Source organism: Lichenostomus cassidix, unplaced genomic scaffold (assembly GCF_008360975.1).
Source record: "Lichenostomus cassidix isolate B80296 unplaced genomic scaffold, HeHo_3.0 HiC_scaffold_38, whole genome shotgun sequence".
NCBI classification, from domain to species: Eukaryota; Metazoa; Chordata; class Aves; order Passeriformes; family Meliphagidae; genus Lichenostomus; species Lichenostomus cassidix.
Window position 1 is genome coordinate 2,478,077 of NW_028147440.1, and position 71,797 is coordinate 2,549,873.

General features: G+C 47.1%; 1 protein-coding gene, 1 long non-coding RNA gene and 1 pseudogene across 2 annotated transcripts; 1 reads left to right on the top strand and 2 right to left on the bottom strand.

Annotated features, from left to right (window-relative positions):
• Positions 1-3,331: 3,331 nt before the first annotated feature.
• LOC146423009 (semaphorin-4D-like) lies at positions 3,332-28,465 on the bottom strand. Its single transcript, XM_085045671.1, is given in 16 exon segments — positions 3,332-4,799; positions 4,802-5,272; positions 6,655-6,698; positions 6,923-7,095; positions 11,233-11,348; positions 11,772-11,994; positions 12,772-12,931; positions 13,060-13,235; positions 14,961-15,112; positions 16,514-16,627; positions 17,565-17,658; positions 20,127-20,225; positions 22,499-22,561; positions 23,693-23,838; positions 26,125-26,504; positions 28,301-28,465. Coding segments are annotated over 15 exon segments (2,172 nt in total). The 5' UTR covers positions 26,219-26,504; positions 28,301-28,465; the 3' UTR covers positions 3,332-4,752.
• Positions 28,466-32,274: 3,809 nt separating this feature from the next.
• Positions 32,275-33,973, top strand: LOC146423010 (protein MIS12 homolog; annotated as a pseudogene).
• Positions 33,974-42,500: 8,527 nt separating this feature from the next.
• Positions 42,501-52,816, bottom strand: LOC146423011 (uncharacterized). Its single transcript, XR_014847768.1, has 3 exons — positions 49,671-52,816; positions 49,238-49,341; positions 42,501-46,864 (listed from the first exon to the last, which is right to left on the bottom strand). It is a non-coding gene; the product is annotated as an uncharacterized LOC146423011 (long non-coding RNA).
• Between the last annotated feature and the right edge of the window lie 18,981 nt (positions 52,817-71,797).

Consider the following 71,797-nt stretch of genomic DNA (forward strand, 5'->3'; position numbering starts at 1 on the left):
AAAGCATAGCCACAGGGAACAGGCATTCTATGTGGGTGTTATCTGATACCCATCTCAATATCTCCATGAAATAATCACTCCTTTTAAGTATATTGCCAAGTTCAAAGAACTTTTATGTTCACATTCCTGGGGTTATTTTACCATGTATGAAAATAATCCAATATGTAAAACCTTCAGCTGCAGAGAAACTAAGGGAGGAAGGGAGTCATCTTGACAACCATGGACATACAGAGTCTGGATCTGCACATAAAGCACAGTGTTTTGCAGCGTTTCTGATTATAAAAGCATTTTAACTGTTGCTTAGCACACTCAATATACTTTAGTTATGTCATTGTGAGGTCACAGACATGGAGATACTACTCTAAAGCTGGCAAAGGAGGCGCCAGTAAAACAATTTTGAGCAGAACCAAAACCCTAGGAAAAGCCTGTTCCTACTATGCCTAATTTCAACAGAGCACACCAGAGAAATTATACAGCATGTGCATACATCACTAACTCACTGTCTCTCCCCTAAACCAGATGGTGTAGTACTTTGTTCAATTCACATGAAGCTTGCCTCAACTGCCTCTAAAAGTTTTAAAAATTCTGTAGTGTAGTGGGACAGAATAGCTCCATTAGAGAAAGTATACAAGGAACGTGTTTGCTTGTGCACATACAGCAGACAGGTCTCTGAAAAATGTAAGACTTCAGGGGAGTAGAGACAAACTGGGAGAAAACTTGTGAGGGTAGATTCATTCCTTTCTTTTCCAGAAGGGCAGGAGTATTCCATGTTTGAAAAAACTTATTTTTCACAAAAAAGTAGCAGTCTGCCACAAGTACTGTTCATGCTGTACCCACTTCAACTTTACCTTATGGAAACAAGACAGGTACAAGGTTGTAAAGTGCTATCCTTAGGTGAGCTTTCAGGTTAAAATACGTGAGATGAGTAAGACATGAGCGAAAGAACTCACCAACTCCTGCTGAGTTTCCAGACAGCTTGCAACAGATATTTCCAACTAAAAAAAGGAAGAAATTCAGCAGTTCTGATAAAATAACTATTAAGTTAGAAACTTAATTAAAAATAAGCTTGAGGATTTTGACTGGATGATGTGGCAATCTGTGTATTTGCATCACACATTTACTGATGCCATATCCATTTTGCAGACAACCAGGCACAACATTTAACTTTCTGCCAGTCTTGTTTAACCCTTTTGCTCCTTGCAAACACATTTTACCCTCTATTCATAGCTGAGGGAAATAAAGTTCCATTACAGCTCTTTTAACAGAAAGAAATACTGACAGACACTGAATAAATGTGAACAAATTCATGCAGAGAGAGACCTTCCTTGCAAAAGCAATTGCTTAGCCACCCCCCACCTGCGATGAATTCATACATCCTCACTCGCAGGACCCAGAAAGAGGCAAAATATCTGCACCAGTTCAGTGTGCTGGTTTGCATCTGCTGGTTTGTTTGTTTTTTAGTAATTCTGGGTAACAGACAAGTGTGATGTGTCAGCCAATTGCCTTGTTTCCCAAAGGGAGCAAAACCCCACCTATAATACAATCCTTCCCTGCTTTTTGAGAGGCATTTGAAGTGCTTGCACAGCTGGGCCAGCTTGGCCTCACCTCTGCCATTACTGCATCCCTCCGATGTCAGGTGGTTGTTGCCGTTTCCTCCGCTGTTCATCCCTACATCTCCTGAGGAGTAGTGAAGTCCACAGGCTGATTCTAGGACACTGCACCTTCCTGCTTAACTTATCTATCAAGGCAAATACAATTACTGACAATTTTTGAGAGCAGCATGAGCATCATGTTAAGACGGGCACTGCTGGATGAAAATAAGTACTTTTGAAATAAAGTCCAGGTCTGTAGCACGATTATCAAACTGTTTAAAGCTTTTGTGCTATTGTAACTTTTTTTCATGGTGGACAATGAAGTTTCTGAATTGCCTATAGCAAAAGTGAGCCAATTACTGCTGAAAAGTGTTTTCCAATTTAAATTATTCTATTCTGTGAAATAACCTTCATCCCACTGTAGTTCCTTTTAGCCATGGAAATGCAAATAGTGCCTTTGTTAAGATCTATGCTAGTAAAGATTTATGCATTTTGATCAGATTCCATGGAACACTAACAGAAACATCAATATGGAACAATACTAGTTTTTAAAAGTATTCAATCTATAGAATGTCTTCTTTTAAAGAATAAGGTTACATATTAAGACCTGTGTAGATCCATTAAGTCCCACTTAGTTTAAACCAGCAATTCCAAATTGTCATTTGTAACAATCCAAACAAAAGCTAGTGAAAAAAAGGTTGAATTGCTATGGAAAAAATAGCTTTGTCCTCTTGTACACCTCAGATAATATCTGTCATAAAATGGAAGTTGTCATTACTGTAAGTACTTCACCATTTGAAATAAGATGAAAAAAGAATGACTGACCTGGCCCAGAAAATATGCTAAGTTCAAATCCAAAACAGTGTATTTTTTAAATTGCATCTACAGTGGCAATGAAAATATCTACCTGCCAAACACCCATGTGCAATCCTGATTCACTGAATTCCTTCAGCATGCAAGTCAGCTTAATAAAATCAACTGACTATAAATACACTCAAGTGGATTGCTGGATCAGAGCCTCCATTATACAGTACAGTACTCAAAGTGACTTATTCTTGGTAAGAGCATGTTGGCATCCTGATATTGTCTCCCTCTGCTCTTGTTTTTCCCCCTCAAACATCAGAAAAGTGAAACTGATATGGTACATGGTGACATAGCTAAACCTTTAATGCAGGAAGTGCTGCCTTATTCAGGCAGCTTACTTGTGGCTTGGCAGAAGAGCTGGAGGAGTCCCTGGATACTAACATGCTGTGCCTGGTCACTTTAGGAAAGGTGGAAAATTACCTTTACGGGGTCTTTGCTAGACCAAACATCAAGGAGATGTGAGGTGAAGGAGGAGAGTCACTTCCCACACAAGACAAAAAGGAGGTAACAGCAGGAGGGAAAGGTATAGGAGATGAGAAGAGGACAGAAAAGAATATAAAAGGGAACTAAGGAAAAAGGTTGCAAAAAATACATCACACAATGAAGAAATAATGCAAAAAGACAAATGAGATTTAGAAAGGTAATAAGACAAAGTGTCCCTAGTCTCCTAAAGAGGAGCACTTTCCTCCTTCACCAACATTTATTTTCTCCCATCCTTCCCATCTCCCTACCCTGGGTTATAAGCTGTTCAATTGAAGCTGAGAGGCTGCCTCAAATTAATTACCAAGTCTTTACATTTTCTCCCCCCCCGCCCCCAATGAAACCATAAGGAACATTAGTGCTTCCCAAATGGAAAGCAGTGCCATTGTCTCACATTTCAGAAAAGCCAAGATATAATACAATTTATTGTACTATTTATTCTATGTACATAATTAAAAATATAAAAATAAAACCAAATAGAATATTACAAAATAGAAACTTTTTACACTAAGATGGTCTAAATTATGTTTGCATGAAAGTTCAACACAGAAAAGCAGCCCAGGCATACTGCTGTTTACTGTTAAAATGATGAATTCTACTTCTAACAATATTTACAAAAAGAAGCAGTGAGAGGAACAATTCTTCAGGACTGTAGTGCACACAAAATGTTTTTACAGACAAACAGTGCTGCTGTGAACCAGGCTGAGAACAAATGCACACCTTCATGTTAGCAGGCATGACTCACATCAACGGTTCAAAGGACTGATTTTTTATGCAGCTTTGGTTTCAGTCTCCAGTTGTATAGGAGAGTGAAGGTATCATCCAGGAAGGGTGACGCTGCAAGTATTTGTCACAAAAAGAAGCTGAGTTGTTTCTGAATCCAAGAAGAAGAAAAAAATCAGCAACGTTTTCTGATCAGGCTGTGTCCTAACAGTCCATTCCAGCCAGTCACTAGCTGAATTGTTGGAATTAATTCTTCAAAAGTCCAGATTTGTATAGAAAATAAAAATGTCACCTATGTCCATCTGGCTGGCTGGTGGGGGGGAGGAAAAAAAGAAAGAAAAGCATTTGTTTCCTCCTTCCCCATTGCCCACTTACTCCATGTTTTGTACAGATATTGTTGTACCTACATTTCTAGAAAGCAGCAAAGAAAAAAGCCTTTAAACAAGAATATCCCTGAGTCTTACAAAAATCAAGGCAATGCTATCCCCATTATACCTTAACATCTAAGATACTTAAAGAGCAGTTAAAAAAATTAACCAACTAAAGAGATCTAGTGTGACAGAACACAAAACATAAAACTAAAAACAATCACTAGAAGCAAAGAAAAAAGTCCCAATCTGGACAAAAGTCTGTAATTTACCAATCTGATAAATTACCTCAATTTCCAATTTGGAATTAAAATGAAACTACATCTTTTTGTAGCAGCAACTAAAAATATGTCTCAACCAAAGTACTTTTTAAAGCCAACTAAATTATAAAGTTACTTTTGTTCTATCAAAGAATATGGCCAAAGAACAAGCAAGTAGCTTCACCAGAGCAAAGCACTCAGTGGGGGTGAAAATTTGGAATAAACAAATGGTGATCTGAAACTGGCCATTTGAAAAAAAGAGAAAAAAGACAGTACAAGACAAGATGGTCTGGTCTCCAGACAAGTTCTCTCAGCTGTTGAGATCTGAACAAAAATTGACTTGCTGTACAGCTTAAGATTGTAACGCTGCTATGGCTTAACTGTCACAGCCAGGCTCTCCGTGCTCAAATAGCCAGCCACAGGACCACAGCTCAATCCTGCCACTGACAGGGACGATGGGGTCCTTCACTCCCCCTCCACATCTGAGTCAGCATCCTTGAGTTCACACTTGAGTCCAAGGGTTTGTCCTTGGCCTCCTGGGACGCCTGCGAGTTCCCAGCCTGCAGCTGGCTGTTCCTACAGTCGGGCTCCATCTTGTAGCCGTTGTCGTGTGTGGGCTTGAGCTGCTCCTTGCTCTGGTGGCTGACACTGCCCTGCTCCACTAGCGCCTCTTTCACACTTTGCTCGCAATCAGAAAAATCTGACTTTGTTTTCTTCTTACCAAGCACCATCATAGAGCGGAATTTCAAGCACTGCCCTGGCAAGTAACCTTTGTAACAGTTGTAGGAGAGCAGGCACAAAAAGTGAATGAAAAAGAAGAGGAAGAGGAACATCAACAGGAAGTTATTGTCTGACTTGAATTGACAAAATATTGTCTTTTCTGGGACCCCCTCGGTTGATACAGCTGGTACTTTTGTTGCATCACCACTACCTTCTGTGCTCTCATGTTTGAGTGTACGCTGTAGATGATTCTCTCTTACTTTATCTGGAACATCAAAATAAATGTGCAGAGTATCAGCAATGATTCCAGTTTGCTACAATATGTAGCTTCACCAGACTGTGTTACAGTCTTACTGGAAGCATGAAGATTATGGCATTCACCTCACAAGACCAGTGGACAGCATGCAAGAATCTCAGTGAAATACCAAGCTGCATGTAAAACATCACAACAAACTAAGAGATAGGACACCTCAACTCTAAGCCTCCACTTCTAGATAAAGGCGAGACCTCACTGATCCCCAATTGAGTGTGCACCTGAGACAAGTCATTGTTTGGGAAAAGATATTGTACTCGGTCTAACTTTATATCCAATTAGTGCATTTTAAATAAATCAGCAACTACAAAATATCCAAGAGGAAACTGAACTAGGAACTCTCTTCTGAAGAAAAAGGATATTTGCACTTATGGCACACCCACAATGCCACCCCATATGTTAACAAAAAAAACCAACAAACAAAGCTCTCATGGCAGTCCATGCTTTGCTCGGATTAGAAATATACAGCGATTACATCAAACTCTTAAGAGCTTTTTTCACTGCAGCTCAAATCGCCTGTAACTCCACTCCTCTTTATGATCTTGATCTGGTGGTAGCAGCACACACTATAAAGAAAGGACCTGTGGTTACTTGTCTTAAAGCACTATGGAAGGTACTCCAGCTGCTCTGTATCATGTTCTGAGTTCTCCCTCCCCTCTCACCATAAAACCAGTTTTTTTTCAGAATCATTTAATCTGATCTAGCAGCAATACCCAAGCACTTGTCAAAGGTGACAGCAGAATGTCAAATGCTGCATCAAAGAGACAGGGGCTTCTGCAATAGAAGTATTGCTTTCATTCACAAGTCACTGTTGAGATGCCCCCATTCATTTCAGGGGCTTATGCACTGCACACTGAATTGCATACAAACACAGGCAGTTTTTTGTGGAGTTGCAGAGGAAAAAGCCCCCAAAATCCCATGAGAATCAGAAGGACTGAATGCAGAAGGGTATTGATCAGCACAGGATTTGAAGCAGAGGCTTCCTGCTCACCCCTGAGAAGAATAACAAGCTGTCAAACCTGACAGATGTATTAAGGAATTGTGAAAGAAAACAACTAACAGACAACTTCCCATGCTGAAAAGTATATATACTGTTGCCTTTGTAATAAAGGCAGAATTCATGTTGCATACAGCGAGTGGTTCTCCTTCCATACCCTACAGTTTTTAAGACAACATGCAGGTTTGTATAGATGATCAAATATTCAAAGCAGAATCTCATACCTATTAAAATGTAAATGAATGTTGACATAATCACAAAAGCAAAGCTGGACTAAACAGAACTCTTCTACCACTCCACCTAGACATATGGAAGAGCTCTTCAAAGACTAACTCACCAGAGCAAGAAGATGCATCTCCACCTATGTTTTGAATCCAGTTCCTGAAAAAGAAAGTCCAACCATTACAACTTCAAATCTTGTTTCCTAAAGTCTGCCCATCCCATTGGACTAAGTAAGAGTCATCTAAACACCACTAGCAGACATATATAGATAGGAAAAAGTCTGTACTTGAAAACATTCATTTTTAAAATTCTACTTATTATTAAATGGATTAAATGGCTTAAATATTGATTGTAACTGTAAGCTAATCAAAGGTTACTATTACCTTTCCATTCTACCTTCTTTAAAAACATCAATGCAGGAAGCTTCAAGGGGTTTCCAAGCACAGTAAGGATCCCTTGCTAAAACACAGTCAACACAAGTGGTGTACTTGTCACAGAATGCCACAGGAGACTGCACCACACCAGAATTTGAACCAGCAAAGAGGAATCTTCTGCCCTAAAGGAAACAAAGCACAACAATTAAAAAAAACCCAAAAACAAAACAACAAAGCCAATCACTTTCTCAAACCCAAACGACCCAATTCACAGAACAATTTAAATATTATTAAAGAGTGGCATACATTCAGCCGTTTTTGTAAAAACTGGTGCATGAAGAGAATAAGCATTTGATTAGCTTTTATTTCTAGAAAGTTATCTTGAAAATATTACAGCAATGCTGAAAAGTGCAAAAAGACAAAGAAAAACTGAAACAGGTACAGTTTATGACAGTGGAAAGTCTAACTATGTCTAAGAATGGCTTTATCACACAGTTTTTCCAGAAATATGAATGCAGTAATCCTTCTATGAGGCAAGGCAAGCCTGTGCTGGTGACAAGGCTGCAGCTGGCACATGCAAGACTGAGCAGGCAAGGCTTGCTCTGTGCAGGACCTAGTCCTGTTAACCCAGAACAGTCCTAGTGCCTTCAGCTCTTCAGCCTGCCAGTCTCTGCAGCCACATCAGCACCATCCTTATAAGAGTCAAATGTTTCTCAAGGAAGAACACTGGTAATATTCCAATGAAACAGCACTGGCAAGGCACCTAGGAGAAGGCGAATATAATCAGAATGGCTGTTCAACCATTGCTGGGGATTCCAAACGAGTCTGACTCTGAGCACAGCAGCAAAAGACCACACTCATCCGCATTATAAAGGGCAGGCAGCTGCCAGATTTCACTCATCTGCTTTAGAACTCAGGGAAAATGATGGCTAAAGGTACACTTAGTGTCACTTTACATCTTACCAGGCAAGGCCTCAAGAAAGGGGCCTGTGCTGCAACCAAAACCACCGCAACTGACCTGCTACTCCTTTTGAGAGGCTCTGCATGGAAAGCTGAATGGCACACCCCACCGCAGCAGTGGGCTGGCTTCATCCTGAGCAGAATACTGAGCAGATTTATCAGCACCCTACTGCAGTTGTCAGGCAAATAAGCTGCATCCAAGCATGGAATGGTTTTTCCTATACGGCAGCCATACAGCTCTCAGCACACAGAAATGTACTTGTGGTCTTGTCTGCAGTGAGACTGCTGAACTCCAGCAAGATGAGTACAATCACAAAGTGATGAGCAGACACCCAAGAAGAGATTTAAAGTACAGAAACATTCTTCAAAAATCTTATGTTCAGGTGCAGATGTTTGGTCTTGATATCATAAACACTTTCAAGAAAACAAATGACAGAGCATCTTAGGGCTGAGTTTAGATTTTGGGGCTCACTGACGTTCTGCTCGTTCAACTAAGGACATAAGGAGCTTCCTCCGTGAGAACTCAGAACACATCAGTCTCTTTAACGCAATGATCATGAGGAAGTCTCTAGAGGAAGCTGCAAGGCCAAGCACAAATTAGTTTGAATTCATCTCGCATATAAAGGGTGCAAACAACTTTCAAAGAAACTCTCAACATTGGAAAACACAAGATAAAACAGGATCAAAAAAGAACCTGATGACACTGCTGAAAGATACAGTTTGAAAGACAGTCAAACATCTATTCAAATGCAGTCTTCCATTCTGAAATTTAACATAGATTAGTGTTGGACTATGCCACAGTGCTCACAGAAGGAAGTCTACAATGTTGGAGACATACAACTTCCTAAGAATCTTCCCATTCTGCTCGAAGATTTCCACAGTGCCTGAAGGTCAGTGCACTGCTCATCTCTCTAGTGCCCTGCTGGATGACGCTGAAACGGTGCGACACTGCACATGGATTGTAGTGTCTTGACATGTTTCCCAGCCCATGGGACATGGAATTACATGGAAATGCATCCAAGAGGTCAGGGAGCATGCAGTGAGCTGGGCAAACCATTTTAAAAAATCCCAGACATGCCTTCCAGTCAAGCCGGAGTTAAGATGATCTACTGTAGGCTCCTCTGACTGTGCCCACCACCCTCCAGGCACTATGGGAAGAACTTAGAAACTACTGAAAAATGCACTCAGAAAGGACTCTGACTCCAAAGAGGTCTAAAGCCCACCATCAGGATAATTATTAGCCTTCCATGGTTCATCCACTACTATGGGATGCCATGACATATATCACAAAACCAGCTCTGTGAAGGACTTCAGTAGCCAGTGGCTGTGGAGGCAGAAACTTGCGTTTTCAGGCTGGGGAGCAGTAGGAATCCCTGCTTGAGTGGTACTGTGACTATACAATGACTATACAATGACTATACTATATCATGACCCCAGCACCTGACCCAAACTCCCACTCTTCATCACTGAAAACAACCTCTGCTTTCATGGGCAGCACTACTTCAGTTTTAGGGTTTTGTTTTATGTGTCAACAATTATACTTGCAACATGGAAATTTTCACTTGCAGAAGACACAAACTGTTACTCTCCACAGTGCCAATGCAGGAAGGAGTGTTTAATTTCAATTCTAAGCTCTGAGAGAAGTTTCTCCGTGAAAAGACAGTGCATTCCTTATGCAGTCTCTATGCCATGCCTCATACTGCCCCCTTTCTGGACATCCTTGAGGAACTGAGCATGTGGCACCTGGACCTAGAGTGAATAAATCCAATGCCATTATTTCTACACTATCCCTGACTACCAAGTGTGTGCTGAAACTGTTACATGATGTGTCTTTAGTATCAGGCTATAATGCCCATCTCTTCCTTTGCACTCCCCCTTCCTTTGCACTCCCCTGAAATGGGTGAATCATAATTAAGCCAGTGTACGAATGATCCCACAATTAGAAGAATGGGTATATTTATCAGAAGAGCTATCTATCATTATCTTCTGTGACAGGGCATATTCTGAAACTTCCTGTCAAAGCAAGTAATTTCAAGTTTTCTTTGCAGATTAAGAAAATACTTTACGTGTGTCTCTGTATATATATATATATTCACATAAAATATATATGTCTACAAACATATATAAGTGAGTTGTCAGTGTGATGTATCATACAAAAATAATACAAACATGTTTACAAAACACTAAGCACAGAAGTTTTTAATCCTGATTTTCATTTGTCTACCAATAACATATTCCATCCTTTCTTTCTATTGTAAGCATGAAAGGATAAATAAGCCCACAAAATGATCTTGTAAAAATTATGACATAAAGCTCTGTTTCTCTGAGCTGATCATGTTGACATGCAAAATTTTATTAAATATCACACAAATATAAAAGCTATTTCAAAGTATTCCTGAATCCCTAAGATGCAGAGCACTTATGGATCACTAGGTGGCCACTGAATGCTGGTATTACCACCAGGTACTTCAAAAGAGGCATTCATTCCTTATGAAATCCAGAAAATCTCACTGATGCTACAAGTGACTTTAGGCATAGACAGATACATTCATCTGAAGGTCTGAGGAACTAGGGCCAGAAACCTAACTCGTGTACCAGCTACACACAGTGATGATCCTCCTACTGTCACGAAACAATTCCAGGATTAAACCAAGTGACTGATGAGTGGTGCAGGACAGCTGCTAGGTTTGGAGCCTGCAGCAGGTCTTGTGCCATGCAGCTGGAGTTGCAGCTGGTGTCCCCATTGGGCAGACAGAACCTCACCAGGGGTCCTCATCCACAGCTGCAGCAACATGACTGCACTCACAACACATCCAGCATGCAGGAGCCTGTGAGATTTGGGACAGCAGAAATCAATTAGCTACACACTAACAAGTCTCTATGCTAGAAGACTGTTCTCTCTTCTTAGGTCTGTTTCCTCAGAATCACACACCACTACTCTGCTAACCTTAGCCCCAGGGATTTTTCCGCACAAATCTACAGCGGCCACTAGGGCTCAGGTTATTTACATTACTCCACATCGGCCACTAGGGCTCAGGTTATTTACATTACTCCTAACCTGAAATCTGGTCTCTTCAAACACCTTACCGTTTCCAGCTTCTGCACACGGAAACGAAGTGAAGACCTGCATACCTGTGCCCTCCCAGCCTTTCCCCCATGTCCATGTACCTTCAGAAGCTTGCCACCTACCAAACATACTGAAACGCAGCAGGCAATACGTGATTGCTGCAGCATGATGAGTTACAAATGCAGACATTGGCTCTGTGCACAGCGATCTTGTCACAAGGTAACAAAGTGGTACAAAGAACTTTTGTGAAAGAACAAAATTAGATGAATGCTGTGATGCTTACAGCACTTACTGTTTTGGATGAAAGCAAAAGAGTTTGGACAGGTTCAAAATTTGGAAAAAGCTGTGTTTCTTCAATAATATGCATTCCATTTTCATAGCTGATAGCTTTGTGCAGGGCTCCTCGATCTGAAACAACAGAACAATATGTTTCGGTAAGATCCTTGAAACAAAAAGGCAGGAAAAGAGTCTGCACAATTGCTGTAAATTGTCTCAATAATCTGCTTTCTGTTCAGCTGAATAATTCTGTGTCAAAGGCAACCATCACACTTGCCATCATCAGGACCTCTGAGCAAGAAATAACATTTTGGTACCCAGATTGACCAGTTGGGGATTATATTGTGTGGTTTTGCTGAACTCATTGAAGCTTTGCAGTTCTTTTCCTGCAATGTATTTTCAAAGCACCTAAGACTGTCCACTTACTGTGCACCTTACCTTTTAACCAAAACACCAGCTGGTGTAAAAGCACTGTAAATATGGAAATCTCAAGAGTTTCTCTAAGAAAATAAATTAATGACTGCATCATGAAAAAAAGTGTTTTGCAGAACTCACCTGTACTGATGAACATAACATCATAGATTGTGCCATTGAGTGCTCTGACTCTGTCTACTACAATCTGTGTATACCTCACATCTTGCTTTACTAGCCGAGGTCTGTCTCCCACTGGGGTCACTGAGTCATACATTAGAGGATGATGTTTAACAAACAGCAATGTTTTGTCTGGTAAATTCAGAGAATTCATGTAGTTTGATGCTCTGGCTTCATTGTTTATACACTAACAGGGGGGACAGGGAGGGGGTGAGAAATAAAAGAGACAACCAAATTGTATCATTTCCTCCTACAAAATAAAGGCAGTTAACAGCAGTTGTATGCATTTTCTTCTCCACATTATTTTGGCTACTAACCACACCTGTACGCTAAACTCTTTGTACCAAGGAAGGTCCTCAGCTCTCACTGCACTTTGGTTTCTGGGATGTACTAATCCCTGAGCTTTGGACTACATTTTTGTTTGGGTCCAAAATACATTCTAGGAAAACATTCCTTCTGTGCTCTCATGCATTTTCACTACTTTTAACCAGTACATCTTTAAGAACTAGCAACAATACAACTGTAAGGAACGTAAGGAAGTATGGAAAGTCTGAAAGAGACCCAGTAGTAGCAAAGTTTTAGTTTGCAGAGCAGTGCACTACATTGGATAAACATGCTGATTCTACTGAGACAATGCAACAGTTGCTATATTTCTTTTCGTCTGAACTAAAAGGAATATACTGAGTTCTGTTTTACAAAGAGAAAATTATTATCAAAATAATGAAAATACAAACCCAGCAAATAACTTAATTCTAAATTAAAAAAAAAAACAAACCCACACCAAAACCCCAAATACTTTGATTCCCAAATAAAAAATTCAGAATACATCACTTGAGTGTTCTTCTACAAAGTCTTTACAACAACAAATAACCAGCTAAGGGCAAACAAACCATTAGCAGGTAACTAGTATTCCCTAGTCTGTTTACTACTGAGCATTAAAAGAAGTCAGATTACAGAAACTTACTGCACCAGGCCGAGGATTAGGAACTTCCCCGTAGTATCGCACCCACTTTACATGATGAGACGGTTCTACTCTACCATTCTGCATGTATCTTCCTTTTGAGAAAACCTCTTCTACAGTAGACAGGTTGTATGCACACACTGCTGACAACCCCACATTATTCCTACAAGTTCGGGAAGAAATTAGGAAAGAAACTAAAACCCAACAAAACACAGGAGTAATTATTATTTTCCTGTAGTAAACAGTTGAGATGAAAGGTACTTAACCAGGAAAAGGCTACAGCACACTTACAGTTGTGGGGTGAAGACTCCATATATCAGTGGTTCCTTCAAAGTCGGAGATTTGAGAATAAAAATATCACTGATAACATTGAAAATTAAATTCTTATCAGGGATGGTACAAAGCAGTCTGGCCTTGAGAAAGGAAGTCCATTTTTTCTGCAAGGTCCTTAATCCTCCTCTGTCCCTCTTATGGTATTAAAAAATAAAAAAAGTGTTTGTGAGGAGAACTAGCAGCATTTTTGCATTTAAGAACCACTGCTGTACAGTGGCTTAACTACTAGGCCCAGGTATTTTGTAACATTCATCTATAGCAACATCAATAAATGTTAACACATTCACAAACAAAACAGGATGAATGCTACAGGAAAATTATTTCAACAACAAAAAAGCAAAATTATTTCTATTGCACATACAGGGAGGATGAAATAGGAGAGTTAATGAAGAACATACTTCAGCAGCACTCGAAAAAATTGAGATGGGAGATGTATCATTAGGAAAAAGGTAAAACAAGCATAGAAGTATTATACTGTCCTTCAAGAGAAAGAAGTAATATTGCATTTGTTCTGTGACATAAAAACTGATCTAAATTCTAATGCTGCAGTATGCCTTAAAACTTGCCTGACATGATAATTTCATTGGAAGAAATCCAGCCATGGTTTCATCCTTCTAGCAGTTACCACCTTTATTAAGGATTTGCAGGTATCAAGGCTTAAGGAAGTTAAGATATATTGACTAGAAATTTTTCAAAACATTTAATAATTGACCTGTAGCTCTGATACTTCTCTAAAAGAGAGATTTCAATGTATATTGAAACAGTATTAATATTTCCATTTCATATTTCCACTCATTATCCAATTGTATATGCAATGTATTCAAGGAAATCTGGAATATTTATTAAAACAATTACATATAAAGGCTTATAGATTTGCAACCTGCCACTGATTTCCATTTCAAACAACAGTCTGAAATATACAATAACATAATAAATGAAGCTCTCATATTTCACAATACTCCCCTTTTAAAGCGTGCACAAGCTGTCAGTGGGCAGAGTGCCGTAATAATAAGCCCCATGTAAACCTGCCTCCAGGTCCTTGTTTAATGGAAATCTCTATTAAGGTCTCCACTAACTTGTTATTGATGTTTTGACTTCTCTGTTTAAATACAAAACAGTAAAGTCAAAGTAAAACTTTTAACCTTATAAAAATGAAACAGACAGATAAATTTCCAGTTGGAAAAAAATGAAATTGATACACTCCACTGAAATAGTTTTTGTTAAATAAACATTTTCTACTGAAAAAAATCTTTCATCAGCAAGACACTTAACCAGCACTGCTGAGGATGTACTTGAATCAGCTTAACACTCAGCTTTAAGCACAGCAACTCTGACAGAATGAGGCTGCTGGTGACCATTTCCCTCCAGGCTCTGGCAGCTGTAGCAGCTTCACACAAGTCCCATCTGCTACACCACAGTAAATAACTATTTTGCTGTGGACACAGCTACAGTTTTGTTTGCATAGAGCCACTTCAAAGTCACTTGACACACATCCTATCTGCCCAGTTCCAACCAAAGTCACTCCTTCACAGGGAGCTGTACTTGCTTTAAAAAAAGGACAATGAAAACAGGGAAGACACTTTTTCTGTTGCTGGGTTTTGCCATGGTTGCTTTGTTTTCTCCCAGAGGAGAGCAGAACCCTCAGATGTACTGAAATTTCACAATTGTGCAAAATAGATCAAGTATTTGTTCACAAAGCAACCATTAGACTTTCTCTGAGAACTGATTGGAACTGCTCATTCACTAAAATTCACCAAATTCAGTCACTTCCATTTACCTGGCAGTAAGTCCACAACAATTACTACTTTTTAACACACGCAAGATTCTAAGAGATATAGTAAAAGCAAACTATCTCCCACCTTGCACACTCTAGCTATTCTTGGAATCATCAATTTTCCAACAAATTCATACTCCACAGACACCTCAGTGAAAAAGAAGTATATCTTGTCGTCTTCTCCATCTGTGCTATTTGGATCTGTTCTTACCACATCAGCAAAAACAAAGTGGGGCTCTACAGATACAAACAGAAGTATTTTTTATTATAAAGTGACTACTAACTTGATTCCCTCAAAGACTCTCAGAAATTTTCTTTACCCAAACTCTAAACTCCACATTGTATTTACCTCTTCTCCAGTCACTGACCTGCCTACACAGTTGGCTGTTCATATTATGAAGACCATTAAAAAAAAAAAAATACCAAACCGCCAGAAACAGAAAAAACCCAAAACCCCACAAAACCTATGTGAAAGCCCTAAGATACCCGAGAGATAGCTGTGATGTGACAGCTCATTACTTCAGCATTCTTCAGGCCATACTCAAATGTGGTTTTCCAATGGGTATAGAGAGGTAATCCTCCCTTGCCTGTCTCTCCTCTATTTCAGATATTAACTGAAGCACTAAAAATTACAATGCCATTACAACATGTATTACAAAACTCAGAATCCTGTACTTTTTGGACACAATGATCATGACTTTGGTCCTTGTTGGTGCTGATGCCTTAAATGCTGATAAAAATTTGAGACACAGACACGCAGTATAGGAAAAGGGTATTACCTTGGTTTAATAGGATTCCAGGCGCACCACGACAACTCGAGCCCCGACGATATCCCCCATATACAATTTATGGACCCCCTAGATTAGCATACTTATCTAAAAGTCTCCAATGAGGAGTCTAACAAATGAAGTAATTGCCCCCTTATTAAAATTGCACCCCCCCAAAAAGATTACTACTTAGTTTACAAAAAAACGTGTCTCAGTGATGGGGCTCTGTTCAAGGTTGGTGCGTCATGCTTTTGAGATTGTGGGGATGTTTTGTCTTCCCCAAAGAATTCTGAGCAAGGCAAGGGTACAAGGGTTATAGGGTTGAGATACAGGGAGTAAAAAGTACAGGAATGGGGAAGGGTAAAAGAATATATAAAAAGAGTGTAAAAGTATAATGGAAAAAGGACAAAAAACCCATCAGGCATCAGTGCAAAGCCTCAAACCTCTGAGCAATCATGAAACTCAGTGAACTTTGAAATTCAGGAACTGAAGGAGTCAAGAACCAGGATCAGCTCAATTTGAGAATCAATTCAGGAACAAAGCCATTCTATTCCTTACTGTATCATAACTAAGCTGAGTTATTGCAAGGATGAACAAGCAGAAAAGAAAGAAACTGTTAATGTCAAGTTGAAGCGTGTCTACTCTGAAGCTGTTTTCATCATCAACGCTGATAAAAATCCGGACATTTCAAAATAAAAGCTCTTGATGGCATGCATGAGGGCACATGCTCACAGTGTGCGCCAGTATAACAAAATCCATCTCTTTGAGACACCTGACAATTGCTCCTCACCCAGGTAAGACACACACTCTGTACCCGTGATGTTGAAGAAGGAAAAGTAACTTGTTTGGGCCAGTTCTCATGCCCACTTACCATTAAGCCAAGGTATTGGGTACTCTGTTCTCAGGGGGCTTTGATGAGAGTGCCGTAAAATAATAGGTTCACTTCCCAAGAAATTGTAGTAAGTCCCAGAATAAAGCTCCTCATCTTCAATACAAAACCAAAATATTAGAACTTATGAACTGGATACCAAAAAGGGTACATAAATATTTGGTGAGTCTATGTAAGTTTAAACTTCCCACAAGAAAAGATAAACACAGATTTCCTCTGAATTGCCCTACACATGTATTTTATGTTTACATTTCTGCCAATGACTCTCAAGCCTAACACTTCCATGCTTGGGTTTATTATTATTATTGCTCTAACACAAGAACTGACAAAAGTCAACGTTGTTTTTGTGGTACTTTAACACTTAACTTGAAAACCTACAGTTTATGTGAACACATGCAGATTTACTTAAATGCATCAGAAGTCTGGAATTATTTTCCTCACTTTCTATGCCACCATTACTCAAACTCCACTTGTACAAATTTAGGCACAATGTTCTTTCTTTTTCCTCACTTCCTATTTCATGCTAAGTCAAGCTTCTCTCTTATGATCGTGAGACACTCAGGTGAAGCCACAAATTCTGGCTTCCCCAAATCAAGATTCAGTGGTGAGTTTCCATGCAGTAAATATACATGCCATAAATACTTCACTTCCCTACTCTGTCGCATGCCTTCAGGACAGATAACAATACTACTCATTCTGTTTACTGAAATTACAGTAATTGATACTACAAGGGCAGTCTAAGTACATTTAGACTATCTGAACTAAATATGGTTAACACCTGGAAATACAGCTTGGAAACTAGTATTTTAGAAGTTGCTTCCAAAACAACCTAGAGTTTGAAGTCCTTCTTTTAAGAAAGATGCTAAGGTTGACTATGTAAGTATTTTAATGTCTAGACATTAAAATAAAGACAAAAAAATATGGATATATGGATGCAAGCTACCATTTTCATGATGACAGACTGGATGGTGATAGTGGAAAAGACGAAATATTTTTGAAACATAAGAACAAGGAATGCAAAGTCTGAACTTACCAACCATAACAGATGTGTAGCTGTGAGCAGGATCAAATGGACATCTGCCCCTACCATCTTCATTTTTACCTCCAAGTTTAAATGAAATTAAATTCTGTTGAAAACCACAAAACAACTGTTAGCACTTCTTTCTTTCAGCCACTCAACTTGTGCAAAGTTAACTGAAAACTAAACACTAAATAATGGGTTATATCATCAACTTCCAGCATCAAATGCATTTTGTATAAAATTATAGAGGACATATATGTTTGCAGAAAATCTGATCGTGTCCCACAGACAGAGAAGAAATGTGATTCTATCATTTGTGAGGGCAGAAGGAGAAAAGAGCAAAAGATGGAAAGTTAAATCCAGGCAGACATCAAGAAAGAGTACGCAAAAAAGCTAGACAGCAGGAAAGGCAGAGAAGTTAACTGACACATAGAAAGAACTGGCAATTTTTGAATTAGCCTGAAAAAAAAATTGAGAGCCTTGGAAACCAAGAAGGCTTTCTCAGGTGGATTTCGCCATTTTTGAGATGATGTTAAATTTGCGAGATAGGGCATAATCCAACTAGGCTTTAAAAATCAACAGAGTACTTTGGCTGCTACTTTATAAATCCCTTAAAAAGAGAATGATGATCAGAAATCTAAACTGTAGCCACAGGACTGGGGAAGCAATCAGTTATACTACGTAATAAAGACACTGGAAGCTAAAGGCACAAAGAATTATAAGATTTCTCAATTCTCAAATTGCTAAGAGCTGCAGTAAGGAAAATGATCCAAGAGTCAGCAGTGAGAAAAAACAGTTTTAATTTTGTGCCAAGACTTCATTTTGAAGGATTCAATACTACAAATCTTTGGCACAGCGTGGTGGTATAGCTTAGCGCAGAACAGCAGCAAGGTTTCTTTAGCATCTAAGAGAAATTTAAACCCCTCAAAAGCTGTTGTTGTAGGTTTGAAGAAGTGTGTGAGGGGTGAGGAGTGGCACAGAGATGGCTCCTGTGTGTCCTGAGTGAAAATTCTGGAAGTTTTTCACCAAGTCCAGCAGAGCCAATCTCTGATGGCTCTGAAGATGATGGACATGCTGCTGGACAAGTCTGGGCCAATTAGAGGTGCTAGTTACGCCTCTGTTAAAACATATTTAAGAAAAAATCAAAACAAAGTAGTCATGCACTTCTTTTTAGCTAGAGGGAGAGGAGGAAGTAAAAATATGTGAAGGGAGAACAGCATGGAGATACCAAGGTCAGTGGAGAAGGTGGGGGAGGAGGTGCTCCAGGCACCAGAGCTGAAAACCCTCTGCTAGCTGTGGTGAAGACCATGGGGGGAGCAGGAGGTCGCCCTGCAGCCCATGGAGTCCACAAGGATGCAAAAATCCAGCCACAGCCCATGCCAGAGGAGCAGGTGGATGCCTGGAAGATGCTGTGATCCAGTAAGAGTCTCATATAAAGAGTTAAAACTGCAAAGGCCTTGCAAGGGAGAGAAAGGACTTGCTCCTGGGATGGAAGCAGCCTGGCCTCGGCTCGGCAGAGTCTGCACCTTATGGACAAGAAGGCTCATGTTGCAGCAGAATTTGGGCGGAATGTTGCTCGTGAGATTGGACCCATGCCAAAGAAGTTCCCAGAGGACTGTCTCTCACTGGAAGGACGCCATGGCTAAGTAGAGGACACCTCTCCCTGATGAACTGACTGGAGAAAAAACCCCTTACCCTGCCCCCTGCCCATGCTGTTGGTTTGGAAAGAGGGAGGGGGATGAGCTGAGAAAACAGTCTTAAGAGGGAGAGGGAAAAGAGAGATAAGCAGAGAAAATAGTATTTGTAGTAGAAGAATTGTGGTGATGAATAAATGTACGGATGGACTAAGAAAAAACCCCATACTCTGCCTCTTGCATGACGTGTTGGTTAGAAGGAGGGAGGGGGGTGAGAGGAAAATGTTGTCTTAAGAGGGAGGGACGTGAGTGAACAAATGATGTCTGAAAAGATTATTTTTACCTCTCATTTATCCTCCCACTCTGTTAGGTAATTAAATCACTTTGCAACTTTAAATTTGGAGCCTGTCTGCCCTTCTTCCGTGCGTCCTTCCACCAGTGTCCCATCTCACGTAACTCATGAATTTGGTGTGTTTAGCAGTTTGTTTTTCTTTCCTATCTCCTGCACATCTGAGGCAGGAGAGAGCAGGGTCCCTGGCATTTAGCCACAGTTAAACCCCGACACACAGCCGGGAACAGAGGCAAGCAGAGACAGGAATCTGAGAAATTTCAGAGATTTGGTAATGGGTGGAAGTTGCAAACAATGTAATTTCAGGTTTAGTAACTGGTTTCATGCTAAGACACAATACACATACGATTATAAAAGCTAAGGAAAAGTAAATCTGCAGTTAGACAAGATGAATCAATCATTCATTAAGTGCTCTGAAAAAGGAGCAGTTCATACTCTGCCATTACGGTGGGACAGTGCAATAAATGCTCCTAAGCTTACGACCAGCAGTGAAGATGCAACAGTTTTAGCAATGGAGACTAACTCATTGTTTACCTGAGCTGCTTTTAATTTACAGCTGTTGCTGGGTCAAAACATATGTGCATTTCTTACCAGATAATCACACGTTGGCTGAAATGCATTAGTTCCACACACGTAGAGAAAAGTATCATTCAGCTGTTGCAAGACACGCACGTAATTACGACACTCTGTCTGTAATAGAGGATGAGGAAAGGACTAGTCTGATAAACCACACTTTCCACATTCCAACATAAACAAACAACATTATGATGCCAGATTGTCCATCGCCATGACTTACACATCTCACCAGCAAGCCCAGGTGACACATGGGTGACAATGGGACACCATCTCCCTACAATCTCCAGGAACTCTAATCAATCCTGCACCAGCTGGTTTCCTACAGCCAGTAGTGGGCAGTTGCCACAGTATTCTACCAGGGTACCATGCGCAGCAGGGTCCCTGTTTTATGGAAGGACACGCTCCAAACACACATCCAATCCATTCGAACAACTGGTTAAACATGAAGTGAGTTTTGGACTTTGTCAGCCCTTGAACACCTAGATGAAACAGTGACAGCCAAGGCTGCTTCTTAAGTGTGAAACCTCTGATACCCTGAAATTAGCTATAAAGCTTTGTCACTTATAGCCATCCTTTTTTCTTTTTTTCCAGTCCTTGGTATCATCCAAGGAAGCTCCTTAACATCTTTTGCTCTGAAATAGAACAAGGAGTTTGAGCAAAACCCTTAATAAAGGATACAATAAAAATTTAGACTAACAATGAAGTAAAACAACTCTACACACCCACTTAAAAAGAGTGAAAAAAAACAGAATCAGCAACCCCCTAATTCTTGCTGGTACACTGCCACATCCCACCACTGAAGCGTTATTCTATGGACCTCTCAAGCAAGTTTAAGCACTGGCCTTACTGCTCCTTCTCATGAGACAAACTAGGTATTTCTGTGACTGTATGGGAGAAAACTGCAGGAGGGGGGAGAGAGTAAAACCAGTTTTCTGCCACATGAGGGCCTTGACGCTTCATGAATGCTTTCTGCTGGCATTCTATAGCACAGTGCTGATGGGTGGGGGAGAGAACTGTGAGGGAGAAGTGTAAGGGAGAAGTGTAAGAAATAGCAGCAGTGGCTTAATATGCTGACCCTTTTGAAACTATTGCACTGTGCGAAACATCATGGCTGCAACATAAATGTGACTCCAAGAAGGTTAGGAGTACAGTGAGGAAAATGCAGGGCTGGCAACAAGTGTGAGTTGCTAAACTGGGAGCAGGAGAAAATAAATGCAGAGGTCTGTCAATGTATGTATTTATGGGGTCTAAAGTATACCCCAATAATTTTAGAGAGGACTTGAGGAGATTCACAGACAGTCTGTTAGACATATGCACACACATAGAAGAGAAAATCGTATCTCAAATTCATCATGGCTGTGAGTATTACTAGTAGCAACCCCAACTGAACCAGAAAACAAAAAAATACTCTCTGATCCCATCCTGAAGAGATAGATAGGGAGGAAACAGACCTTAAATATCTGTCACACCTCATGTTCGAATAATCTACTGATGGTCACCAGTGGTCAGTCACGGAAAAGATGCAGCTAGTCAAAGGAAGAGAGCCCACTTCCACCCACATGAATGCAGGGGTAACTACCAGGCCTGCATGCAGCATTTGGGGTTTTTTAACAGTGCAAACCAAAGAGGCTGCAAGTTCAAGGATCATGTCCCTCCAAGTGCAGAGTAGGTCTGCTTTTTGTATTCATAGGACTTGCAGGCTTCTACTTTAAAACCTGAGCTAAAGGCCTGACCATCAGTCTTGCCCAGCAAATCCTTGCTTTACTGCATCATTAAATGAAGTGGTATTACACAACAGAAATGTACATCCACATACAATCAACTACCTCGAGTAAACCATCTCCACAGAGAGGCAAAAGGAGAAGGCCAGCCTGTGCCCTGGCAGTCATGAGGAGTCAGTGGTTCCCAAAAACATCATGGGACTCTCCTGAGCTGGCAAGAGGTCTGGCTGCTCTCTGAGTCCCACCCGCCAAGCAACATAACATACAGATATATAGTTAGTGAAAAAATACACTGGCCCAATAAAAAACCCCTATGCCCTAAAGCAAAGCATTCAAAATTAATCATTCATTCCCCTAAATCAAACGTGGTGAAGGAATTATTGCAATAACAAAACGCAACAGTTGCTATCAATTACTTCAGTGAAAGCAATAGCGGTTTTATCTCCTTAATGGAAAACCGTTAACATTAAGCACACACCAGGGTGTGTTCAGATCTTCAAACATTCAAATAATATTCAACAACAAAAAAAGAACTAAGAATTTAAAAAAAGAGACTAAGTATGCTGCCATTTCATTTCAAACAGTTAGAGACTTTCTTCCTTTAACGTCCCTCCTCCTGAAGTAAAATGTGCAAGATCTTTCTCAAAGTTCTATAAAAGTACATACCTGTTCTGATTTGCCCTTGAATGCACATTGAGTCCTTTTATCTTCTGTGGCCTTCCAGTATAACTAAGTGAAAAAACATGCAACAAAAAAGCACATTCAAAATACTTGAATTCAATGCAAGGTCTGAAAATCTTGCAGTAACACACATGAGGAAAGGCAATCCTAAGACTATCTTGAGCAAATGCAAGACATTTTGCAAGTAGCATTCAAAGGTTCAAAGCCATTTTCTCCCAGGGAGATGACATTTTCAAAACCATGTGCCTTAAGCAGAACTGAACTACCATCTTTTCAGTTCATAATGACGATTCCCCACAAATTGCTAACAAACTTTTCACTACCATATGCATTAGGGAAATGAAACTGTCATTGGTTTAAGTATTTTTTCAATTTTAATTACTTCTCTATTTCATTAAGACTTGAATAAAAAACACTTGGGGGAGAGGAATCCAAGAAAACTTACTGGACCAATTTACACTATACTGAGTACAACTTTACAGCTATGTTTTATATGCTGGTGAAAGCGCCCACCAGCACCCACGAACATGTTCTTCAGATTAAAAACCATATGAGTATCTTCCAAAGCACCCTGGGTGGGAGTCCACACTGCACCTCTACATGTCAGCCTGTGCTGCTGCTGAGATGAAAAGCAGGAGCCTGGGAAGGACCTGGAAGCAATACATTAGCAGACTTCTGCCTGGGCTAATCTAATTTGAGAAACCATCACCAGCATATTCAAAGTACTTCTCTGAGCAAGCTGGATCAGACCTGTCTACACCATTGCTCACTGTGCAGACACACCTAGACACAAAACAGAAGATGAGACTGAAAGGACAGGGCCTTCATTTGCAGCACATCTGCAGCCTGCCACAACTGAGCAAGCCCCAGCTTTGCTTTTGTTTCAGATTACTTTTTGATTCAGATTAACAGAAGACGGCACACTCTTCTTCTGTTTTCTTACTTTTAGAGTAAGAAAATACCCAAGGAGATCTCTAATTACTTGTTTATATCTAAGTTCTCCCTTCATCCTCCCTTTTACTCAGTAAAATCTTCCAGAAATAATACTGGAGTAGCCCATACAGAGTAATTTCTCTTTTAGGTACCTATTTGCCTAAAATGAGATGCAACCGTTATCAAGAAAAAAGTCAAATTTGGAGTACAATTTTGACCTCAAGGATAATGTATTACAAGGCATACCTCGTGCTGCTTCTCAGCAATATTCACTGTGTTTAAAGCAAAGATCACTTCCCTGGCTCCTACATATAGAACATTTTTGTCTTCACTTAACAGCAAGACTGAGTAGTTTGACACTTTTGATTCCTTAAAATGTATTAGCTGGACCTCTGTCGAAACGGAAAAAAATAGCACCTCATGAAGAAACACAGTCACTTAGCGTCAAGGTTATGAGTAATTTTTTCTAAGTTTTCCAACAGCTGCTGTATAATTTGAAAACAACCAAGGTTAGCTCAGACAACCCATGTAAAAGATAAGGGACCCTTCAGAAGCTTGATTCAGCAGAAACAGCAGCTTCCATCAAAACCATCAAAATACCTTGTCCCCACTTCCTCATTCAATTTCAAATGATCAAGTATTTCCTCTTGTGATGATCCCTATAACTCACTTCTTCCTTCATCCTTTTTTCTACCTGCTTTTTCTGAACTTCCATTTTCCACATTTACTGTCAGGTCGTTCCTCAGCTTTTCCTTTCCATATACCAATCTGTGGAAAATCTGGTAAGTCACCATATCCCTTGCACCTGCCCTGAACAAATCTTACAAAATATCCTACAACTTACCATAACTCTTCAGCATATCGTCATAACAGAAAGAAGACACGGAAGCAAATAAGAAGCCGTTTGCAGCTGGTTGTGAGGAAAAAAACCAGAGATGAAATGCACACAAAATAAGAGCTTGAGGGAAAAAAATCAAGATGAAAAGAAGTAAGACGAGAAAAAGCAGGAGACATGAGAGAAAAGGCAGTAGAATGAGGAAGCATGCCAAATGGACCGGAATGGCTTGAAGAAAGATTGACACCAACTGACTAATGCAAAAGAGTCATTCTTCTCAACGTACAACCATAATGTAAAAAAGACTGAAAGCTTGGGAGACCACATTTTGTACAAGAAGACACAAGATTAATTAAGCATGGCTTTTTAAGATACAAATAAAACCAGCGTACTATTACTTCCAATTCTATCATTAGTAATTGCATGTTTTCAACTTTAATACTCCAGAAACACTAATTTTAAACTAGATTCTCCAGCATGTAATTTGAAATCTTTTACTTTGAAGGAATGGATGAATGGGTTCATACAACTTCACTGAACTGAATTCCCTCTCCAGGGAGGGAAGTAGGTTTCCAACATACAAATGCAGCAATCCTTAGCACAAAGAGAGAGAAATAGCAAGAATGAAAATAAACTCCATTTATTTTGACTAATTTTGATATGAGTCTGCAGTACCTTGCTATACCATTAAATAGCAATTTGCCAAATTTTAACTACAGGATTGAAGCACCAAGGAGTCTAAGCAGGAATTGCAAGTCTTGTCTAGGCCACCCTTTCTGATAGGCTGTATGAGCAAGTCACTAATTGCTATACCAATAATCAGGAAAAACACTTCCTACAGTCATACCCATAACCTGCTTATTCCTACTACATTCCTCATCTCCATCTCTCTTTTCCTACAGAATGACTGCTCAGAATTTAATACCCTTATTTTAAGATTGCTTCATTATATAGCCAATGTATTTGTTTGGGTTTGTTCAGTTACTGCACACTTGAGTAAGTAATTAATTGCTGCTTACTAGTATTAAAGAAGGACGCTTACTAATATTAAAGAAAAAAATCTCTTAAAAGGTAAAGGATCCATGACACATGGGGAATGGGGGGGTGGGGGTGGGAGGAGAGAGTAAAAAAAAAATAATTCACAAACGCAGCAAATAACTACTTTATAGTAATTGCTTTAGAATTCTTTCCCGACTAAGGCTAAATTATTAAACCAAAAACTAAAGGATCCTCTGATTTCTATTACTTCTCTTTGCACCACATTTGCAGACTCCTGGTTATTGTCTTGGGAGGTTATGAATATGTGCTGCAATTTCAAATACAAGAAAAATGCTATTATGTGAAATACTTTCAAATCTAGGCCCCATAAAATGCTATTGGAAGAGGGCCAAAAGCTTCTTTTTCCTTCACCTGGTGATTTATTTAGTGCTCAGGATGGCTTGCTTTCAAAATAGATTATTAGTTGGAGAGATGCATTTTGCTAATGTGTTCAGACTCCAGGTAATAATAATTTGTTTAAAACAAATCTGTTGGGATTTTCTCTTGAAGCAAGCTTCAGCTGCAATATCCTTCAGCTGAGAAAGCCAAATTTCAAATTCCTCCTTTAAAAAGCTTTGTTTTCAGAGCTCCTTGAAGGAACCAAAATCAGTTAACCCAGTGCCTGAATGACTTTTGAATATTCTGACCCTAAGCACTTCATAAGATTAGCAAAGCCAGCAACACCTGACCAAACTCACAGCAAATTGGCTGAAAGAACCTAAAGCCTCAATGAGTTTCAAATCCCATATAAACCCTGAGGACATGACACTGTCCCATATTACAATACTTAAATTTTGGTTCTTACCTTTGTGTTCCCAAGTGATCCTTGGTATTGGGCCAAATGCTATTGCCATTTCTTGCCACAAACCCCAAACTGCATAAAAAGCACACAGAGCCATCTTCAGTGTCCTTGCTCTTTGGGGCTTACTGGGTAGCTGTGTTTCTTTGGCAGATGAAATGCAAATCTCAGGGAGTATTAGAGACCAGACATTTCAGACCTTGAGAGCAGTGCAACAAGGGAGGCTGGAACAACTGTACAAGTATGTGCTTTTCAGCAGATCACTTCAAGAGAACACACATTTTCCAGGATGCTGCATACAGAGACTGCCCCCACGCTCCACAGGCTGCAGAGCTGCTGAGAAGTGTGACTGAGTGCCTTCTGTTTCGCTGGAGAAATAAATGATGCTGTGCAGAGAGAAGGGAACAAAGAAGTAGAAGAGAAAGCAAACCAAATACTGTCAAAAATAGCACTGATCTTGCAGTATTTCTACAGCTGTCTGCATAGCTTAATTTGGATACAAAATATACTGGTGAAAATCATATTCTTAAAAACAAGACACACATAACATGGAAACAGGCAATAATTGAAACCAATCACTTCAATCTAGAATCCCAATTAGAAATACTTTGAAGTATCAATTATATTTAATGCACAAAACTTGATACTAGCCTGTTCTTTAAATAGTCTGTCAAAGAAAATCCTACCTCTTCAACAAACATTAAGCAAACATAACAAAAATCACTATTATTACGATCAGAGAGCAAAGGACATGAGAAGTGCAGCATTAATAAGAAGTATTGTTACACTAATCTACTGTACCTCCCATACTCGGGATCTTACCAAGTGTCTTTTTTGGTTAAGTTTCCTATTAATGCTACTCTCTTGGTTTGAAAGATGGGTGCCTGCTAAGAAAGGCAGGAACCTCCCTCAGGATGGAGACTATGAGCCCCCCTTCCCTCCAAATTACTGTAACTTTGAAATTAAGGGGTTTCAGGTAAAGATATGGGAAAAGGACTAACAGGTCTTTACTAGTATCTATAACGAGGCAAACAAACAACAACAACGGCATCAACACCAAACAAAACCAGAAACTCGGTGGCAGCTTGCTCTGCGCTGCAGGGACTTTCCCCTTTGGTGCAGTTACGGTCACAGCCGGCAGGGGCGCTGATGCGCTCCCGGCCGGGCCGGGCAGGTGCGATGATTCCCCCGCGGCTGCAGGGGGCGCTGTGGCGGGTGCAGCCGCCTCTCCCCTCACGTGGCCATGGCGGGCGGGCTGGAGGGTGGAACGCGCTGCCGCGGAAAGGTCGGAGCAGCGGCTGGAATGGCAGGGGCTGGCTCGCCCGGGGTAGCGAACAAGAGGTAGCAGGAGCTCCTCAGCTGTGGCAGGAGCTCTGGTGTGTCCCGGCAGGCGTGGAGTGTGGGGTTACAGTGTAACACCCCGATTTGCTAGTGTCAGACCACACCAGGGGAGGTTTAGGTCGGACATTGGAATTAATTTTTTACAGAAGGGGTGATTAGACATTGAAACGGGCTGTCCAGGGAGGTGACGAATCCATCGTCCCTGGAGGCCTCTAAGGAAAGACTGGACGTGTCACTGAGTGGTCTGGTTGATATCGTGGTGTTGGATGACCAGGTTGGAGTCGGGATGATCGCGGAGGCCTTTTCCAAGCTAATTGATTCTGTGAACCCCTCCGCGAGCCGTGCACCGAGCGCGGCACTACCACGCCCAGACGCGCGTGACTCCAGGGTGCTGCCCCCGCCGCGCCGCCATGCTAAGGACCCTCCCTTAGCCCCGCTGGGCGGGAGGGGACCCTGCCACGATTGACAGCCACCTGCCCCAGCCACCGCACCTATCAGAACAGTGTCCGCCGCACCGTCCCCGCCCTTCTCTCGCAGCCGCCTGCGCCAGCCGGAAGCGCAGCTGGTCGCTTCCGGGTGTTGCTAGGCAACGCGGCACGGCAGCGCCCCCTGGCGGATCCACTTCCGAATTCGCGGCAGTGTTACCGGTCGAGGGCGGTGAGGGGGCGAAGACCAGGGCAGGGGGGCTGTGAAGCGGGGCTCGGTAACTGGGGCCAGCGATCCCCGCACCCACAGCGCCTTCAAACCGCTCGGCACGTCTAACAAAAAAAAAAAAACAAAAACGAACCTCCCCCCCAAAAAAAACCCCAAAACAAATAACGAGCCAACCAACTAGTTCCACCTGCTCCTCGTGCGCCTTCCGAGGGACACCAACCTTCCTCCTGCTCCTCCTTTTCCCTAATCCCACCTCCTACTCCTCCTCCGCCGTTCCCGAGTCGCTCGCAGCCCGCGGGAGGAGCGGGGATGCAGCCGGGACAGCTCGGCATGGGCACCGCGGGGCTCTCGGCTGCTCCCAGCCCAGCGCTGGGGACAGGGGGAACCTGGCTCGGGGAACAGGAGAGGGAAACAGGGAAAATTGGGGGCTGCAGATCCAAAGTGGCCTTGCTGGGGAGCCTGGGCGGGGAGTTGCAGCCCCTGGGGCTCCTGTAGGGAGCCTGGAGATCCGGGAGGGGGGAACGCAGAGAGGGGTGGGGGATCCCAGCAGTGGCAGCGCTGGGAGTGACGGGGCTGTTCTGGGATCACACTTAACTCATACTGGCAGTGACTGGCATCGTACTGGGGGCAACTGGAACCGTGCTGGAACAACTGGGAGTTATTGGGAATGACTACAAACTTGCTGAGAGAAACTGGGATAGACTGGGAGTGTCTGTGACCATGCTGGGGGTGACTGGAAGCACACTGGGAACAACCACGATCATGCTGGGAGCAACTGGGAGCGAGTGGGAGCTACTGGGTCTACAGTGAGGGCAGCTCGGTCTGACTGGGACCGTGCTGGGAGGGACTGAGATGATACAGGAAAGGACTGGGACTACACCGGGGGCAACTGGGACTAAAGCGGACAGAACAGGGCACAACTGGATCCACGCTGGGGGCAACTGGGATCCTACTGAGATCACAGTGGGAGCAGCTGGCCCAATGCTGGGGGAGACTGGGATTACACTGAGGGTGACTAGGCTCATACCGGGATTTACTGAAAACATGCTGGGAACAACTGGGATCATGTTGGGGGCAACTGGGAGATACTAGGGGCATCCAGGATCATACTGCTGATGACTGGGCCACACTCAGGATGAGTGGGAGCAGCTGTGAGCAACTGGGATCATGTTGGAAGCAACTGGGATCATGTTGGAAGCAATTGGGACTAACTGGGAATGCCTGAGTGCGTGCTGGAAGCAAGTGGGATACACTGGGAGTTATTGAGATTTACTGGGATAACTAGGAGCATACTTGGACAACTGGGGGTGACTGGGAATGACTACGGGCAGTCTGAGGGCAACTGGGATATACTGGGAGTGTCTGTAACCATACTGGGGTTGACCGGAACAAATGGGAGCGACTGGGAATGGTGGTGGAGAACTGCGATTATGCTATGGAAAAATGAAAGTGACTGGGATCATAAAGGAGGTTTCAGAGCTCACACTGTGGGTCCCAGAGGGGATCCTGGGAAATCCCAGCGACTGGTGACGTCAAAAGCGGCTCACGCTGCCATTGGCGGGTAGGAAATAACCGCGCCAATGGCGGGGCGGAGGCGGCTCTGGGCTGGGGGCGGGGCCGCAGCGGAGCAGCGCGATGGCTGCAGCGCTGGGGCTGGGGCGCTCCTGCGGGGCGGCGAGGGGGGAGTGGGACCCCCGGCACCGCGACCCTGAACCGCCATTCCCGACACCGGGACCCCCCCACAGCCCCTTATCCGGCACCGGGACCCCTTGCACCGCCATTCCTCTGCCCGGGGCTCATCCAGTTGGTGGGTTTTGGGTACCCGCACGGGACACCTTCCAGCGGGGCCGCAGCCGACCCGGAGCTTTGGGATTCCCAGAGCCGGATGAGTGAGTGCCTCCGGCACAGCCACCCCCGGGCTGGAGACGCTGCGGGCCCAGCACAACCAGAGCGGGGAGAGGGGGGGGAATCTGTGGGAATGGGGGATCCGGAACACGGGGGATGAATTCTGCGAAGATATTAAAATGAAAAGTGTCTATTTGAGGTATTTGGTTGCTGTTAAGGAGCTCTGCACACATCTGGGGTCTACGTGTATACTTCATGTGTATAGTACGCAGTATCAGGTACATGCTTCTTACACAAAGCCCCTAGTCACAGAGCTCTGAAAAGACAGAATTGTTCACCTACAAAACGCCTGATTCCTCAAGCAGAAGCTAAGTATTTGCTTAAAAAAGAAAAAAATCAACAGAAGCCTTTTGTATAAAGTCAGATGAAAAAGTCTTGCAGTCAAATTAAGTGGGAAATGTAGTTGTTTTACCAAGATGATGATTCATATATAGAAAATTAAAAAAAAAAAAGCTTGCGGGCAGTTGGTGTATTTACTTCACAGAACTGTAAGTTTGTAGAGATTGTGAATATAGATGAAGGTAGTTGTTTCACCAATTTCAATATGTCAGCGTTAAGACTATAAGGCAGTAGTGCAGGGACTTCAGGAATGTTCCTGCATTAATATGAGCCTGATTGATTTAAAGATGGAAAGGGTTGAGGTTGATTAGGAAGAAATTTTTTACTCTGAGGGTGGAGAGACACTAGAACAGGTTGGCCAGGGAGGTCATGGATGCCCAATCCCTGACAGTGTTCAGTGTGTAGTAGTAGGTGATACTACAGTGATACTATTGGGAAATCTAGGAACCATTGTGAATATAATAAGAGCCTAGGTCTGAAAAGGGTTTTAGAAAGACTTCATTCTTCATTCTGAATAGGTAATGCACTCTACTGTCTGCTCTTTTTAAAATGCATCATTAATTAATAAGATTGTCCATGAACATTTATTTAAGAGTGTCTTGGAGCTAAATGGCTTTAATTATAGGCAAAATATAGAAAAAATTCTAAAAAATTAAGGCTTTCTGTAACACAAACATTTAATTTATTATATGTACAATTTGGTAATTTCCTTTGAATTTTGCTTCTGTGGACAAAAAAATTACCTTAATAGCTTGCTTCACACTGATAAATGTTCAGTGATTCCATCTAGTACCAATAAAATATTAAAACAAAATTGTAAAGTAATTTGGTGGTGTTTTGAAAAATAGGGCAAGCACGTAAGTTCTTCTTTTCAAGAGTGTTTTAGAAGATCATATAGTGGTTTTTGCTTCTTTTCTTGTTAGGGGTTGAGATCCTGCTAGTGCACTGTAGTTGTTTGAAAGTATAGTTTATGGCTCTGCATGCCAAATATTTTCAAAACCATTGCACATCATTGCTTCAGAAAACCCTTACTTGAAAGTGCTTAAATATTAACTCAGGGTTGAAATACAGCTGGAAGGGCATGATAAGTTCTAATTGCTGAAAAAGAAAGAAAACGTTTTGATGGTATCTATACAAGAAGGAAAAAAAAGAAAAAATACACGCCCAAAACAGTAACCCCTTCCTGTGTGCCAAAGAGAGCCCAACAAGTCCTCAATCAGCACTGAGAACTTTCTGGCAAGTGGGAGCCTCGACAGAACCCGCTGGCGTTGTTGTTACTAATTCATACTTTGCACCTCCCCGGGGCCGGTTTCGGGGATCCCCTCCTTCACGGGGCCCTCAGGGCTCCGCACCCGGCTCTGGGCGGTGTCGGTGCCTGAGAGCTCCCCTTCCACGGCTACCGCGCGCCCACCCCGTGCCCAATCCCCCTCACGACTTCCCTCCCGGGCAGCCCCCCGGTATCACCCTCCCCGCCCCGCGCCCCTCGGCCCCGTCAGGCGGCGGTGGCGCCCGGGGGGGGCCGCGGGCGCGCACTGGCCACGGCGGCGGCGGTACGGATGCGGGCGGTGGTGTAGGCCCGTGTCACGGGCGACACCTGCGGGTACTCCTGCCGGAACGTCTGGTACGTCATCTTGGCGGCACCGCCCTGCCCCGCCCGACTCCGCGCCCGCCTGACGCTCCGCGCTCCCATTGGTCGAACCGCAGCGCCCTCCCACCACTCTTCTCTCTCATTGGCCTAGTGTGCAGCTCGCTGACGCCTCTCCGCGCTCCTATTGGCCGCACTGCAGTGTCCGCCCACCCCTCCGCGCTCTCATTGGCCAAGCCGCCAGGGCGCGGCCGTGCTCTCCCCGCTCTTGGCCCGCCCACAGCGCTCGGTGATTGGGCGGTGCGGGTGCCCTGGCTGGCGCTGATTGGCTGCAGGAAGGGGTGCCCTGAGGCACTCGAGAGAGGCGGGAAAGCGGCGGTGGCGGCGGCACTGCTGAGCTGTGGCTCTGTCTTTGGGCACCGGCACCGGGCACCGCGCTCGGCCCGCGAACCCCGGCGGGAGGAGCGGCCCTGCTGCCTCGGGTAACGCCGGGCAGCCCTGTGAGACCGGCTTCCCCTCACGGCCCGGCCGCCCCGACCCCCCCGCTGCCATGTCGGTGAATCCCATGGCCTACGAGACGCAGTTCTTCGGGTTCACCCCTCAGACGTGCATGCTGCGCGTCTGCATCGCCTTCCAGGACTACCTCTTCGAAATGATGCTGGTGGTGGAGGGCGTGATGCTGAAGAAGCTGGACGGCATTCCCGGCCGCAAAATCAGCCCTTCCCAGATCCGGAAATGCACCGAGAAATTCCTGCTCTTCATGAAGGAGCACTTCGATAAACTCTTCGCTAAAATAGAAGAAATGCTGCTGCAGCTGGTGCTGAACATCCCTGAGAACGTGCTGCTGCCAGAGGACAGGGTGCAGGAGGAGTATCGCTACAGCAAGGAGGAGTTCCAGGCGCTGCAGGATGAGCTGCAGCAGCAGTGCAGGACCGAGGCGGCCGCGGAGCAGGCGCTGCGAGCAGAGCTGGAGGAGCAGAAAGTTGTCAGGGCCGAGCTGGAGAAGATTTTGCAGTGCTTCGATGGGCTTGAGAAATCTGCAGGGAGCACGGGGGCGACAACTTCAAGGAAAGCTTTGCACTCCTGACACAGAGCTCTAAGAAGCTGCAGGATGTGCTGAATGATGTTGAGGAGAAGAGCAAAAAGATGAGGCAGCATAATCAGTTAGTGTAATGGAAATTCTGAAAGGGCAACAGAAGTCATACAGAGAGTTTGCTTAAAGTTACAGAGGCTTAGCTTTCCCTTGCTGACCTCATCCTGTCCGGATCTGGACTAAAAGCTGTTGAACAGTGCTGCTTTGCACCTCCCTAGGGCAGGAGGGGGAGAAAAGCCTGTAAAATGTAGCTCAGATTGTTAACTTTGAATTAATTTTGGGTTGGATAACAGGGCGATGGAGGTCCTTTCCTGGCTGCTGAGTGTTATATTTGAGCACAGTGTAACACTTGCCCGTTTTTAAGGTTTAGTAAAACAAAGCCTCATTAAGACTTGTAGAAATGTGTAGGTGGGTTTCCAGCCTGAGGCCGTGCAGGTAATGGGGTCAGCGAGGACATGGGGACTTTGCCAGTTCCCAAGGAGCTGCCCGGCCCTGGCTACAGTGCCTTTCACTGTTTAGAAAGCCAACAAGGAGGAAGTGCATGGAGATGGATGACACAGTGATGCTGTTGACAAGGCTCTGATGAGACCTGTTGGAATCAAACCCAATTTCAGCCAAGTTTCTGGAATCTCAGGGTTCCTCACCACTCCACCTGTGCTTGTGTTTCTCAGCATGGAGCTGCTGCTCCACAGAGCAGAAGCCACTGGAGGAAATGTGCAATTCCATCACTTTGTCCTACTTCACCTTATGTTGCTTTATATATATATATGTATGTATTTGATTGACTTTGTTTTTGTTGCCCAGTGTCTTTTTTCTACCAAATAGGAAAGTTCCTTTTATTAATGTTTAATCAGATTTACCTGTAAAAATGTTACAAAGACGGATAAGTTCTTTTAAGTGTCTTCATTAAACTTATTCTTTCTGTACTTAATTAAAAATCCCTGACAGTCTGTGCATCTTTCCACTGCAGTTTTTTAATCTCCTGTTTAGTCCTATCATTAAATATCAATATTAATTTCTACTTTACTAGCATGGAGGTTTAAAAGGCATTAACCCTTTTAATTTTAATTTAACCCTGAATCATTTAGAGGTGACTGCAATAAAAAATATATTAAAAACATAAAACGCAGTTTGGAATTCTTTCCTGAATGGGAAAGAATAACGTGAATAGTGTCAGCAGCAGAGGGCACTAGCAGCCCAGCCCAGGCTCAGCTCCACAGGAGCTTGGTTTGTTTTTCCTACTCAGTGTAACTTTCCTGGACACCAAAAATTATGGTATCTCCTCAGATGAATCCGTTGTTTTGTCCTTAATAAATAGGAGATATTTTTCCTGGGCATTTCAAGCCAGGAGTGACCACAAAGAGATTGGCAGAAAGCTAGGTCCTGCCAAGTTTATACACCCCAACACTGTATTTTCCTTTAAAAAGGGATTATTCCCACTTTCACATGTTTCTCCTCTCCCAACCAGAGAGAGACAATTTCACCACCAGGCCAGGGTTCTCCCCAGTACATCCTTCCCAGCTGGAGTGGTGAGTGGGAAATGCTGGGCATGACAGCTTTACCTGACCCAGTCCCTGACCCCTGGGATTTTGATGTGCTGCTGTGTCACCAACCAGGACAATGTGTCCACAATTAAGTCTGAGATTGACCATCCCACCCTCCTGGTGTGAAAATCAACCCATGCTGGTCTCGGGCCCTCCTGTGAAAGTCCCTTCCCACCTGCTCCCAGAAATGCCATCCTGCCACATGCGCTCCTGGCGCTCCAGTCACCATAATTAACTATTTTACATTAAATAGTAAATATACCCTGATGCTACAGAGAGTGATGCAGAAGCAGTGCCCTCAGGCAGCAACCTGTGGCAGCTCATGAAATCATGGAGTTCTTTAGGCTAGAAAAGCCTGAGCATCAAGGCCAGCAGTTCTCCCAGTGCTGCCACAGCCACCACTCACCATGTCCTCAAGTGCCACATCCACAGCTGCTGGATCCAATGGTATTGGTGAGGCATTCCCAACTCCAAATCATGTCCATGTGTTTATGGGGTCTGTGGAAGTTCAGACTCTCGTGAGCAGCTCAAAACATCCTGACTCCATCCCCAGTGACCTCTCCATCCATCCTTGTCCCGTTGTCCCCAGGCTCCCATCCCTCTCAGAGGCAGATCCAGCATGTCCGTGGCCGTGGCACAGGTCCCTTTGGTGACAAGGCAGGCACAGACAGGGTGGCACCAGGCTGCTGCAGGAGCAGGACCTGGGACTGGCTTGGAAAGGAGGGGGAGAACTTCCACACGGATGATTTTAATGCTCATTTTCTCCCAGTACTTGTGCGGAGCCAGACTATTTAGAGCCCCAGGCTGGGAGCAAGGTACTCATAACACCCAATGTACAAACAGTAACCAGCTGTTGGTAAAATATTTCCAAGAGCATTTTGCTCTTCTGGAGAAACAGCCTCGCTGTTAAGCACTCGGTCCAATGAACACCGTGGCAGCAGAGCTGAGGTCTGAGGGCAACAAAGGCATTGATTTTCCTACCAGGATAATGCCCTCCTGGTCTGGGACATGTAGGAGCTCCTGGGGGCTGGACTGGCAGCTGGATACTCCATCAGAAAGGGAATGCTTTTGAGCCCCTTTACAGATCCTGGGACTGTCAAGCTTTCAGCAAAACTTACCCCTGGGAATAAAAGCATGTTCTGGCTGCGAGGAGGAGGGCGTGCACCTGGATTTGCAGCCTCTGTGCATGGTGAGAGGATCGGGTGAAGTGGGGAAGGACACTCTGTGTCCCAGGGGTGCTGGTGTCTCCAAAACACCCTACACACCCAGGGGGTTCAGTCCCCTCTATAAGGGGAGAACAGAACATTTAAATTAAGAAATTTTTTGGCAGCATTCACAGGCAATTGGAGTACTCAGGGTCGAGGGGTGCAGCCCTTCTTGTTTTAGACGCTGAATAATGATGTAATTAGCAGCCGTTAATAAACCCACACCTGGCAAAATGACGGAGTGGGGGAAGGAGGGGGTTACCATATGTCTCCTCATTAAAAGCTTTAATTACAGACAGGAAATACTGGTGGCAGCCACACACTTTAATTGCTTTACCTCAAGCTAGTAGTGGGTCAGCTCCTGCCTTTGTCATCCTGCGGTGGTGCAGGGCTCCCATCCCTGTCCCCATCCCAGTCCCCCTCCCACCAACAGGGCAAGAAAAAAATGATAACTTTTCAGTCTAACAATGAAAAAACCCCTGACACGGCAAAATTTTTTTTTCCATGGGGATTTTGGCTGGCACAAACTAAGCAAGAGCATCCCCCTTCCTGAAACAATCCTGTGGAACCTCCAAATAAAAAATAATACAGATTGACAGAGAGCCAGGCACCGTGAGTTATTCCAGCTGGTGAGTGCAGCAGCTCCTCCCTAATGTGTTTGCACATCACACACCATAAAACGGGATGGGAGTGAACACTCTGAGTCCTCAGTAGGATTTCTGGAGAGCTGCCCCAGTGCTGCCTCCCCTGCCCCCCAGCCCTGGCAATAAAATAAATGGGGCACAGAAGATGGGCATTCAGCTGCCATTAGTGGCAAAACACTGATTTACTCAAGTGATGAAGCTTAGTCAGGGCTTGGCTGCTGATGGTTCCTGGCCATATTTGCTGGACCTCCCTGGAAATTGCTTTAGAAAAGAACCTGGTAAATGGCTTTTTCTTACTAAAGCAGAAGAAAAGGAAAAACCTGGAAACATTTGGCAACAAAGGAATCACTTTCAAATGTAAGATTTTTTCCCCTAATTAAACCATAGGAAAGAGGGAATGTGGTTAAAGATGTTCTGCTGAAGGGAAGCCTTGGAGACAGCTGTGCTTGGTGTGGAGCAGCATGGACAACAATAAAGGGTGAAGCTTATGATTCCCCTTTGCTGGGGACTAGAAAAACTATGTCACTCACCCAGCCCGGCATGGCTTTGACTGCTTTCCTGGCTGTTCATCCTGCCCTGCATCCATCTGATTCCTGCTGCAGTTGGGTTTGGGTTGCAAGGGACCTTAAAGATCATCAAGTCCCTGCCGTGGGCAGAGACACCTATCACTAGGCCAGCTTGCTACAAAAATATCACAGAAATTTAATTTCAGCTTGAAGAGGAATTAAAAAGCAAAACAAAACAAAACAAGAAAACAAACTAGAAAAATAGCATTGAAGTAAGATGGAACGTTTGGAGGTCAGTCGACTGAAGGGTTCCTACAAGTGGTGATGCCCCAAAACGGAACACTTTGAACCCAATGGTCCCACAGCTGTGCCCCCTCTGCTTGGTGTCTTTGTAGCTCTGATTCTCTGGCAGCTGTGCCTCCTGGTGATCCCTGCTGCTGGGGATTTCATTACCTCTCATTTCCATGTAGAAAGGAAATTCTCCCACTGCTTTGTCTGCTTATCCCTCCTGGGCTCTTATTACTCACACTTGCACAATTCAGAATATTATTGCCTCCTGTCACCTTAATTTCTAATAATTAGTATTTGGTGTAATATTTCAGCAGACAGCAGCTTTTAATGAATATTATAATAAGCACTAAATTATAATTTACTGCTCTAGAAATCCATTTTGATATGTAGCCCACTTACAAGAAAATGAGGGGGAGCAGCTTTCAAGCCATTTGCCTGGCTGGTACCCACCCCAGATCGAGTCCCCATAAGCTCCATGGGTATTTACTGGCCTGGGACACATCACTAACCAGATCAGGACTGGATGAGCCATGGTGGCAGTGATGTGACCCCACCAGGACACTGCATCCACAGAGAACCGGCAATTATCTGACCTCAATATTTTATTCACTCCCTGACAAAATGCTGGGGTATGAATCCACCTGGAATGGGCAACAGCATTAATCCAGGAAAAGGGCTTGTGCAGTAAGGAACCCTTGATGTCCCCATTTCCCACCCGAGCCTCTGCTGCTCCCTCTTCTGAAGCTGTTTCCCCTCCTTATGTGTTGGTGGTTGCCAGGAATTTATTTATCCATCAATTAACAGGTGGATTTGGCACTGGCAGCTATTGGGGCAGAATACACAATCCTAAAATGGTTTGGGTTGAAAGGGACCTTTAAACTCATCCAGTTACAACCCCTGCCATGGGCAGGGACACCTTCAACTATCCCAGGATGTTCCAAGCTGTTGAAAATGAAACATTTTGTGAAAACAAAACCTTTGGAAAAATGGACCTCTTTCTCCTGGACAAAACATGCCATGGGACTCAGTGAATTGGCAGTCACTGCTCACAGATCATTGCAAAAGGGGTAATTATCACCTCCAACTCAGAGACTCGTGTCAAAAGCCAGAGCTAAGGAGGAGACACACAAGGTAAAATCAGAGAATGTGTAATGAATAGAAGCATGGAGTCAGAGTCCTGAAAAATCCCAAACCTGGCAGGTGGCCTTGCCCTTGAGGGTTCTGAAAGCAGTTTGCAGTGGCTCAGGACAGGATGAAAAGTGTTATTTCATCTCTCTAGGGAAGAAGTTGTCTGATGCAGCTGCTTCTGAACATGAGAACCAACAATCGGGAACAACAGCAAAGGAGTTTTCTTGTTGGCTGAGCCCAGGATTTGCTGAGGTTTCCCCAACTTTGCCCAGTGAGCTCCGACCCAGGCCAGCCCCAAACCCTCTGCAAAGTAAATTGCACTTTTCCTTGGAAGCCAGTGGAACTAAGGCAAGATAATTTCACCAGCCCCATTGAAGGAAGAGGCTGGACTAGTGGGGGATGTGTCACCTGAATGTGAAAGATCCCTGAGCTTCTTCATCCAGGAAAAGCCAAGCATGGACAGGGGGACGAAAGGAATTCTGCAAGCCCCTCTCTGCGGCAGCTGAGAGCACAGAGTCCTTGAGGAGGATAAGCCCTGCTCAGCAACAACCAAACCATCCTCCTGTTATCCACAGCATTCCTGTCCTCAGTCTAAAGCCAGCACTGTGCCTGTTCCTGAGAAGAAAGGAGCCCTAACCCTGTCAAATCTACAACACAAAGAGCACTCAGCTCTTTGGGGAAATCCTAATTTATTTACACTAAACATCCTCAGAGCATCTCTCCTGCGATGGGAAATGCCTGCCTGGTTCTTGGTGCTCTTCTTGGGGCAGCCTCCTGGAGACCAGTGAACCTCCTTGGCCTCCTGGGGACCTTCTCCTCCACCAGGCATGGGCCGTTCCCAGCTGGCACAGCCACAGCATCTTGGCAGCTCTGGGGTGGACACTGATGGCTGGAGAACACTTGTGGCTCTGCCACCTGCTCCTGGCAGTGCTTGCCCTGATCCAGCTGGGCTCCCATTTCAGCTTCTGGGCTTTCCCTGGCCCCGGCCATGCTCAGGGATGTGCCCATGTCCTTGCTGTCCATGACTCCAAGGGAGCAGGGAGAGCTGTCTGGGAGGTCCTCTGTGTCCACAGGCTGGCAAGGATTGATGAGCAGCTCGGAGGGCTGCAGGCTGGCAGGAGTGACATTCTCAGAGGGCGGCAGACTTCCAGCTGTGACACTCTGAGAGGCAGGCAGGCTTCCAGGAGTGACATTTGGACAGGGAGGCAGGAACTCAGAGGGATCGAAGCAACTTTGTAGCACAAGGATCTTCAAGGGCTGAGGGCTGTCTAAGGGAATCGAGGCTGTTGGGAGGGTCTCAGCAGCACTTGGTTTCTCAACAAAGGGGAGGTTCTCTGAGGGAGGAAGGCTGTTGGAAGGAAGGAAGAGGTCGACAGCAGCACGGGTCTTGGAGGGTGGCAGGCCGTCAATGGCAGTGGAGGCTCCTGGAATGACGGTGGCTCTCTGACGGCCTGAGGTTCCTCGATGGATGGAGGATCTCTGGTGGAACGCCATCCTCGAAGGTCGGCAGGCTCTCCCAGGGATGGCCATCGTCGCTGGGAGCAGCCTCTTGCAGGGACGGAGGCGCCTGGAGCAGCTGGCTGAGGCACAGCAGGCCAGGTGGCCTCGCTTGAGCAGCTCCTTCAGCTGTTCCCGCAGCGCCTGCCACATCCCAGCGTAGAGCGCTGCAGATGTCCCATGGTGAGCCCAAAGCAGCAGCAGCAGCTCCTGCAGCTCCTTGGCCACAGTCACACAGGGGCCACAGCTGCAGGGGCTGCACAGGGGGCTCAAGGGAGCATCTGGACACTCCAGAGGGGTCAGCCAAGGTCTGAAAGGCCTGGAAGCCACAGGAGCTCCTCGTCTCTTCCTTGCTCCTCTGGCATGGACCCCGGGGTGCTTTCTCATCTTCAGTTTGTCCGTTTGCCGCCCCCGTGGTTTCCAGTGGCCAAGGGCCCACCAGGCAGCCACGGTGGCCAGCAGCAGGACAAGTGCAGTCACCAGCAGGACACTGATGTCGCTCATGGCTCCAAAAAGGTCCATTGCAACTGCACTGGCAGCTGTGGCTGCTGGCCCACCTTATATAGCTAGCCACGGCACTGTGAAGTCACAGTGCCATGGACAAGTGCAGCACTGTGACTTCACAGCCCGGCCTCACACCAGTGTCACCCCCCTTTGTGACGTCACAGCCCTGCCTCAAACCAGTCTCACCCCGTTTGTGATGTCAAAGCCCTGCCTCAAACCGGTGTCACCTCCATTGTGACGTCACAGCCCTGCCTCAAACCAGTCTCACCCCCTTTGTGACGTCACAGCCCTGCCTCACACCAGTGTCACCCCCTTTGTGACAACACAGCGCGCCCGCCTCAGGGATCAGCAGATCCAGAGCTGCTCTGAAGGTGCTCATGGCTGGAAAAAGCCTGAAAATGAAAATGGGAGCTCAGCCCAGAGTAGTGAAGCATTCCCAGAGCAAGGGCACCTCCCGAGCCCAGCATTTGCAGGGGTTTCCCCAACTGTGCCCAGTGAGCTCCAACCCAGGCCAGCCCCAGCCCCCCTGCAAAGGAAATGACCCTTTACTTTGCAAGCCAATGTAGCTCTGTTGCCAGTGAAGCTAAGGCAAGATCATTTCAGCAGCCCCATTGAAGGAAGAGGCTGGAACAGCTGGGCTTGTGTCACCAGAGTGTGACAGAGCCCTGAGCTTCTTCATCCATTAAAAGCCCAGCAGGGAATGGAGTACCACAGGAATCCCTACAAGGCCCCGTCTACGGCAGCCGAAAGCATAGAGTCCTTGAGGAGGGCAAGCCCTGCTCAGCAACAACCAAACCATCCTCCTGTTATCCACAGCATTCCCCTCCTCAATCTAAACTGTGCCTTTCCTGGGAAGAAAGGAGCCCTAGCCCAGTCAAATCTAGAACAGTTGGAACACTCAGCTCTTTGGGAAAATCCTAATTTATTTACACTAAACATCCTCAGAGCATCTCTCCTGCGACAGGAAATGCCTGCCTGGTTCTTGGTGCTCTTCTTGGGGCAGCCTCCTGGAGACCAGTGAACCTCCTTGGCCTCCTGGGGACCTTCTCCTCCACCAGGCACAGGCTGTTCCCAGCTGGCACAGCCACAGCATCCTGGCAGCTCTGGGGAGGACACTGATGGCTGGAGAACACTTGTGGCTCTGCCACCTGCTCCTGGCAGTGCTTGCCCTGATCCAGCTGGGCTCCCATTTCAGCTTCTGGGCTTTCCCTGGCCCCGGCCATGCTCAGGGATGTGCCCATGTCCTTGCTGTCCATGACTCCAAGGGAGCAGGGAGAGCTGTCTGGGAGCTCCTCAGTGTCCACAGGCTGGCAGGGATTGATGAGGCTCTCAGAGGGCTGCATGCTGGCAGGGGTGACACTCTGGGAGGGCTGCAGGATTCCAGGAGTGACACTCAGACAGGGCTGCAGGCTGGCAGGAGTGACACTCTGAGAGGCAGGCAGGCTTCCAGGAGTGATGCTCTGAGAGGGAGGCAGGAACTTGGTCGGAACGAAGATTCTTTGAAGCGCAAGGATCTTCAAGGGCTGAGGGCTGTCTGAGGGAATGGAGGCTGTTGGGAGGACCTCAGTGGGACTTGGGTTCTCAACGACAGGGTTCAAGGGAGAATCTGGACACTCTTGAGGGGTCAGCCGAGGTCTGGAGGGCTTGAGAGCCACAGGGGCTCCTCAGTTCTTCCGCGGTCCCCTGGCATTGACCCCGGGGTGCTTTCTCATCTTCTGTTTATCCACTTGCCACCCTCGTGGTGTCCGGTGGCCCACGGCCCACCAGGCAGCCATGGTGGCCAGCAGCAGTACAAGTGCAGTCACCAGCAGGACACTGCTCTCACAATCCTGAGTGCATTTCCATCATGCTGGAATCATAGCAGAGCACATACAGGGGCAGAGGTTCAACACCAAGTATAACAAGAGACTGAAATACCAACAGAACAGACCTAGATATCAGAAACAGCAGTAAAATTGCAGCACAGAGGATCTGTGTCATACCCTCACAAGTTGCAAGTTTTTATTTTCTTGACACAATTTTTTTTTGGGAACACTTGACTGATCAAGGGTGTGGGCTCTGCCAACAGCAGCTCTGAGTGTACATAGCTTTTCTTCAGCAAGGGAAGGAGCAAGGCAGTGACTGATAAGCTGCTTTCCTTCCCTCATCCCATGGAAGGCTGCATTCAGAGCAACAGGATCATGACAGAATCCAGTTTCACTCAGCCTGGAAGGGACTTGAGGAAAGCACGGACCTGTGTAGGAGGATGTGGGCCAGAATGGAATGCTTTCCACTGCTTTGCTCAGCAAACTCCACTGCAAATGTGCCCTGCTAAAGCAGAAAGGTTTGGCAACTGAACCAAGTTTTATTTCCTCAGAAACCCTCCACTCTCTGCTTTCCAGTCTCCCTGCTGCACACCAGAGGCGCTCAGGGTCTCAGTGGCAGCCCCCAGCACAGCTCTCCTGCCTTTGGAAAGTCACTGAACACCCCATCGCTGGGGGAGCCTGGGACTCTGAGGGGCTGGGACAAAGCCCCTGGACTGGTGGGACAAAGCTCCTGGGGGCTTGGGGCAAGATGGGAAGGAAAGCAGTGAGCTGGGGAGAGCAGACAAGCTTCCAGCCACACACTACAAATTGAGAAATTCCCCCTGTGGCAGCACTGCTGAAAGCTCCAGGACACAGAGTTGTGCTGAAGGAACCTGAAATTTCTCCCAGCTGCTCCTCCTTGCAAGTCTGCCAATAAATAAGGAATGAGATCCCACTCTGGAAGTTGTTTTATCAAGCCACAGTTGGTTTTGCATGGAGCAGCTACACTATCCGCTGCCAGGCTGCCTCTGGATGCAGCTCAACGCAAAGTCAGCTCCCCCACCAGCAGCCCAGATGCTGAAAACCTCATCTATTTTTCAGGGTGACATTGACAGCAGCACATTCCAGCCCAAAGGGTTAAAGACATGGATTGTGCATTCCTCAGTGCAGGACAGGAGAGACTTGACCAGCAGTTTTACTTAGCACTTCCCCCTAAAACCAAAGGCCTAGAGCCATGAATTGAGCAAGACAAAGAAATCTACCTCCTAGAGATCAAAAAGATGTGCTATTCCCCCAAATGAAAAATTTCCTTCAAGGAAATCTTCCTCACATAGGAGGAGCCTGGAAAAGCTGACCAGATCCAATGGGTTTGGGTGGAAGAGGAGCTCTCCTAGGGACTCAGAGCCTAGCTAACCCAGGCCAGAGGATCCCAGTGCCTCAGGAATAGCACAGGTGAGGATTTGGAGGGGAAAAACACAGAGCACACACCAAAGCACAAGCGTGCCACACCAGGTCTGCTCGTTGCTCTGCAGAGCTCACACTGAACCCCATCTCCTCCATCACAGAGAGGAGCAGACAAATATTTACCCATCCAGCTAAAGAGAATGATTTTCCCCATGAGCTAAAAGTGCTGTCTTGCCAGTGATGTTTATTCTCAAATAAATCCCCTCCCTTCTGTCTCTTCCTTTTTTCAGAGCAGAACCCGTGTTGCTCTGAGCTGCTCTGACATGCACATAAACAAGCAAGGATTTCACTGCAGCTGAATGAGAAGTAGAGTATTTTTGCCTGAGCATTTTTCCTGGTGCCAGGGCACCTTTCTCATCTCATTTCATGCAAGTTTTCAGGCTGCTGTTTGTGACACGATAGGGTGATTTCTGGGGTATAAAGGAAAGCCTGTTGGCAGATTTACTGAAGAAACAAGGTGTGACACGAGCTCAGAGCTCAGCTGTACAACTCGGGCTGGTTCTTGGACTTGTGGGAACATCTCCAGAAGGATTTCTTTTAGCTGAAAGGGCAAATATTTCAAAGTAGATTTTGAGATAATGAAAAAACATCCATTCCCCTCCAAAACTGAAGCAATGCTTCAAGAGACATAATATGGAGTTAATTTGTAACTTATCCTTTGTTTGGTTGCATTGAGGCTGAGAACAACCTTCCTGCAGCCTTGTCCCACCAGCTTCCACTCCCTTGGGCATCACTAAAATAACCTCAACTACCTGCATTAGCCAATTTTTCTTGCCACAGATTAAAAATACAATAACAAACCCCATATTTGCATTCTTAGAGCTCTTGGAACATGACCCAGGTATGGCTTAGACCCCAGAACTGCCCCCCCAGGGATGAGGATAACCCTTTTCTCCCATGGATGAGGTGCCTCCCTGAGATGTGTCCTTGTCCCTTGTGCACTCCCTGGCCCTGCCCTGGGGACACCAGTTGGACAAAGTTGCTTTTCCCACAAACTGGAGGACAGTTTGCCCAGCCTGGCCCCTGGTGTGCAGCAGCAGCTGGTGGCACCCCAATACTTTGTCCCAGCACAGACCAGTCTGTATCCAGAGCCTGCCCCTTTCCTGTCCAGCTGGACAGTCTTTTCCATTTGCAGAACCCCCTGTGCTCTCAGACTTTTCACTCCCTACCTCTGGGTACTTAAATCTTCCTTACAAGGCAGCAGGATCCAAGCAGAAGGTCCCATGTCCTGGGCTGGGGGATGGATCAGGGGGTGCCCCAGGTTCCTCAGAGGATGCTGAGCTCACATCTGGTGCAGACACAAACAGGCAGGATTTAGCACCTGGATGCAGAAGTGCAGAGCTTAGGCCCACAGCAGTGACCTTTACAGGATCCAACACCATTGCCAGCTTTCAACATTAAAGGTCTCCTTCATTAAATACAGTAGCTGCAGTGTTATTTCCCATTTTGCCAATATTTACAGGGGAGATGTGAGGCAGAACCCAGGATGGTGACTGCTGGAGTCATCCCACCGAGGTGGCTGAGGATGAGTGTGACAGGCTGGGGACAGACAAAAGGCACCAACAGCAAAGCCCAGTTATGAAATGTTGGGAACCACCAAATTAGATTGCAGCAAACAGAACAGGAACACCAGGATATAACAGTCACTACCAACAACCCACATACATGTGTCCCCCTGCACAAAAAAATGAGGGAGCAAAGTCCCAAGCCCTCAGGATTAAGCTGAAAACAGACAGTAAAATGATTATATAGGAACCAAATTTAATCATGTCCTTTCTTTAAGTACTATAAAATAAGATTCCAATCCCACTGGCTTCCCAGGGGCATGTTCAGACCCCATAAAGCTCAAGGGGAAATTATGACATATATTTTGACAGATGGATATCACTAGTTTTCACTCTCTGAATGGAAGAGTGAAATTCTTGATTATCCACACAGTCTGTACAGTCAACAGCCACAGAAATGGCTGTATTTGCCTTTTTGTATTTGCCTTTTTAAGTGCATTCTCTCACCTGTTGTCAAACTGTTGAGATGAAGCTTCTAACCCCAAGTTTAGAAGCAATCTATGGATAAAATAGCAGCATCAGCACATGCATAAAAATTATAGTCTTAAAATAAAATTAAAAATTAAAGCCTTAAAAAAAAAATCAAGAGATCAAGTTGTGAACTTGTGCTCTGTAGCTTTCTAAAAACCCTACACCAACATTTTCCATCCCAGGAACCTCTCCCAGTCTGGATCATTTTCAGGAAATTAGAGTTTAAAAGCATCAGGTACACAAGAGATGAGTGAAGAAAATGAAATAAAATAAACCCCAAACCTGCCACTCATTTCAGCTGGAGAACAAGGTCCATGGGTGCAGGGCTGGGTGCAGCTGATGGGGTGCATTCCCAGCTCTTTGGGAAGAAAAGCCCTGGCAGATGTCCCTGAAGCACTAAGCTGTTCTGTGCAGCAGCATTATCCCCATGCTCCAGAGCTCTGTGACATTCCAAGGCTCATTGCACATCCAGGGAATACTGAGTAACTCCTCTACTTTACAGCACTGCCCTGACTAAAGCCATGGTTGCGGGCAGGACTGACAGTGTGCAAAACTGAGGGATAAAGGGAGAAGGGAAAAAAGAGAGAGAAAGGCATAGGGAGGGACAGTGTTCACTCCAACAGCAAGATCTCATCCTTAACTGATAATCATAGAAATTTTGCCATCAACTTCACACCAGGAGCAGGACTCCTGATGCACACAAGTGCTTTACCTGTGCATTAAATTAAACAGTTGCCCTCTGATATCAAACCTGGCTCCGATGCCATTTTTCTTTCCTGATGCTTGAAGTAGAGAATGCAAAAATGCAAGGGAAAAGTCTCCAGGGGAAAAGGACCCTTGAGACAAACAAACCCCCATTCCTCAGCCAAGACCCCCAACAGAGCCCCAAGGTGAAGCACAAGTGGAGAGCAAGGCACACACAGAGGAGCCACGGACACCTCGCCCGAGAGACTCAGGCTCGCTCTGCTCCCCAGCACTGCTCCGATCCTCCCGCCTGCCTTGCTGCCTCGATCCATTTCTGGTGGGTGTTGTCTGGTTGTGTTGTTGCTGAGCAGGCCCCAGGCTGGGTGATGAGGGCGATGTGCTACACGACACCACGATGGGCATGAGGGTGGCAGCTCGAGCACAGCCAGCCTGCGGCAGCCAGGCAGCCTGAGGACGCGGCTTCGTCTTCGCACACGTCGGGCAGCTCCGGGTCCCTGGCTGCTTCTCTGCTCCCTTGTGTTCTACATGGGTGGCAAGGAAATAAAACAGATTGTAGGCACAGAGCAAGGGAGGGGGTGATTTTTCCAACCCAGGTCAGAAATGTTAATATTAACAGGGAATAGCAGTGACCCAGCTGGTTGTGCTGTTATCAAGTAAACACCTCAGTGATGTCCCAGCAGGATGCCCTGCAATGATGTGCAGCTTGGGCTTGGACACTTGCTTGGCCTCTGCACCCAAAAACTGAGCTCTCCACTTCCCTGAATGCCCTTCTGCAGGAGAAGGTATCTGGTTCTCCGTATCTGGTTCTCAGGGAAAGTCTTGCAGCCAGCAGCATGGTTTCTAAATTATCTAGTTTGCATTTGGAGACTTCTGTTTGCTTTCCTTTAATCTGACTTTTTTTATAATGATCACAATGATGGGTTGATCCCATAGCTGCTTCTCCAAAGCTGTGTTATAAATGGCAGTTAAACTAAATGTTTCTACCAGAACCCAGTTTGTCCAACACAAAACCAGCGTGATTTCAGTTTCTGTGAGTTTGCCTGATCCCCAAAACAGCAGTCCCCAAAACCTGAAAGCAGCAGCCCTAGAATCACAGCCACGGTAACCTACTTACGTTGCACATACATCACGATAACTTCAGCCTTTTCCTCCTACTCCTACTTTCTGATGTTTTCTCGTGTAGAAAGCTTGAGCTGTACTGCACTCCACAGCATCCTCGAAGAGCAACACCTCCATCCAGCCCAGCCACCCCCAGACAGCCTATGACTGTCCCAGTGACTGCATGGAGAAAAGCAAACACCTCCAGGTGCCACCCATAGCAGAAACTGATCACAGGCAGATGACTTCACCTAAAACACCCATTTGTCCATCATAAAGCTATCCACAACACAAAGGAGGTGATAATTTCCAAGCAACTGTGTCTCCCAGGGTGTCCAGCCTTGCTCACATCAGCCTGGCAGTATCACAGAATCATGGAATGGTTTGGTTTGGAAGGAGACCTTGAAGATCCTCTTGTCCCACCCCCTGCCATGGACAGGGACACCTTCCACTAAACCAGGTTGGTCCAGGCCCTGTCCAACCTGGCCTTGGACACTCCCAGGGAAGGGGCAGCCACAGCTGCTCTGGACAGCCTGTGTCCAGTGCATTTTGTAGAACCTGCATGGACAAGCCAGCTCAGCAGTGGAGTGTCAGTGCTCCTGCATGTGTCTGGAGCACACAGCCTTTAAACTGGTGTCTGGCCATGCACTCCAAGGCAAAATCCTCGCTAAAGTCTCCAATACACAGCTGGGACCTAAAACATTATCATCCTTAATTGAGCTGAGCCCTTAAATCCCCACACACCTGTGAGACAGAGACTCCTCTAATAGTATTGTCAATGCTGCAGTGAGACTCAGCACACCCTCGTGGGAGTCTGCTAGGAATGGTACTGGGATTTTGGGTCGAAAGGAATCATTTTGGGACAACACAGCTTTGTTGTCAGCCACAGCTTTACAGATTCTGTGGGATGACAACTTTATTTATAAAAAAAATTGTCCCAAATCAGGCTACTGGTCCAGCTTTTACTTACTGGACTGATGGGCCTGAATCCTGTCTCTGAAAGGAATCAGTAACAAAAATGAAGAAGAGAGTAAGAACCAAGTAAAGGACAGAAGAATTCTCTCCCATCCCTGTACACACCATCATGATTAAAAACCGTTGATGAATCTATTTGTCATCAATATCTCTATTCCCTTTTTAATCCCAATATAATAATTTATACCCAACCTCCAAAATATCCCCTTGCAATGTGTTCCACTATTTCATAACTGGCAAAAAACAGTGTGAAAAAATACTGTATGTGTTCTCAAGTGAAAAATCAATTTCAAAATATTCTCCTTTGTCTGCCCATGGTGTCTCTGCCCAGACATGGGCCCCAGCCCACAGGTCAAATCCCATCTTCTCATTTTGAGTTTAAAAATCACATAAACTGCTCATCTGGTACCATTTCTGTTGTCCATAGAAGGGAGAGAAGAATTAAATCCTCCAATATGTATCTATACTAGACCCTAATTGAAATTATTTTAGTTCACCAATCTCTAATGGTCTTTGATCACAGCATATTATCAACTTACAGGTGAAAAACCAGACTCAAGTTTAGCACCTTACACATGTTTAGGCCAAACCCATGTTACAGACAGAACTGCATCTCTAAAAGAGTTTTTAGGCTGCATTAATTCTCTGTATTTCAATCTGAGAGGACTTGAGGTAGATTTTATCTCCAGGGTTTGATGCAGGAGGGAATTTTGTCTTTAAATGCTCCAGAAAAGATTTTCAAACTGCTTTTCCCACCCTCCCTCCCCACACACCTTGGCCCTGCCCATGCTGCAGAGCCAGGCATGGCTGTGGGTACTTACATCAGCAGGTTCCCTGGAGCAGACATGGATCTCTCTTCCCACCTGGTCTGGACCTCAAAGGGATTCCCAAAGGAGCATTTCCTTAGCATGGCCTTCACTAGGATCTTTGAGGAAGAGAACAGAGCAGTGAGAAGAGCAGGACTGACTCCTGGAAGCTAGTTCAAAGGAGCAATGACAGCTTCTTTAATAATTCAGTGGACATTTTACAGCACTACAGCAAAGAGCACAAAGCAAAGGAATCCACAGAACAGCTACTTGAGAAACAGCTACTTGAGAAAATCAGGCTGCTGCAGTATCCAGACACAAGGAGTTCACACTGGGTCAAAAGGCCATTTCATGCAGGAACAGAGTGTCCCCTCTCCAAACCTCCTCCACCATCTGAAGCCTTCAGCACAGTACCCTGCTCAGAGGATGTGGTCTATTTCACACATACCACAGCTGGCAGGCTGGGGATGGTCTTCACAGAGTTCTTGGCCTCCTCCTCGGTGACCTCCACCACGGAGCAGTGCTCCTCCTCCAGCCAGCGGCAGTGGCTCTGCACCGCCCCCTGCTCAGCCACGGGTGCACCTGCACAGGGGACACACAGCTCTGGGTGGGACAGAAATGGGGGCACAGGGCTCACTGCGGGGGGAGCTGTCAGTACTGCTCCATTTCCCACTTCCAGAGATGCTGCTTAACCAGCTGCCTTGGAAATGGCTGCAGTCTGGCCCAGTGCTGTCACACCTGCTGTCACCAACTAGCACCTTGGGGAACTCAGCACCCTCTGAATCAGCTTTAAAAACCTGAGCTTTCTGGAGCATTTTCATGTTTTTCTCTTACATGCAGCAGGGCAAAGCCATCTTTTCCTGCTGCCTTTCCTTGGCTGTCAACTGGAAGAAAGCCCTGTCCAAGGGCAGGGGCTAAGCACAGAGCCCAGCCTGGCACTGGCGACACATCCTCTGTCAGCATCCAAGACAAGTCCCCAAGCACACCAACCATCTTCTGTGCACAGCACTGAGCTCTGCCTTTCTACCCACAGGGCCTTACAGGGTGCCTACAAGAGCTGTCAAGTGAAACCCCATAAATACATCAGCAATCATGGCCTCACTGTGACTCTGCACAGCTGCAGAATCAGTGCAGGTGTAGCAAAGAGCAGTGAGGAGCCTCCCACCACCTTATTCCTTCCTCTACTATGCACAAAAAATGTGCCAACAGAATGGATTCCCACGAGAGGTTAGTGCTGAGGGCAAAATAAGGCAGCAGGTGGCAAGTAAATCTTGATGCAACCACACACCCCTTGTGCCACAGGAAGCCATGCTGTGGCTGGACCCCAGCAGAATATTCCTATTTAAACCTTTTCTTCCGGGTACCTGATGAGGAATTGGCATAAAATTTGTTTTCCAGATCAGAGTCTGGCACCAGGACATGTCCTCCCAGCCCATTTTTATTCACCACATCCTTCCAGGCTGTAGCAGTGCAAAGGCAACTACAGCTGGGTTTTGCCTCCCCTGCAGACAGGGTTTGCCCCAATGGACATATCAAACCTCCATTTCACATGGGAAGATCATGATGAACACCAAAACTTTCAACAGAAGGGATCCCAGGTGGGTTACTTACCCTTTTCTCATGAGGTCAAACACTGCAAGAAAAGGAAATAAACCATGAATGAAAGAGAAGAGCAGACCGGGCTTATTTGTTATTCATCACCTGCAAAAACACATCCATTCCCATACCTGCAAAATCAATTTATCTCCACTCATTTCTCATCCCTCACCCATGACAAGGACACCAGAGGATGCAAAATGAAAATATTCATCTCTTCAGCACAAACAAATATCCTCCCTCCTGCCAGCTCTGTACAGGGAGACAGCGGATGCTAATTTGTCAGCCACGGTGCTGCTGCTCTGGGTGTCAGCCTTTGTTGATTTGAGCCCTGTTGTACCTCCAAGGGAGGGTGTTTGGTGTGATATTTCTGCTAAATTGCTGATAGCGCAGGAGATGATGTAAGAACATGCTGCTCCGTTTCTGCTGTGTCAATCAGCAGCACACCTACAGTTCTGTCAGAGCCAAACAATCCCTGGCAGGAGTGACTGGAGAGGATTTGTTGGTGTGAGTTGAGGTTTGCAGAGCACATGAGTTTGTGTGTCTGATTAGGGGGTTGGGGGAAAGTGCTTTTCTGATTCTGTTCTGCAAACAGGAGAAGGATCTGCTTTTATCTAGAGTAGGAGAGCTCTTTCCCCATGAACTCTATGGGTATTTCTTGCACCTCTCAAGAAATCTGAGCAGATCCCCTCCCCAAAGCACCAGGGGTGTGGGATCCTCTGAAGCTAAAAACACAACAGGGCAGCCTGAACTGGCTCATCTTGCCCTCCAGGCTGAAGAAGCTGCAGCTTGTGGCAGCATTTCATTATTCAACCACCCTGTACCTCTGCAAGGTTGCTCAGTGCCTGCTGACATCCCATCCCAGATCCCTTCCCAGTGACCACATAGCCAAGTGCTCACAGAAGTTCCTGATCCCAGCAGCCATAGGCAAAGAGCAAACACCACTTCCTCTAGATCTAATTTGCCATGGGGGTCATTTTTGGAAGGAGAAAGTTGCATCAGCTGGTCAGCAGCAGGAGGGAGCAAACCCACTTGCAAGAGGTTCAGCCCTGTGCAGTGCTGAGCATCCACAGCTTCTCCTTTTGCCAAGAGAACTGCAGAGGCTGGAGCTTGATGTGCCTGAACTACTCATGGGATCCGAGGAAGAGGAAAGGGGTGATGGAACAGGGACAACAGGGACACAGCCACTGCTCATCACTCAGGGACCAGCACAACCCCCAGTGGGATTAAGAGATTCCCCACCTGTCCTGCTGCTATTGCTGGGATTGTTCTCTTGCTCCACAGGAAGAGCTTGGTTTAGATTTGGGGTTTGGTTTTTTTTCCCCTCTGCAGCTTTCTACCTCAAGTCTCCCCTTTCTTCCATCCCTGGGAGTTCAGCCCCTCTCTTTAAACTATTGCCAACCCAGGAGGAGAAGGCTCCAATCCCATTTTGAGTCCTTGCTGCCTTCTGGCAATGAGCTTTAGAAAAAGGAAAAAATAGAAGATGCAATTTGCTGCTGAAAGCTCCCTAGCTGCATCAATGTTTGTGGAGCCTCAGCCTGAGGAACTGAACCATCTCCACCAGCCATGCCCATATCATGATAGTTCTTCCTGGGAGAGGCTGGAGGGAGCAGGAAGGTATAGAGAGGAGCAACAGCTAAGACAATAATTGCTCTCTGGGACAGAAATGGAGAAACAGGAGCTTCTGCTGTCACTCCAAGTCCTTGAAGAACACTTGAGGGGGAATGTGGGGGTTACTGCATCGTAGGTGAGCTGACTGCAAACCGCCACTACTGCTGGGGAAGAACAACCAGGATGTGCTTATACCAGTTTTGAAGCACCAGTATCTGGTACTGCACAAGCAGGGCTGAGGCAGAAGAGAGGACCTGTCACACCGTGCTGACAAACTCAAACAGGGACAAAAAGCAAAGAGACCAGAGCCACTTAACTGTCACAAGAGCACAGAGGAGGGCACGTGGCTGTGAAGCCTCACTTTAATTACAGTGAGCTGGCAGGACCAGGCTTCCTCCTGAATTGTGGCTGCTGTAATGGGAGCATCTCAGGGATGCTTCAACAAAACTCTCCTTCCGGGCTCACATGCATGACAGAGCCAAAGACATTTGTACTGACAGACAGAGCTAATTACCCAGATAATGCCTCTCTGATAAAGAACCAGCTCAGAGCCAAGCTAAGGGATTTTCCCTTTGCACAGGCAAGTGTTGCTTTAGCCTTGTCAGAAAAAGAGGGATCGTGGAGATTTCCTCCACACATCCTCCTCCTGACTATTCACACATGGACATGGGTCTTGACATTTTCCTTTGAGAAGCAGCAGGAACCATGTGCTTTTCTTGGATGTATATTTATTATCTAAGTTTACTGCTCTCTTCCTATCAGCCTTACAGCTGGGAACCACAGGGAAGCTGCCTGAGGGAAAGGAGATCCCAGGCTTGTGGAGAGGAGGAATGCCTGGACACAGCAGCTTTCACAACTGCGAGACCACAAGCTGGGGGTAATGACAACTACAAAATGGCCATTAGTTTTGAGAGGGAAGGGTGACAAAATGATTGAGCCAAGGGAACTTATCACCTGTCTTTTGTGATGCTCTCACAGCATTTAGAATGTAATTTTATTTGCTAAGGGAGAGACTTGTACTGCAAGGGCAGAAGCCCGGTGCACAGCCCCTACCGGCAGCTCCCAGGGGAGTGGGATGATGCTCAAAGGTCCCCACTAACCACCTAAATCCTCTGCTAGTGATTGAGGGCACACTGTGAGAATGCTGAACAGACCAGAGAGTGTTTCCAGCCCTCCCTCACCTCTCCTGTGTAGCTAGCACAGGTCTTTCTCCTGAGAACATTTTGCTGTGTTTTATAAACAAAGATAAAGTCTGGATGTTTTTCGAACGGTGTTTCGAGACTTGGACAGTTCAGGCCTGGCCAATTAGGCCTAGGGGGAGGGTTCTGACTGACCAATCTGGGAGACCTCTGAAAACTGTACATATATGTGGAAATCAAAACAATAAACGTTTTTTCTTGCTACACTGAGAACTGGGTCCTCTTCTCTGCTAGCGGCTCAACAGCGACACTCCTGCTTGACAACAACCTCCCTCAAAGTGGCTGAGAGGGAAGCTCTGCTGGGAGAGAGGAGTGTTATGAAAAAAAATCCTAAACCATACAGGCTTAGCTGCCAATGGCCTTAAAACCCTGCTCCTGTGTTTGTCACCTTTGGTACCATCAGCAGAATTCCATCATCAAGTGGTGCCCTATCCACACCATGCCACCACAGCAGGGATGCCCCCCTGCCTCCAGATGCCCCCCGAGGATCCTGCTGTCACCCCAGGTGACCCAGCCCCTCACAAGCCCACAGCTGAACAGCACGGGGTGTTAGAGCAAGCCAGAGATCACTTCCCTGCTTCTCATCACTGCAGAGTGCAGCTGGCAGTGGTTCAGCAGCTGTTATGTGAGCAAGAGAATGAGAAATACAGGAGCTGTGCCTCCCCTTCCCACCTGGATGACAACCAAAGTGGATTCTCGAGGGGCTGGAAAGTTCAAGGCTTGCTGCTGGCCTCTGAGAAGCCAGCTTGCTCTGGCTTCTCAGCAGCAGCCCTTTGTTCAGCCACTGCTTTTAGAAACTTGGAAGGAATTTCTCCCCATCACTGAGGCTTGGTAGGAAACAGCATTCCATGCAAAGGTTGTTAGGTAAAATAGAGGCAGAGAGCACAATCACACAAATCTTGTTTCTTAGGAAACAAGATTAAAAAAGAAGAATAAAAAAAAGAAAAATCCACTGACAACCTAAATGCTACTGCCTTATTCCAACAGTAGCATAACAAATGCCCATCATAACCCCTTTTCTTTGCAGCTGATTTAGAAATTGAAAATAAGAGGAAGACATGACCTGAGGCATCAAAGAATCAAATTCCATCAGCACAATGACTCCAATCTAGATCTCTCCCTGGACACATTTGCCTTTGCTTTTTATTTGCTGCTTTTTTTACAGAACTTGGCCTTTGTTTTTTCCCCTAGTCACTATCAAAATATCTCCTTCAAACTGAGACATTGAAACCTTTCCAGAGTAAAGGGCTCCTTGGCAGAGCCCCACAGAAGCTGCTGTAACAGCTTAATGTGCCCCATGAGCAGCAGGGCCCTCTGCTCTGGCAGCCAGCTCTGCTTTCCAGTGGGGTCTCCTCCTGGGAGGGAGCACTGGGGCACAAACCTGGCGCTGAAATTCCAGTTTCCATGGTCTAATACATTCCCTGCATCCCCTGATGTGAGCCAGCACACTTTTACAGCCCTCTCAGGCACTGCGGGTGCTCACAGCAAACAAGGGCAAAGCTCTTAGAAGCACTCTCTCATCTTTAATGGAAGGTAAAAAACCGACAAAGTAAACACAACCCATCTACATTTTTTCCCAAATGTGGTGATTGAACTTTTTTCTTGAGAGGTTTTCCTAATTCTAGGCCAGATCCGAAACTCATTAAAGCAGCAGCAATCTTTCCTTTTGCTTTGACAGAAGCTATATTCTGTTCTTGGTACCTATAAATGCTGCATTTTTGAAGGAAGCTAGCAAAGGGTCCCACACCTCAGCATGAATCAGGAGCCACACTCTGAATTATACCCCAAAATGAACTTTTTCCTGATTTCTTTACAATTTCAGGCATTGTTATTGCAGCACACTAGTTTAAAGATGACAAAGAAGGCAGCAACACCCTGGCCTCCTGCTAAACCACTGCAAATGTAAATCAGTTATAGAACCAGCACATCATATAATGGTTTGGGTTGGAAAGGACCTTAAAGTTCATAAATTCCAACTTCCTGCCATGGGCAAGGAGAGCTTCCACTAAAACAGAGTGCCCCAAGCCCCATCCAACCCAGCCTTGCTCACCAAAGGCCAACTAAGGGCTGATTTCCTCCAATTACCTCTTACTTCTTTTCAACATCTGAGAAAAAAAACACCCTTCAGAGCTAAATTTCCAGCTATTAGAATCACAGTTTCCTCTATTAACTGCTAGTAAGAGGCATTATTGCTGAGGAGCAGCCCGGGCTGGGAAGGATAAGCAAGATGGAAGTTGTCTCAACTCTGGGAGAGCAGAAGGGTCAGGCACACCAGGCAGGTGAGGAGCTAAGCAACCATTAGCCAGTTATGCAATTGGCACTGCTCCTCCAAAGCTTTGAAAAGTCTGCCAGCTCCTGAGCTGGTTTAATGTCTTGGAAAAGCAGAGGTGTGTCCATCACAGCTCGTCCTCCCGGAGAACACAAGCATGGGCAGCTGGGAGGATGAGGAGTACCAGGTATGTGATTGCAGCTGGGGAAGGGGACAGCCGCCAGTGCCCCAGCCAGGAGAGGAACAAGGACAAGGGACGCAGAGCTCAGCCTTCTGCAGCAGTGCAGCCACCTGCGACTACAATCACACACAGCAGGCACTGCCCTGCTGCCTTCTTTCCACGCACCTCCCAGCATCACCCTCACAGCCCCAGGATCCCAGCTGGGATCCAGCTCAACCCCAAAAGGAGGATGGGGCAAAGTAAAGAGCACATCCCTGCAGTGCTGGCACTAAGGGGGTCTGTATGCCCTGCCAGGCTTCAGGTGAGGCTCAAACAGCCCCCAGGCATGGAGCTCCTCCCGGGCTGCAGCACCTTTAAAGTGTTTGTTTAGATTAGAAACCAAGACTAAGTGGGGATTAACTAACACACACGAGGCTGACCTGCACACAGGCTTTCACTTTTGGTTTTGAATTGACCAGCTAAATCTACATCGGTGGAGTTAATCTGCTTTGTTTCCTTCGTGTTCCTGAGCTGTCTGGTCAGGTGACTCTTGCCAATGAACTTCGTTGTGCTGTTGCTTAATATTAAATCTGGGTTTTGCTGATCCCTTGTTGGGGATTTTTTAAGCACCCTCCAACCCTCGTTTGTAAGAGGGTGAAGGAGCCCTGGGCCAGGCTCTTGCCCTGGGGGATAAGGGGACACTGCCGGGGGGTCCCTGTCCTCCTGTCCCACCCCCATGGCCCCGTCCTCCCAGTCCCCGTGTAAGGCTCTGGGGGTCCATCTTGTGGAACATCTTCTGGAGGAGGATGTGGTGCTGGGGTCAGGGGGGACGCAGGGGGACAGGGGACCCTGCTGTGCATGAGCAGCATCAGACTTCTCTGGGGGGGAACTGTGAGGGGTGGCCAGGGCAGAGTGACCTCCCCAGTGACCTCACACAGCCCCCTGTGACCTCCCACCACCATGTGATGTCATAGCCTGCTCTGTGATGTGACACAGCCACCCAGTGACCTCACACAGCCCCACTCTATGATGTCACAGCTCACTCTGGGATGTCACACAACCGGCCCTGTGATGTCTCAACCCATTCTGTAATGTCACACAGACACCCTGTGATGTCACAACCCATTCTGTGATGCCACAGTCTGTTCAGTGCTGCTCTGTGATGTCACAGCCCACTCTCTGATGTCACACAGCCACCCTATGATATCACGGCAGAGTCTGCTCTGTAACCTCACAACCCACTCTGTGATCTCACAGCCAGCTGTGATGTCACAGACCACTCTGGGATGTCACATCCCACTCAGTGATGTCACACAGCCACCCTATGATGTCACAGCCTACTGTGACCTTACAGCCCCCTCTATGATGTCATACAGCCACCCTATGATGTCACAGCCTGCTCTGTGATGTCACATAGTTCCCTCTATGATGCTGTAGCTTCTCGATGGCCTCACACAACCCACTCTGTGATTTCACACAGCCCCTTTCTGACATCACAGCTGCTCTGTGGCTCTATGACACAGTCCCAAAGGTGCTGTTGAGACACAGCCCCTGCCAATGCTGAGCACCTGTGAGCTCTGTGTGTGCCCTGCTCGTGTCCCTGAGATGCTCTAGCAGTGCCCCAGCCCTGCTGGGCTGTGCATAGTTATTGATAGAGCATAGAGTGGCTCCCGGGCAGAGCTGTCTCTGCAGTGCTGCCGTTTGCCAGGAGCTGCCTCTGTGCCAGGAGCCCAGCCGAGCTCAGCAGCACAGCAACAGCACAAGGACTTTAATGACTCCTGTGAGGCTTTGGTGCTGAGGCCCTGAACAGCAGTTCCTGAAAGAGAGTTACAGAAACGTCCCAAGAATTCCAAGTCAGAATCGAACTCCAAAGTTTCTGATCCGGTTAATGGGTCCCACTGAGGAACACAACTGAGAAAGTGTCCCCATGTTCCAGTCAGAGCAGGAAATCGGAGGCAGTGATGACAGGCAGGGACAAAGAGAAGCCAGGTCTTGGTGCCTTGGGGCACAGCAGCACCTGTGCCACCAAGGGCTGTGAGGCCCCTTGTCGTGGGGCACTGGGACCTCCTGGCACAGCCCCAGCAAGGCTGGGCACTGTCACCCCCTTGTCCTGCCTTCAGCATCCCCCCTCCCCAGATCCCAGTGCCCCCAGCAGAGCCCTGAGTAAGGCAGGAAGGACAGGATCCGCCTTTCCCAGGGCTGGGGCTCAGGCCTTGGTCTTTCTGCTGCCTCTATCCATCCAAGGCTCTGCGGCACTCTACCTATCCCAGGGTTTCTCAGGGGGAGGAGAAATATCACTAGGAACATCAATCTCAGACATTTTCCTGAAAGCTGATACTTTAAGACATCCTTTTATACAGACATGGAGCACCAAATAGCAAGTTCAACAGTTTCAGCTTGAGGAGGTTGTGCCCTGAGAAGAGCTGTGTTAAAAACAGGCTGTTGGAGTTGGCTTTCGTAGATGATAATTAACAGGTGGGAGGGGTTATGATCAAAGTGTGGTTCTAATGGTTGTTGTTGATATTGTTCATTTGTTGAAGGATAATGAGTTTGTTGAAAATTGTATTTTTGGGCAGTTGATATTGTGTCAAATTAATACCTTTGTTTTAAGTTAATGATAGTTATACCTTAGGTTCATAATATACTTCAATGATAGGGAGGATTAGAATGTTCTAGAGTACCGGTGATGTAATGGAAAGAGGAGTCTAAGTATGATTTTTGCATAAAGGGATAAATGCAAGATCATGGGGTGAAGACCGAGCCTATGGCAAGATCCCAGAGAACTGGAAGCAAGCGACAAGCCAATTGAAAAGACTGACAGAATCTTCAGCCAATCACCTCGGATGTTTGGGGAGGGCTTAAGGGCGGTGATAGGGCGGGATTTGTGGGGAATGAAATACAGCGACACAGCGCTCGAGACTGTCTGGCTACAGGTTATCTGAGCCGCGCGTGGGGCTGCAGTTGCCTTTATCTAATGGCAGACAGCCATTCTAAGCCTCTGACCGTTGTTTGTACTATGTAAATGAGCGAATAAAATCTTTCAAAATTGAAGTAGTGAGAGGACCTTTCTCACAAGCTGGAATCTTTTCAACAGTGTGTGCTGTTCCATCCCTTGCTTAGGGCGAGCATGTTGGATCTTTCAGCAGGCTTCCCTCTCCCGGGGAGTTTCTCTTCCCAGGCAGGCTCTAAAAGCAGAATAAAACAGTGGTGCAAGGCACAGCACAAAGGAAGCACTGGGCTGATCACTTGAAAAAGTGCCCTTGCAGGGACGTTTCACGAGCGATCCTCAGCCCCCCGGGCTGCAAACAAAGCCCGCTCGGGCCGAGCACAAGATCCCCACAGAGCGCTGAGCAACAGCCGGAGCCCAGCAGGGCCTTGGAGGAGGCAGGGCGAGCCCCGGGCCGGGTTCCAAAGGGGCTGCGGGGCTGGGGGCGATGGTGCCGAGTGCCCTGCCCGTGTGTGCCCTGGGCTCTGCGGCGCCACGGGGACACAGCCCGGGGCCGGGGCTCGGTCCTGCTGCCCCCAGGGCGCTGCCGAGGGTTCCACGCCCGCCAGGGCCGGGGCGGCGCTGAGGGAGCGGCGTCGCCATTGCTGCAGCCATTGCTCAGGGGCGCTGAGGGGAGCGCGGCTCCCGCCAGCCCTGCTCGGCTGTGAGGGGAGAGAGAGAATAAAGAGAGAGGCAATAGAGAGAGAGAATAAAGACGAAGGAATAAAGACAGAGGAAATAAAGACATAGAGAGTAAGGACAGACAGAATAAAGACAGAAAAAAGACGGAGAATAAATATAGAGAGAATATAGAGAGAGAGATTTAAGACAGAGTGCAAAGTTGTTAATGCCACGGCCTGGGGAGACAAGAGTTGTCCATTTGGCAAATGCATTTTTTCTGTAGTTGCATGGTTTTGGGTATTTGGGCATGGGAGTTGGTAACTCCCACTCAGACAGCTCGTTCATACCCATCCATACTGGCCGCACCATCACAGGCAGATGATTCCAAATTGATGGGATCGTTTTTGGATCTCCACCTGCTCTTACCTGAAGTTTGTTTTAGGTGTGCTGCACCTTCTAGTTGCTCAGGATATCCTTGAGAGCCTGATCTGATGATTGGACCAATCTGTGCAGTCTTCTCGCTTGCACGCTAGGGATCAGTCTCGCCCATTTAGCGATCCCGAGACTTCTGTCTCTAGTACTGGGGTAGAGAAATGCGTTGCAGTTACAGGATGGAAGGGGGGGTGGAGCCATCTCTTTACATCTGACTTCACTTGGAGGTGTGTGGCTTCAAGTGCCCCGTTGGCAAATCTGTGTGGTTGGCTAAATAGATCAGTCTTGACAAGGTGCATACTTTGAGGATGCCGATCTTCTTCGGGGACTTGAGTGGCGACTGTTCAAGGAGGGTCAGCCATTTTTCAACCTTGGCCAAAGTGCTGCTTAAGTTGGCTCTGTCAGGGTCTTGCAGCTTCTGCACATCCCTCTGCCCTCTCCAGCCCAGGCTGTCCTACGCTGTCCATGCCCTGTGCCTCTGTCCCTGCAGGCTGTCATCATCCCCTGGCTGCCCCACCTTGCTGGCCCCTTCCTTCCCTGACAGCTCTGCATCCTGCCTGCCTCTGCCTTGGCACACAAAGCCTTGGGCTGATCCAGACTCCTTCTGGGGGATGTGTTGCACCCTAGCACTGCCCTGGGAGAGAAATTTCTTTCTTCTCATGTCTAATCTGGACCTCCCCAGCTACCTTTGGTGCCATTATTTCTTTGTCAGTCTATTTTTTATAATGAAGAAAAGCTCCACCATCTCTAAATTCCCCCTTCAAGCCCTCCCAGGCTCCTCCTGTTCTGTCCTCAATCTCTGCCCCACTGAGCCCAGGCTTTTCAGCCTCCATATCCTGGTAATGTGATAAAGCCTCCAAACCAAATCTTGGGAGATTTTTGGGTCCTCTCCAAGGTCTGTGAAAAAGGAAAAAAAGTGGTCAAAGTGCAAGAAAAATTGAGTGCTATTTTTTCCCACAGCTTGTAATGATAGAATAAGGGTCAATATCTTTAAACTGAAGGAGGGTGGATTTAGCTTTGTTATAAGGAGGAAATATCTTACAATGAGAGTGGCACCAAACTGCAACTGTTTCTGTAAAGAAATGGGTGCCTCACTCCAAGAATCGTCCCACATCAGAAGCTTTGTGCAACCTGTCAAAGTGGAACCTCCGTCCCTGCCCAAGGATGGAATTCCTGTTGTGTGGGTTCTCTGATGTGCTGGGTGACCTCACTACACTCCTGGCCAGAATGTCTGCTGAGGGCCAGCCAGGCTGCTGCAGTGACAGTGACCTCACAACCATCACTGCCATTCCAGCCATGTCCCTTGGGCCTGACTCTCCCCTTTCTGCTGTCCCTACCTTGTCTCTGCTGGGATGAGCAGTTTTGTCATTAATCTCTTGTCCCCAGTGTGCTGGGGCCGATTGCTTCCCAGTCAGGCTCCTGTAGCAGAAGTGGATTTTTCAGAGCCCAGCCAGAAATCACCCCATGAAGCAGCAGCTCTGCAGTGGTGGCCACCAGGCCAGGTTGGGAAGGGAGGCTTCTAGCCATGCCCTGCAAGGAGCTGCTCCTGCCAAGGTGCCTTTGGTGTCTCTGGCTCTCCCTGGCACAGCTCCCACCACGTCACTCTGCACTTGTGCCTGGAGCCTTCACTGGGTTGGTGCTGGCCTGGGGCTTTTCCTCCAGTGGGATCTGCCCTGGTCCTGGCACAGGAAAGGCAGGTCCTGCTGGAGGAGGAGGCTCTGCCTGGAGTGGGCTCCAACAACTCCAACAAGGCCCTGTTTGTAAAGCCCCCAGGGGTAATTGTAGAAGTGGGGTCACGCTGCTTTTGGGGTGAATAATGCTGAAACCAGCCTGACTCATCCATCCCAAAGTTCAGCATCCTGAGAGAGAGCTGAAGCTGTGGCAGAGATGGTAAAATCCCTGGAGAAAGGAACAACCAAGTGACACCACAGAGAACTTCTCCAGAGCTGCTGAGTTAGCACAGCCTGTGCAGTGCCAGCTCAGTCCCAGTGACTGACAGGGAAGCACTTCAGACTATAAAAACTCTGTCCCAAATTTTAACAGCAGTGACTCCTGACATTTCCCTTCTTGGGGAGGTGTGGAGATTCCTCCCTGGAGTAGGGACACCCCTCAAAGTCACTGCTCAAGGCTGAGCCCAAGAGATTTGCCCACAGTTGGTGGTTTGAGTGAGTGACGTCAATCTCTACTTAATAACTGGTTTTGCTTTATTACAATTGCTTCAAAATTGTTTCCTAATGCACTATAATAGTTGTTACAGCTCCTATACGGTGCAGTAAATGTTTCTGAATAAGATCTTTTTTTCTTAGTCATGATCATTATCAATTATATCTATACTTACACAAACATATCTGGTTTTCCATCATTAATCCTGTGGGACAAATTCCATAAAGGTTCAACTACACCTCTATAATTCTTTAACACAAAAACCCTTGACAAAATCTGAGGCTGGGATCGGATCCAACCGCTCCCAGGCTCCTCTTGCAGAAGGAGTTTACAAAGTCTGGGGGTCCTGGATGGATTTGGGGTTCTGTGGGGGTATTGGGGGCTCTTTCTCCACCTCATGACCCAACAGGAGATTCTCTAATAAATTATACCTGAAACTGCCTGCCCATGACAGGAACCCCTGTGAGTGCCTGTGACATGCTGGCTCTTTGGCAGCCTGAGGACTCCTGGAATGCCACTGTGGAACCCCTGTGAGTGCCTGTGACAGATCCGTGCCTGAGCAGCTTGAAGTCCACTGGGATGGTGTCAGAGACTGAAATATTTCGTGCCTCAAACACTGATATAAAGTTTTGCTCATTATAACAAAAACTGTATAAAGAACCTACAACCAAAGAAGCTTCCCTTGAAGCTACTGGACTGAGACTTTGGACTGAAAGTCAAACTGCTGACATTAGATAAAGGGAAACCTATTGTTCAGTTATCTGAGGCTGAGGGAAAGGAATGCATCTGGAAAGGCCAAAGCCACCAGCTGTGCTGAGAATCATCCCTGGCTGAGTTTGGGGTGGGGGGAGAGCACAGCTCACAGAAGCCAGGTTTACACAGACTTCGCCCCCTGCCAAGGAGCAGGCAGGAGGAGGTTTTCAGGTGCGTGGCATCACCTCTGGTGAGAGGCAATAAACCCATCCTCCATTACAAAAAATCAGGCACAGCTGTGGAACTCCCAACCCCACAGGCCACATCCATGGGACTGTCATGTGAGAGGCAGCTGAGGGGAAGTCATAATCCATCAAAGATACGCCAAAGTGCTAGGCCTTGCACCACAGGACTGCACATGGTGCAATAGATCCTGCTGCAAGAGACTGCCCCCTCCCCTGGGGGGACATGTCTGGACACTGCCACATGGCCTGAGTGTATATTAACCCGTGGGATTCTATGCTTTCTTGGGGGGACCAGCCTGGAGACTCTTAGAATGTCCCCATGGAACCCCTCTCAGTGCCTGTGACAAATGGGCTCCTTAGCAGGCAGCCATCACCAGGACATGTGGCTGTGGTCAGTTTCCATGGCAATCATCCCCAGGATCCATCCCTATGGTCAGTTTCCATGGCAACCATCACCAGGACCCATTGCTACGGTCAAGCCCTTGGCAGCTCCACAGGGAACTGATGGCGGGGTGGTTGCCATGGACACAAGCTCAGGCCCCAAGCCAGAATCCATTGCCATGGCAACCATTTGCAGTCCCATTCCAAGGAGATGGATAATCATGGGATCACAGAACCACAGAACTGGCTGATTTGGGAGGGACCCATCAGGACCATTGAGTCCAACTGCTGGTCCTGCACAGGACACCCCAACAATCCCAGCTGGGGCCTGAGGGTAGTGTCCAATGCTTCTGGAGCTCCGACAGCCTGAGAGCTGTTACCCCTTCCCCGGGGAGCCTGTTCAGTGCCTGAGCACCTCCTGGGGGAAAAACCTTTTCCTGAGATCCAACCTCAACCTGCCCCAACTCAGCTCGAGCTGCTCCCTCCAGTCCTGTCCCTGGGCACCAGACTGAAGAGGTTCCCACAGTACCCAGCCAGCGACACACTCCCAAGGGTGTTGCCAGCTGTGATGTTTGGTTTCCTTGGGCCGGGGCTTAAGAATGGTATTCCCCAATTTCATGCTCCCGTTAAAACCACTCTGCATCTTGCTCTCTTCCCACCTCCAATGGAAAGCACAAAAGGCAAAGATCCTGGACTGGGATAAGAACAATTTACTGGGAATGAGATAAAGAACGAACAAGAATAGCAGCAATACTGGTAACAGAAAACATAAACAAACAATTTACAGGGAAAACTGGGACTGCATCAACTGGCTCTTCCCAACCATGTATTTTCTCCCGTCCTGAAAGGACACTGTTCTGCTTGGAGGCCAGTCCCTTTCCCTGCCCCTGGCAATGACCTGAATGGGATCAAATATAATGATGGGGGCATGGCCAAACCCTCCTGTGCTTCGATCCCAACTCATATGATTGCCAGGGGCAGGGAAAGGGACAGGTGTCTTCCAGACATGGATCATAGAGAACATATGTGACCAGAGCTCTTCCCAGTGGGGTCCTGCAATGGGGGATGAAGACAGACCAGAGGATGAAGCTCTTTCTGCAGTTGGGGCACTCACCAGGCTGCCCTTACTGATGCCTCTGCTGGTGTTTGCTCATGTTAGAGCTGTCTGAGAAGCTCTTCCCACACTTGGGACACATGTAGGGCCTCTCTCCAGTATGGATGCGCCGGTGGGTGACGAAGTGGGACTTGTATCTAAAGCCCTTCCCACAGTCAGAGCAGCAGAAGGACCTCTCCTTTGAGTGAATCTGCTGGCGCTAGACGAGACTGGAGCTGGTCTGAAACCTCTTCCAACACTCGGGGCACTGATAGGGCCTCTCCCCAGTGTGGATCCTCTGGTGGATGATCAGCTGGGACCAGTTCACGAAGCCCTTCCCACATTCCCCACATTCATAGGGCCGTTCCCCAGTGTGGATCTTCTCGTGGCACATCAGGTGGGAGCTCCTCATGAAGCTCTTCCCACACTGCCCACACACATAGGGCCATTCTCTGGTGTTGACCATCTTGTGGTGGATCAGGTCAGAACACTGGCTGAAGCCCTGCCCACATGCCCCACACTTGCAGGGCCATTGCCCACTGTGGATCAGGTGGGAGTCCTGGTTGTAGTTCTTCCCACATTCTTCACACACGTAGGGCCTTTCCCAGTGTGGATCCTCTGGTGGCGGATCAGCTGGGACCTCCACCTGAAGCTCTTTCTACATTTCCCACACTTGTGGGGCTTCTTCCCATTGTGAAGCTGCTCACGGACCAACACCTCTGAGCACTCTTTGAAGCTCCCACCACCTTCCTGGGACAGGGTGGGTCTTTCTGCCTCAGAGCTCATTGGGCTGGGTTTGGAACCCCTCCTCATGCAGGATCTCTGGGGCTTTTCATCCTCATTGGATTCCTGTGCTGTGGAGCTGCTCAAAATGGCCTCTTCCACGAAGTTCTGTCGGTGAGATTTGTCTTCTCTGGCCTCTGTCCTCAGCTCATGTTCTGGGGGAGGAAGGACAAGAAGAGGATGGGATTTGCCTCCGTGCCAGAGAGAAGGGGAAGGAGATCCCCCTAATCTGTCCCTGGCAGGATCGTGGTGGCAGCGGGGTTGTCCTGCAGCTGGAGCCAATGCTGGGCTGGGAGATGGAGGACAAGAGCAGGGGAAAAGGGCAGTGACTTCCTCCTCACCTGCCTGGGGGTCCTGAGGCATCTTCCTCACAGCCTTCTCTCCTCCATCTGGCCAAGGCTTGGGAACAGAAAATCCTGTTATGGGGAAAAATACAAGGTATAAGCACCTTGGGTTTCTCCTGCCCAAGTCCACATCTGGAAGTCACTGGGCATCAGGTGTCAACAAAAACTGCCAAAACACCAAGATTCAGTCACCCAAAATACACAAATCATCAAGATGCAGCAAAAACACCCAAGCAGGAGTTTCCCCTCTCTGGTCTCTCCACACTGGGCTGTGGGGGGTCCCCCCTATCTCAGCCACTGCAAGTCAAGCATATGTTGATGTTCCCCCTCTCTGGGCTGCTGGGGACCCTGGGAATCCCAGAGGTCCCCTTCTTCTGGGCACCCCAGTTTGGTGTAACAGGGGTTCCAGGGGTCACCCCTGTCTGAGGTCCTGTTTCAGGCACCCAGGGTACCCATGGGTCTCCCTTGTCCATGCTCCCAACCCCAAACCTGGGGTCAGGCCACCCCAATTCCTCAGAAGCCCAGGGAGGGCTCAGGTGTCCAAGCAGCTGTGGCCGAGGGCAGCTGAGAGGGGAGGTTAAGAAGGGCACCAACTACATGAAATCCATCCCCAGTTGCATTCAAGTGCCCATGTGCCCGAGGCAAGTGGTGTCTGTGCCTGCCCAGCAGCACCAGCCCAGTGCTTGCAGGGTCCCTTGGGGACTGCACTGCTGCCACAGAGAGCTCAGCATCAGCGGGGCTGGAGCTGGCAGGGAGCGGCCGGAGGGCTTGGGCTCTGTGCCCAGTGGCTGCAGGGCCATGAGCTAGAGAAAGAGCCCAGAGGAAGCCCCAGGTCCCCGCGCAGGGTACCCCGTGTCCCCCCCAACCCACGCTCCCCACTTCCTATTGCGGATCTCATCCAGCGATTCCACGCTCCACTCCCTCGGCAGCCATGCTAAGCCCTGGGCACAGAGCTCCATCAGCCCCCGCTGCCCCCTCCCCAGGTATCCCCACAGCCAGGGCTGCCTCTGAGCAAGGCGGCCATGGAGTCCAGCTGCAGGGGCAGGGGGGCACGGGGAGCCCAAGGTCTCTTTGCCATCGCTTCACCCTCTCTCCCTCAGCCTTTGCCCTGCGAGCCCAGCTCAGCCCAGTCCCACAAGTCCGCTGCCGCTCCCCGCGGCGCCCGGGCCTCAGCCCTGAGCAGAGAGCTCTGCCCGGGGGCCTCCCGGCCAAAGGCAGCCGCTCCCCACATCCACAGCGCCTTCAAACCACTCGGCATGTCTTACAGAAAAAGCAACCTCCCCCGGAGCAAAACAGCAAAAACAAATATTAATCCAACCAACCACTTCCACCACTTCTCGTGCACCTTCCGAGGGACACCAATACCTCAGGAATTCCCCCGGATCTGGACAAAAAGCTACTCCAATGGAGGGACTTCCAACACCCACCTGCCCCTCGTCCCTCTCACACAGATGCCGAGAGCTGCTGAGAGGGAGGGGCTTTGGAGTATGGAGGCTCTGCGGGCTCCTCCCAGTCCATGCCCACCCCGGAGCTCATGTTTAGCCTGGGCTGTCTTGCTGTTCTTGGCTCCTGCACAGTCCCAGCCACCCCCCACACAGCACTCAGGGCTCAATGCCGTGGCCCCCGGGTGTCTCCTCTGGCAGTTGGAAAACAGCCGGTAATTAAACTGGGCTCTGGAAAGTAGTGATTTTGGTGCTCCCAGGCCAGGCCAGAACTGAAACTTTGTTCGTTTTGCCTTGGTGCAGAGGCTATCGGGGCGTTTTCTGCACCTAGTTCCAGCCCCCAGCGCTTGCTGCATGCTCTCCCTGCCAATGTCTGACTGCCAGTGCTCAGTCCTTGCTGTCACCTGCTGTGGCTGACCATGAACAGAACTCCTGGACTTTCACTTACAACTGCTGTGCAACCAAAATGGAGGGATCTGGACCTGCGTGAATCCAAAAACTGGCAGAGGAGCATCTCTCGAAGGGGGAAATCTGCACCTCCTGTGCCAGCCCATGGCCGTGCTGGAATTCTCTTCTGCTGCTGGGGAACTTGGGGGGTCTGGCTGAGCAGGAAAGGTAACCCTGAGCCACGAGCTTTCCTGGGCTGTGTTGCAATGTGCTATTGGATTTTTTGTGTATTATTGCTGCTTGGGATATTTCTCTCTAGCTGGAGTCTGTATGATTTTTCCCCTCCTTAATCCCTCCCCTCTGGTTTTCCTGGTTGTCTCATGTGAGTTAACTCCTCCCTTCGTCCCCCTCCTGATAACCCTCTGCAGAAGCCGGACCCAGGGTTTGCGATTTGGGTTTTCCTGGACCCCACTCCTTCCTCTGCCTCTCCACCCCTCTCCACCATCCCCGAACCCTCCCTTTTTTTGACTTTAATAAATCTCCTGGAAGCCTCAAATCATCATTCTGCACTTCTTAAACTGCCGCGCCTCTACAGCGAATTGCATCTACAGCAGCCCCACAGCCCGCCGCATCCATGTGCGTTCCAAGCGTGTTTTGGCTCGGAGCAGCTTATCCCACTTTGCAGCGTGGGGAGGCTGCCTTTGAGACTGCGTTGCTGCAAATGGTGGAGAATGTGGGCAGGGGAACAACTGCCTGAACATGCCAAATCCAGCAGCCACCACGGGAGCAGCCACCGCGAGAACAGCCGCCGTGGAAGCAGTCAGCCACGATGCCACTCCAAGATGGCACTCTTATAAATTAGGTCTCAAAAAGCCAATCAGAGACGTGGATCTAATTAAAGAATTTATTAATTAAAAAGCAAGCAGGTATCAGCCAAACAGCGATGTGCGGCCAGGTGAGTCTCCTGCTGCACCCACGGCACCGCACCCGGTGGTTACAAATTACCATCTTTTATACTCCTTTGCATTTCCCTCCCCTTGTGTCCCCTTGTTGGGGTGGATAATACCACCTCAGGAACTGCTGGAGAGCTGAGTGGTTCCACTACCACAAGGCTTCACTGGTGGGAGACATCTTAGCCCCCCTGGAGAACACGATGGTCCCTCCCCAAATTATGTAAATCCCCCCAGCTGTAACCTAACCCCTGATTCCATCCCTTCCTCTTCCCCATTGGTTGTGGTGTTCCCCCCGCCTCCTCTCCCCTGACCCTCCAGCCATCCCTTTAAATGTAGACGGCTGGGGTCTCTCGCCCTCTTTCACCCTGGAACCCTTCAGAATAAACCTCTGGAACCTCCAGCTGACTGAGCGCTCTGAGTTCTTTGTCTCTGGTGACGCACGAGTTATCCAACTCCGTAGGTGAGTGAGAATATGTGCCTTACACCGGCACGGGTGTGAGAAGGGCCTTTTTGTACAGCACCAGAGCAGTGCTGGCTGGAGTGATCTCTCGATAGCCATAGAGACACTTTCGGTAAACGCAGAGGCCTGGTTCCACCCCTCCTCCCCCTCCGCGTTATCCCCTCGTGGGCCTTGACTGGCGTCTCTTTGTGAGTCTTGATTGGTCGCTGAGTCGTCTAGGCTGGTGTGCTCTGCGTTGTGGTTGTTGCTGGGCATAGTCCTCACTGTGGGGTTGCGCAGGCTCCTGGTGGGGGTTGTGCTAGGCTGTCTTGTGGCTGCCTTGTGGGGGGTTGTGCAAAGGCACTTACAAGCATAACAGCTTGCTTTAAAACAGAAATTATCTTTATAAAAGCAGAACTTAACAAAAGTAGAGAACATCTTTCTTAAACGATTTGTGAACTACACCTGGGATTTATCACAGCACTGCGCGCGGTGCCCGCCTGCCCTCACCGCAGTGAATTTGTTGCGGCGTCCAAGACCTGCCGCCGCCCGATGAAAAGCCACCAGTGCCGCGCCCGCGTGCCGCTGCTGCCCACACGGCAGAGAGCCGCCAGCGCCATGAACTGCTTCCGGTGCCACGGACCGTGCCCGCGCGCCGGCCAAGCACCCCACGGAGAGCTGCCGCCATCTTAGTGCCACCACGCAGTGCCGCCACGTTGTGCCACGGCTCCAGGGCATGCCCCGCTCCGCTCCAACTGCAGCACCGAAACAACCCTGCGTGGCCAGATTCCATCTCTGCTGTAAAGTGCACGTATTGCCTACGAGCTGTGAGACTCCTTAGAGACACAGGTGTGTCCCTGGAAGGGGACCCTGAGAGACGCATGGGGAATTTGCTGATTCTGTGGGTTTTTGCTGGGGAAAAAACAGTGACGTGAATAGCTGTAGGGACCAGATAAAGTGAAGCGGAGACCAGCTAGTCAGTTGGTGAAAGCCTGCCAGAGGTAAGACCCTGGTAGTGAGCTGACAGCACCTACACTGCTAATCAGGGGTTTTTCTGACCCTGGAACTCCGCTGCAGCAAGTGTGCATGTAGTTCGCAGTGGAGGAGGAGTGAATGTTAATATGAGTGTGTTTTGAGGGTACCCCGCAGTGAAAGGGGGTGTGAATGTGTGAATGTGTGAGTTATAGAATGCAGCAGTACGTAGGGCTCTGTTTGGAACTCCAGCCCATTTTTTTCTAAGTTTAGCCTTATACAGATAAGCAAGTGTGGCATTTTGAGGATAAGACCAGAAAGAGTTTTGGAAAAGACCCATTCCGCCTGATCCTCAGAAAAGAAATGTATTTTTTAGTTAAAACCCTTTTAGTTAAAGTATATTTAGTTCACCCCTATTAATAACTCTCCTCCTTCCCATTTTCCTTCTCCCTCTAACCCTGATAAGAGGTAGCTGGCAAGCCACATAACGTTCAAAAAACGCCGAGTTGCTACTGTTCTCTTGGGCGCCTTGCCAGCTCCGCCTTCCCCTTGCTAGAGTGAAATCACGCCATTCTAGCCCTTACCCTTAAAAGCTTGCCCCTCATCCCCCTTTTTCCTACCCCCTCTCTCCCTAAATAGCCATATATAACATCAAGGTTTGCTTTCAAAATGGTGGGGACCATGCTTTCTCAGAGTTTCTTCTTCCCAGAATTCCCTACCTCTGTGTAAGCTCCGCCCCTTCTCCCTGCACATCATCGCGCTCCGCCCCATCTACGTCACAGGGCAGAGAAGAGTGGGAAAATCCCACTCCTAAGTTCCCACGCCACGACAAAACCGGAAATGCTGGGGAGGGGAGGGGGAGGGGGTGCACAGCTGGCCTGGCCTCGCTGCCTAGCAAGAAGGGGAAGGGTGAATAGGAAAGCTTTTGTTAAGTTGTGAGCAGCCAGTGTTTACCATTCAGACGCTGTCAACTGCCCAAAAATGATAATTGTGTTTTAAGTGCTATTTTCACAGGCAAAAAGAGTCTTCTCAGAGACTCTGTTATCAGTTTACATTCCAATTAGCAACAAGCCACACCCCACTCCAGCAAATCAGCTCCAATTTCAGCTCTACTGACCTGCTGCAGAAGCCATGAGAAGAAACCTATCATCTGCTTGGAAAAAATTTCTACCAACTCAAAAAGACTCAGAAGAAACTAGAACACATTGAGAACCACTGAAAAAATTTTTTTCTTTCTTTCCTTTTCTTTTGTATAAAACAAAGGTGGGTACGTTGCAATGTGCTATTGGATTTTTTGTGTATTATTGCTGCTTGGGATATTTCTCTCTAGCTGGAGTCTGTATGATTTTTCCCCTCCTTAACGCCTCCCCTCTGGCTTTCCCTGGTTGTCTCATGTGAGTTAACTCCTCCCTTCGTCCCCCTCCTGATAACGCCCTGCAGAAGCCGGACCCAGGGTTTGCGTTTTGGTTTTCCTGGACCCCACTCCTTCCTCTGCCTCTCCACCCCTCTCCACCATCCCCGAACCCTCCCTTTTTTTGACCTTAATAAATCCCCTGGAAACCTCAAATTGTGATCCTGCACTTCTTAAACTGCCGCGCCTCTACAGCGAATTGCATCTACAGCAACCCCACAGCCCGCCGCATCCATGTGCGTTCCAAGCGTGTTTTGGCTCGGAGCAGCTTATCCCACTTTGCAGCGTGGGGAGGCTGCCTTTGAGACTGCGTTGCTGCAAATGGTGGAGCAAAGCCTCGGCACAGAAAGACGTGCCCCGTGCTGTGCCCTTGGCCAGGGGGAATTGTGCCACCA